The sequence below is a fragment of the Cannabis sativa genome, chromosome 9 (assembly GCF_029168945.1).
Source record: "Cannabis sativa cultivar Pink pepper isolate KNU-18-1 chromosome 9, ASM2916894v1, whole genome shotgun sequence".
In the NCBI taxonomy this organism is placed as follows: domain Eukaryota; kingdom Viridiplantae; phylum Streptophyta; class Magnoliopsida; order Rosales; family Cannabaceae; genus Cannabis; species Cannabis sativa.
Window position 1 is genome coordinate 45,090,155 of NC_083609.1, and position 72,089 is coordinate 45,162,243.

At 36.9% G+C, this 72,089-nt stretch overlaps 2 protein-coding genes across 3 annotated transcripts; one reads left to right on the forward strand and one right to left on the reverse strand.

The window, feature by feature from the left end:
- Positions 1-16,906: 16,906 nt before the first annotated feature.
- LOC115711930 (uncharacterized) lies at positions 16,907-20,997 on the reverse strand. 2 transcript variants are annotated; one of them, XM_030640125.2, is made up of 8 exons: positions 20,438-20,997; positions 19,339-19,588; positions 18,907-18,978; positions 18,730-18,797; positions 18,488-18,638; positions 17,534-17,614; positions 17,261-17,350; positions 16,907-17,116 (listed from the first exon to the last, which is right to left on the reverse strand). In XM_030640125.2, exons 2-8 carry the CDS (start codon positions 19,585-19,587, stop codon positions 17,036-17,038), a joined length of 792 nt encoding a protein of 263 aa, XP_030495985.2. In that variant the 5' UTR covers position 19,588; positions 20,438-20,997; the 3' UTR covers positions 16,907-17,035. The 2 variants fall into 2 exon arrangements, with proteins under 2 accessions (XP_030495985.2, XP_030495984.2); XM_030640124.2 differs by lacking the exon at positions 20,438-20,997 and adding an exon at positions 20,272-20,411.
- Positions 20,998-47,059: 26,062 nt separating this feature from the next.
- Positions 47,060-48,457, forward strand: LOC133031420 (uncharacterized). Its single transcript, XM_061104913.1, has 3 exons — positions 47,060-47,579; positions 47,664-48,149; positions 48,231-48,457. Exons 1-3 carry the CDS (start codon positions 47,060-47,062, stop codon positions 48,455-48,457), a joined length of 1,233 nt encoding a protein of 410 aa, XP_060960896.1.
- Positions 48,458-72,089: the final 23,632 nt, after the last annotated feature.

Here is a 72,089-nt window from a genome sequence, read left to right on the forward strand (position 1 = left end):
TCCTAAATAAGAACTTTCTAAAACGATAAATTAAACACATATAAAGTTTAAGAAACTGTAAAGCCCGCTTAGTTAATTTGGAAATTAGCAGTTATTTATGTTAATCATGAAATTATTTATAGCTATTTAAATAATTTATCGCTGTTATTTATGGAATTCAGATATGCATGATTATGTCATCAGTAGCTTTATATTTCGCATTTCCGGTGTCCGGTATTTTGGAACTCGGCGTTTGGCTCAGTAGAAATCACAACTTAGTATGTTAGTATTTGGGGACGGGTTTTAGACATTGGGAATGTCGGGAATGGCCGGGAATGTAGAATGTCCCAAAAATACCCCTTTAGTATGATTTATGTGATTTTATGGTGAAGGGGCAAAATGGTCTTTTTGCCCCATTAGTGTTTTGTCTTATATGATTCAATAAATGGATTAATGTTTATTTTTAAATAATAATTGTTGGCTGAAATGGTTTTGGGTTATGTGGCATTACTCCTTTCATTTCTCTCATTTTTCAACACTTAGAAAAAAATAGAAAATTTTCAAAGAAAACTCTCCTTTCTCTCTCTAATTTCGACTGAGGCTTTTGGGTGCATGAAGCTGATTTTTCTCTTTGATTTCCAAGCATCTCTCATCCATTCAAAGCATTCTTCAAGCTAGGTTAGCTCCTCTTGTTTTTCCTTCTTTGAAACTATGAAAAAATGATGATTTTTGAGTGAAATGCATGATGATTTTAGTATTTGTTGCTGCTGTGATTTTGTTATTTTTCTAAGGTTCAAAGCATGATTATTTGATGATGATTGAGTTGTTTGAATTCATGTTAGTTAGGTTGTTCAAGCTTTTAATTTTTATGTGAAAAAGTATGAATTTTGGAAGGAAAATGTTGTGATTATGTTCTGTGATGTTGCTGTTGTTTCTATGAGTTTGCAGAAGTGATATTATGCTAGTTTAAGTAGAATTAAGTTGGTTTGCATGCTTGTTTAGGTGGTTTGCTCAAGCTTGAGTTTGGAACTCAAAGCTTGAGCTCCAATGGCAAATTTTGTATCTGTGGTTTCTGGGTAGGTTTGATGCCTTGGATTTGTTATTTGGGACACATAGAACAGGTCTGGAAAGTTTGGGACCAATTGGGGTTAAATTGGTCGAGTTATGAAATTTTATAGGCAATAGTTGGCGCTGCGAGGAACCGGAATTCGGTTGTGCATCCGGAATTCGGATGGGGGTTCGATAATTCCCGCAACCGAGGATTAGGTGGGCAACCGTTCACGGATTGGGGAATTTTTCCGAACCCTAGTTTTCCTCGTTTTTGGGTTTTTAGGGGTATTGCCATGCTTTTTATCGATAGGGAAACTTTTAGTTTCAAGTTTTAGTCCCCGGGAAGTGATTTAGCGTGTCACTTATAGCGTTGTGATTTTTATGGTTTAGGAGCCGATGTCCGCCGCTCGGCTTCGATTCCGGTCGGGTTGACCAGCACACTGAAATCGGAATACAGTAAGATTAGTATAACAAGGTATGCATATGTAGATTACATGTTTAGCGTGCATGTAGGAAGCACCGCTAGATTACATTAGATATGTATTTAGGCTTCGAACCATCCAACCCCGTCACGTCGGTACGATGTGCCGAGTATGACCAGCGGAATGAGTATGACCGGTTCGGCCGTCGTCGACACTTGGTTGGTGGTTCGGCTTTATTGACCTATCCCGTCGGTACAGCCGGAGTATGACCCCGGTACCGAGTATGACCGGTTCGGCCGATCGAGAGGATACTTGTCAATAGTACCGTCCCCCGAACGTTCAAAACTCGGTACCATGTTGGACATGGCGGTAGTGCTCGCACCATGTTGGACATGGCGGTAAGCGGGACTCGGTATCGTGTTGGACACGGCGATCAGGTTTTATGTATGATATAATTATGCTTTTCATTGCGAGTCCGTCGACTCACGGTTTATGTTCATGTGTAGGTAAAGGCAAGGCCGTACATGGGCGATGGACCGTGAGCGAGCTTATGATATTGTACATGTCGGGGCGGTTAGGCCTGGAGCGTACGATCCTCGGGACAGCACGGCTGAGATTTTTGTAACTGTCGTTAGACGACTTTCATTTTGATGTAAAAGTTAATCAGTTAAAACGTTTGTAAATGATTTTATAAATCGGGATCCCGAGACTTTTGTAAAATGGTTTATAAGTTTAATGAAAAAGCAAAATTTTAATTAATCACGTTTTTCCATAAACCTCGTTGATTAGCAACGAGCTGCACAGTACATTTAAAAATCACGTAATACGCCTAAGATAGTTAGGGTGTTACAGAAACCTTACATTGGGTGCAGCGGAATTAAATGACTCCTTCCGTTCAGATCTCTAACCCTTGTATCCTTTCTGTAGCAGAGTATTATCAAGATCTGAACCTGGATCTCTTTCTCTGAATCCTTGATGCTGAATCTCTTTTGCTGATGATGTTTCTTCACGATCTTCCTCACTATGATTGAGGTATTGCTTGCTGTGTGTGGGCACTACTCTAATCACTAGGGTAAGTTCGAAAATCAAAGGAAGAAAAGAGAGAGTGAGTGGCGGCTAGGGAAGAGAGATAGGAGGCTCAGGTTTTTTTGATTCAGAAAGTGTAAAGTGTAATTTTTTCTGAAGCCTTCACTATCTATTTATAGCATTCCACTAGGGTTAGGTTTGAATTATTTGGCATTAAAATAATGAAAATATCAACTTAAAAAGCCTACAAAGGTGGCCGGCCATGGCTTAGTGGATTGGGCCTTGCTTTTTGCAATTTTGCAATTTTAACACCTTTTGTATCTGATTTTCTCAAAAATGCCAATTTCCTAATTCAACCATTTAAATGCCAATTCTAACTATTTAATAACTATAAATAATTATTAAATAATATTGTCATTTATCATATTTATTAATTGAACCATACAAAGTATCATAATTAACAAATATGCCCCTATTAACTCTTTCTTTACAATTTTGCCCTTACTTAGTGAAAATTTCACAAATAGACATAGTCTAATTTGTGAATTATAATTGATTAATCAAAACCAATTACATGAGTCTTACAAACAATATTATCTCAAATAGTGCGGGGACCATGGGTCTATATAACCGAGCTTCCAATAAGTAGATCAAGAATTTAGCACTAAAATTCACTAACTTATTAATTCTTCGTTGAATCCACGCATAGAACTTAGAATTGCACTCTCAGTATATAGAATGCTCTATATGTTCCACCATATAGACACATCATTAGTTATCCATTGTTATAATCATAATTTGATCAATGATCCTCTATATGAATGATCTACACAGTAAAGGGATTAGATTACCGTAACACCCTACTATGTATTTTATCCTTAAAACACTTGACCCCGTATAAATGATATTTCAGCTTATGTGAAATGAGATCTCCACCATATATTTTCGTTTGGTCAAGCTCGAAGGAGATCATACTTTGCTTACTATTCGCCAGATAGAAGCTATAGATTCCATGTTTATGCTAGCGCTCCTACTCAATTGCACTACCGTGTTCCCAAAATGTACGTATCACCCTGACCTAAAAGTAGGCTTAACTAACAAATCAAAGAACACGAATAGCCTTTCAAGATTGAGCCTAATCATAACAGGATTAAGATCATTTGATCTAGGATCAACTTGGCGATATTGACTTGAATAGATTTTACGGTAAGTTTAATTAAATCTAAGTCAAAGTTCAATATCGGTCCCTTCCGATGCATACTCCATGCATCCAACCTGAGCTTTACTTTAACCAATGTTCTGGAAAGAGCATAGTATTTCTCCAAATACAAGTAAACTCTTGTTGTAGATTATCATATCAGTAAAACCCTGTGTCTGATAAATCTAGGAAACTTTATTCACATAGTCATGTTTACTTTCCAATGTGATGACAGCACAATAAACATGATCAAGTATGTGAAAAGGGTTTAAGATGAATTTATAAATCAAATAGACAAGCAATTGATAAAGTGAACCAAAACATACACAAATGAATGAAAAACTTCTGTTTCTTTATTGATGTTGAATAAAATAGATTACATTGAAATGGAGTTTTATTTAGGGCATAAAACCTAACAACAATCTCAGTACCCATAGTATTATTCTAGTGCTTTTGTTGTAAGGCTTCTTTCAGTGTAAGTGGTTCTCTACTCACCATGTAAGTTTTTGGCTTGGAGATAACAGATTTGAATCTGGTTTCCGTAGGGTGAGTGTTGTTGGAATTGGGAATAGGATTAACAGGAACACTGTTAGGAACACTAGGAATGGGTTGAGAGACATGAATGTCCTCTTTAGGAATGGGTACCGTGGTTGTAGAATGAGTGAAATCCTCAACAGGAGTATTGATATGGAGAGATGGCTCATTGGTGCTAATATCAGCAGCAGTCTCTTCAGATTTTTGCTGAGTGGTGCCACTTTCAGCTGCAATTGCTTGATTTGGTTGAGGTGTGGAAAGTAGGGATGCAGGTGTGTCTAGAAATTGTTGGGGAGTTGCATTGGGAATTGTAGGTCTAGGTGGAGGATGGCTTGGAAAACCAGGTGGAGAGACAAGATGACTAGGACCAGGTATGTGACCAGAAGTAATACATGTGTCAGGGGTTGGCATAGTGATGCTTGGGACAGCAGATTGAGCATAAGGAAAGGAATGCTCATAAAATACAACATCTCTTTAGATATACAATCTCCCTGATGCATCAAGACACTTATAGCCTTTATGATTAAGGCTATAGCCAACAAAAGTACAAGGAGTAGACTTGAACTCAAGTTTATGCTTATTGTAAGGTCTAATATTGGAAAAACAGCTGCAACCAAAGGTTTTAAGTGTAAGATAATCTGGTTTCAGGTTAAATAGAGCCTCATGTTGGGAATATTTTACTATGATCTAGATCTACTAACAAGTATGTTGATTAACATCCTAAATATGAATTCTCTAAAACAATGAAATAAACACATAAGGGTTTAAGAAAACCTTACATTGATTGCAGCGGAATATAATGACTCCTTCCGTTCAAGATCTCTAGCCCTTGATTCCTTTCTATAGTAGAGCATTATCAAGATCTGAACCTGGATCTCTTTCTCTCCTTCGGGTTTGGTTACCACCGTCTTACTCACTATGATTGAGTACTTGACTTGCTATGTGTGGTCATGTCACTCATTCACTCAAGGTTCGAATGTGAAGAACAATGAAGGAGGCTGAAATCACTAAGGAAGGAACTCTCTCATCAAGGTTGAAGGAAATAGTCAAGATGACATTAGTTTGACAAAGTGTCAAGTGGATGAGTGAGAGTATCATTTTCCTTTTATAGTGTTTCAACTAGGGCTTAAGGCTGAATTATATGGATTCGAAAATAATTAAATATTGGGCAAAAATAACTTCTAGTCCGTACACTTAAAGTGGACCAACTTCTGGTTAGATTTTTGCCACTTTATTTCAACCACTTATTCTTCTTTTCAATAATACCATATTTTCCAATTCAATCCCATAAATGACAAAACTATTTATTTAATAATTATAATTAATTACTAAATAAAATTGTTATTTATTAATTAGACAATACAAAGTCTCTTAATTAACAAATTGACCCCAAAACCTCTTTTCTTCACAATTAAGCCCTTGCTTAGTGAAAATTCATAAATAAGACATAGTCTAATTTTAAAATTATAATTTATTAACTAAAATCAATTGAGTGAGTCTGCAAGTAGTATTATCTCAACTAGTGAGGGGACCATGGGCCTATATAATTGAGCTTTTAATAAGTAGATCTAGAATTCGCCAAGTAAATTCTCAACTTATTAATTATGCCTTTCGCCACTATAGATTTGGAATTGAATGACACTCTCAGTTATATAGAGCGCTCTATATGTACCACGATATAGATACGTTATGATTATCCATTGTTACAATCCTAATAGTCAAGGATCTTCTATAGATGATCTACACTGAATAGGGAAAAATTTACCGTTCTACCCTTCAATGTATTTTATCCTTAAAACACTTAGCTACCTATAAATGATATTTCAGTAAACTACTATAATTACTGAAATGAGATCTCAATCATTTATCTCTATTGAGCCAAGCTCGAAGGAAATCATCATTTCACTTCTAAATACTTATAGAAGCTATAGGTTCGATATCTATGATCAGCGCTCCCACTCAATTGAACTACCATGTTCCCTCGATGTAAGTATCCACCAGAACCAAAAGTTAGCTTCCGCGAACAACTCTAAGAGCATATATAATACAACTAAGTTGAACCTAACCATATCAGGATTAAGATCCATGGACCTAAGATCAACCATTGATATTGACTTAGAAAGATATAACGGTAAGTTTATGATATCTTATCCAAGTTCAATATCGGTCCCTTCCAATGTATTCTCCATACATCTGATGCTGGTAAACTTTCCCAATACCCTGGAAAGGACACAACACTTATCCAAGGTGTAAGTATACCTTATCGCTGATTATCATACAGTCTAAATTCAGTGAACTGACAAATCATGGGAATTAAACTTTTGAACATATAATCATGATTATATTCCATTGTGCTAACGACACTATAATCATGAATAAATATATACATATTTATATATGTTCTGGACTTAATAGAATTTATACATTAAACATAATCATGAAATAAATCATGTGAACCATGCAACATAAAATGTAATTTCTGATCTTTATTAATTAGTAAATCTAATTATATTGAAATGGGTTTTATTTAGGGCACAAAACCCAGCACCTCAATGGGGGACTTGTTGTTAAGAACAAGTGTAGGTAACCTGTTGTGAAGGTAGACAACAGTCCTAAATGCCTCATCCCGGAATTTGAGTGGCATCGATGCATGAGCAAGAAGTGTTAGGCCATTTTCCACTATTTATCTATGCTTTCTTTCAGCTAGACCATTTTGCACATGTGTTGTTGGGCAAGGGTGTCTATGAATCACTCCTACTTGGTTCAAAAAAGGTGTGAAAGATCTATACTCCCCCCAGTCTATTTGCAAGGATTTAAGCTTGGTGCCAAGCTGAAGCTCAGCTTCAGCCTTGAAAAGTTGAAACATTTTTAGAGCTTCAAACTTGTTCTTTAAGAGATAAAGCTAGGTAAACCTAGAATACACATTACATTTATTTGTGGATGGTGTATAAGATGGCCCCCATAAATCAGACACCACCAGCTGGAGTGGTGCTGTATATTCAGCGAGAGACTTCTTGGGAAAAGGAAGCTTGTGAATTTTCTCTAAAAAACAAGCAGAACATAAAGAAGACATGTTTTTATTAGAGTCAATGTGCTTATTACAGGAGTGAAGAACAGACTTGACAACCTATATTGAAGGGTGTCCAAGTCTGTTATGCCACAAATCGAATTCAGAAAATAAAGGGGCATTACATTTGACACATGACAGACACTGAATAGGAGTGCTCAGGGGGGAATCAGAGTGAGTTCGAGTTGTGATGTAGGCACTGGCTTTAGCTGTGGAGTGTGTATGTTGGCTAGAACTGGAGGGATGCAGCTAAATCTAGGATGAGTCAAAAGAATACAGGCCATTCACAAGGTGTCCCTTCAGGAAGGTAAGATGAGTCTTCTCCTCCTTCACAAAACACACATCACCATGAAATTAGAAATAGACATCATTGTCTTTGGCAAACTGGGAAACACTTAATAGTTTTTTTTTGTTATTGCAGGCACAGGTAATAGGTTGTTAAGTAATAGAGGATGGGAAGTGAAGTGAGAAAACAACAAAGAATTACAAGTTTGAGAAATCGACAGACATGTGCCATCTCCAACAAACAACTAATCAGAACCAATGTTTTTTATTGGTGTCATGGTGTTTTGAGGATTGGGTTTACAATGGTTGGTGGCACCAGAATCAGGGTATCAGTTTGTATCCCATCCAATATTTGAGCTAGCTACATGTGCCTGCATTTGAGCTGTATTGTTGTTGCTAGTGTTGCCAGTAGGTTGTGTGTTGCTAGCGTAGGCTTTGTCAAATATGTAAAAACAGTCAAGAGTAGCATGGCCAGTCTTGAAGCAAATTTGACACTAAAGTCAATTGTTATTACCATTGGGAAATCATCCTCCTCGATTGCCTGTAAATCCTCCTCTTTGGTTACTGAATCTAGGTGGTGGTGAAGGTCCAGAACTGGAATTATTGAATCGAACTTGTGTTGATCTAGGTTGGCCAAAGTTATATTGGGGAAAATATGAGCCTGAATTGTTGTAGCCATTGTAGGGAAATTGAGAGCCATTGAACCTAGGATAGACAGCTCTTAAATTTTGATTGGTGTTGGTGTAATTAGCTTCAGGAAACTCAAGTTCAGTGTAGGCCATGTTGACATTGAGATCTAGTTCTTTGTCATTTTTCTCAATTCTTGATTCGGATGCAAGAAGCAAGGCTTCAATCTCAGCAACAGAGTAACTTTCAATTCGAGTATTAGTTGAAATGACAAAGGTGTCATACTCACTAGGGAGGCCTTTAAAGATGGCTGCAACATGGTCACGAATACTAAGAACTTCTCCAATTGAAGCAAGCAAATCAATAGTCTATTTAACTCGAAGCAAGTAATCGTTCAAGCTGAGAGATCCTTTCTTCAAGTTTTGAAGTTTAGTTCAAAACTCAAGAATTTTAGCAGAGACCTGGAGAGTGAAATACCTCTACAACGTGCTCTAGATCTGACTCTAGGTGTTGCAACCAACCATTCTTGTTAAAAGACTCTCTGTCATCGAGGATAATAGCCAAGAAACAAGTAATTAATCTTGAACCTCCAAGGTGGAGTAATCAGGATTGACATTGTAGGCTTCTTGATCTTCATCAGTCAAGAATTGAGGTGGAGCTGAGTTCTCTTGAATGTAGTTCGTCATTCGATTCCCTCGAATTGCAGCAAGAACTTGCTGTCTCCATAGTAGATAGTTGTGATCATTCAGCTTAATGGACAGGGTATGATTAAAGAACACAGGACTTTGATCTTCACCACCACGGCTCCTCTGGTTTACATTCCACGGATTCAGATTTGAAGTATTGCCTGTAGGTTGAGCTTGAGTGTTAGATCCATTGCCTTGTTGAGCTTGAAATCCATTGCCAGAGTTAGTAACAACATTGGCCATCAATGGTGGAAAAGAACGCTCTGATACCATATTGGATTTCCTTGACATGATTGAGCAGAGAAACTAGAAAACATTGAAAGAGAAAACAAAGAGAGAAAAGAGAAGGAGAAAGAAGCTGAAAGAGAAGGAAGCATTTCATTAATGGAAAATGATACACAACATGGTTTATATACACCATTACAATCAGACAAGGCAAAACGGAAACAATTAGGAAATTAGTTAGAAAATGACAGCTAGACAGACTAACAAAATTCTTAACAAACTCCTAACTGATTCTTAACTAACTCCTAACTGATTCTTAACAAACTCAAGCTAACAAAATTCACTCTAACATCATGCATCTTCCCCCTTTTAACTTTTGGTATAGAATTCTTCTCAGCTTAATTCCTCTTCGATTTCTCCGTCATAGGACGATGATTGAGTTTTGTTATTGGTTCAATAAAATCTTAATCAAAGTCATCATCTTCCATTATAGGTTGTTTTCCTTTCCCTTTGTTGGAAAATGATTTCACACCCATTGCTGCAAGTTTAGAACTTTTGGAAATGGGCTTCTTAACAATGAGTTTTTTCACAGATGGAGAAGAGGAGAAGCAGGTCACAAACCATTTATACAGATATTGGTAGAAGAAAAAAAATTCATGGGCTGGAGCTTCAACGGCAGTTATAGATCGTAGGGAAGCAATTTTTTCGGGAAAGAAATCTCGTTTTGATCGTGGAAAAAAAATTCAAAATGAAACTGAAAAATAAAAAATTAAAAATAAAACTGAAACTGAAATAAAACGAAGAAACATTTATAGAAAATAAAGGAAAAATAATAGGTTGAGTGTCATTGTGAACAAATAACATCAGCAATGCATTGATTATGTGTGCAAAATATATTTTGGTAAATAAAACAATAAAAGAGATAAAAATATTATCCCATCCGTGTGAAAATAAAAAGGTAATAAAAGTCTTTTTTTATATATTTTTCATGTAAATTTTTCTAAAAATAAATTATCCATTCTCTTATTTTAAAACAATAAGAATATTCTTTCAAAAAAAATAACAGTAATAATATTCATTCAAAAAAAATGACAATAATTATATTATGTAATAATAAGTTATTTGATTGTTAATTATTATTATTATTAGGGATAATTGCGCCAAAAGTCCCCAAAAACTTAGAGTTGATACAGATTAATCCCCCAACCTTAAAAATTGGCGGTAATAGTCCTCAAGGTGACATTTTTTGTTAGTCCGTAGGTCCCCTTTTTAACTGATCTGTTAAACTCAAATAAAATGCCACGTGTCAATTTTTTATTGGTCCAAATAATAATTTTAATTAAAAAAATAAAAATAAAATTAAAAAATTAAAAAATATATTTTAAAAACATAAATTTATTTTATTTTTTCTTTTCTTTTATTTTCTTTTTTCTTTTTAGATTCTTCTTCTTCTAAACCTCCTCTGATTGCCTGTGTACTCAGTCGACCCCAACCACATCTAGAGTAACAGCATTCACAACCGACCCCAGCCCTAGCCACCTCCACTCTAGCCCTGATGTTGTCAATCGGCTTAGTACCCACTGTCGATTCCTTCATGTTTACCCAGATCTAACAAAACGAAAAATTCAAAAAATAGTGTTTGGGTAGAAAGAAAATGAGAAGAGAAAATGGTTATTTGAGAACAAGCTCAAAAGACCCCAACCCAGAAAAGAAAATTTAAGAAAGTTATTTTCTGAGAAGCCAAACATGGATTTGGAGATATGAGTTCGGAGTGTGAAAAAAGTGACCAAAGTTTAGTTGTTGATTGAAAAAAAAAAAGCGAAGCCAGCGAGATCGATTCAAAATAGCACAAGTACTTGCCTACAGTAATAAATGTTAGAAATAAAGTAGACAACAATCACAGCACAATGGTTAAGAAGCTTCAGTATATTATTTTTCTTTGGTACAGTACTACAAGCTACAGCAACGTACAGGGTTTTCCTATCTCAATGGAAAACAATAGAGATAACAAATCAAAGTATTAGACAGGTAGAGATGATGATGATGATTGAAGAAGTGTGACTGTGAAGAAATACGAGAAGAGAGAGAGAGAAAGAGAGAGAGAGAGAGAGAGAGAGAGAGAGAGAGAGAGAGAGAGAGAGAGAGAGAGAGAGAGAGAGAGAGAGAGAGAGAGAGAGAGAGAGAGAGAGAGAGTTTACCAGATCCAGTTGAGATTCAAAAATTGGCAGTTGTTATCTTGGGGTACTCTAACTCGAACAGATCTAAGAGAAGTGGAGCTCAAAGGATGGTCGAAGCTTCTAGCCATGGTGGCTATGGAGGTTTAGGCGTAGAAGGAAGAAAAGGAAGGGGAGAGAGAAGAGAAGGGTCGGGACTAAGAATGAAAAAGGAAAAAGGAAAAAAGAAAAAAAAACAAAAAAAGAAAACTTAATTTTTAAAATAATTTATTTGTTTTCTTAAAAAAAATAAATTGTTTTAAATTAAAATTATGATTTTAACTAATAATTTGTCAACACATGGCATTTTTTTAAATGAACAAACGGAGCATTTAACTAAGAACCAATGGACTAACAAAAAAATGTCACCTTGAGAACTATTATCGCTAATTTTTGAGGTTGGGAATTAATCTGTATCAACTCTAAGTTTTTGAGGACTTTTGCCGCAATTATCCCTTATTATTATTATTATTTGAGAGTTGTTAATTGATATTTTTATTGTTAACTATTTCATTAGAAAACTTGAAATCTCCAGCGGAAGGTATTCAGTTATAAGATATGAGGACAAAATAGGTATTCAGTTTTGCATGTAGGCAACGCCAGTTTTCGAATGAAATAATAATGTGTACATGTGTTAATCAAAGCACGTGTGAATTGATTAGTTAGTTAGCAAAGTTGTTGAGAGTTAGTTAGTGAACTGTTTTCTGTTATTGTTGTATTAACTAACTCTGTTCTTACAACAGATTTTCCTCTTGTATTCAGAGCTATATATAGCTCATTCTTGTTCTCTTTCTGTAACTCTTGTACAATCAATAACAGAGTTCATTCTTGTTCATTTTCTCTTCTCTAAATCTAATATGGTATCAGAGCAGGTTCGCCTGTAATTCTTCTTCTTCTCCTTCGTTCTTGTTCTTTCTCATTCTCTGTTACTGATGGCTCGAGGTGGTGGAGCTCAAACCAGAAGCAATTCAGATGCTTCTAATCGTTTCTCTGCTTTGGATTCAGGAACACGATCGTTTTGTGATGATGCAAGAAATCCTTACTTTCTTTCTAATAGTGATCACCCTGGAGCGAGTTTAGTTCCGAAGATACTGACTGGATGTGAGAATTTCAGTTCATGGAGGCGTGCGATGCAAGTGGCTTTGATTGCGAGAAATAAGCTTAAATTCGTCAATGGCAAGCTCCCTGCTCCTGAAGAAGATGATGACGAATTTGAGCTATGGAATCGATGCAACAGTACTGTGATATCTTGGATATTACATGCTGTTTCGAATGAGATAGCAGAAAGCATCATGTACATGGACAATGCTACTACGATTTGGTCGAATCTTGAAGAAAGATTCAATCAGAAAAATGCTCCTCGTGTTTTTGATGCTATTCGAACCAAACAGTCTCTGGTTCAAGGATCGAATAGTATAACAACATACTTCACTCGACTCAAGTCTCTATGGGATTTAATACAGGAATACAGACCTCAGCCAGTTTGTACCTGTGGAGCAATGAAGATAATTCAAGATTATCAGAATGAAGATCGTGTTCTTGAGTTCTTAGTTGGTCTAAATGAGTCCTATATTGGAGTCAGATCTCAGATCTTGATGCAAGATCCTATTCCAAACATCAACAAAACTTATGCGACTGTCATACAAGAAGAGAGTCAAAGGAATTTGTCTAGTGCACCTGTGGAGAGTGAAAAACCTGGATCTGCAGCTGGATCGAATCAGAATCAATTTGCTGGTGCAGTGCAGACACATCGATCTAACTTGCTTTGTACACATTGTGGAATTACTGGACACACAATTTTCCAGGTGTTTTCGCATACATGGTTATCCTCCAGGGCACAAGCTTCATGGAAAGTTCCCCAATCGAAATGCAAGTGCTCAAGGAAATACACATGGACAGAAACCTAGTGCTGCAAACATCACTGGAGACAATGCTGGAAATCATGACAAAGCTGGTGAAGGAGCTGATAGTGGTCAAGATCTGGTTTCTAGTCTTACCTCTGTGCAGTGTCAAAAGCTAATGGCATTGCTGTCCCAAAAGATGCCAGAAATGCCACCTGCTCCCACTGAAACTCCTATGGTTTCCCAATTTTCTGGTACGTTGCTAAACTTGTCTAAATCTACTTGGATTATTGACACTGGTGCAACGCACCATGTTTGCCATGATCTTTCCTTATTCCAAGATAAGTATTTCGATCCTAATGTTACTGTTGTTCATTTGCCTAATGGATCTACTGCTAAAGTTTCTTGTCTTGGCACTATACATCTTTTGCCTAACCTGTTTCTTCACCATGTTCTGTATGTACCAAACTTTCATTGCAACTTAATGTCTGTAAGTGCTTTGACTGACACAGGTGCTTATTCTTTTAATTTCAAAACTCGTCATTGTATTATTCAGGACGATTTGAAGAAACGGGTGATTGGGATGGGTGAAAAGATTGGGAGATTGTATTACTTAAAGTCTACTACACCAGCCTTTAAATCTAAGCAGCCTGTTACTTTCTCTGTATTTTCTGATTCCAAAATTTCTAGTGATACTATATGGCATTATAGATTTGGCCATTCTTCTTGTATTAAATCACATCCCTTGAATAAAAATCTGCATTTTCATGCCAATGATTCCTTGAACTTTCATTGTTCAATTTGCCATTATGCTAAACAAAAGAGGCTTCCATTTGTGTCTCACAACAATATGTCTGCACACTTGTTTGATTTAATACATATAGACATATGGGGACCTTTTAATACACTTACCTTAGATGGTTGTAAATATTTCATCACGATTGTTGATGACTACTCTAGATTTACTTGGGTTAGGTTCATCAAAACCAAAGCTGAAGCTCAAATTGTGATTCCTCAGTTTTTTCAGCTCATTAAAACCCAATTTGGCATGCAAATTAAAGGTGTTAGGTCGGATAATGCCAAGGAGCTTCAATTCCCTAATCTGTTTAACTCTCTTGGTGTTGTGCACTATCATTCATGTGTGCAAAGGCCTGAGCAAAATTCTGTAGTGGAGAGGAAACACCAACACTTATTAAATGTGGCAAGAGCCTTGTTATTTCAGTCTCACATTCCTTTGGAATACTGGGACACTTGCATCACTACTGCCACTTACCTTATTAACAGAACTCCTACTCCACTTCTTCAAAACAAAACACCTTTTGAAAGGCTTCGAAACAAACCACCTGTTCATGACCATCTAAGAGCATTCGGGTGTTTAGCTTATGCATCTACCTTACCTCATGCTAGATCCAAATTCACACCTAGGGCTGCATCATGTGTTTTCCTGGGGTACCCTACTGGGATGAAAGCTTATAGGTTGCTTGATTTGAACACAAACAAAGTTTTCTATTCCAGGGATGTAGAGTTTCATGAAACTATTTTCCCATTTGTTGCTGCTGCAACTTTACCACCTCAGTATGAACATTTCTTTTCTCACCCTACACCACCCTCTGCTGTTCTTACTGAGTCTTCCCCAGATAATTCTCTCAGCCAAGATGCTGAATCTATTCTGCCTTTGTCCGACAGTAGACATGTTCATCCTGTTAATCCTTCTCCTAATCCTTTGCATACTCGACCTGTTAGAAAACTCAGTAAGCCTTCTTACTTAAACGATTACCATTGCTTTTTGTCTTCTAACAGTGTCTCTGTTGCTTCTCAGGACTCAATGCCAGCCACTGCACATTCTATAAACCAGGTGCTTGATTACTCCAAGTTGTCCCCACGCTTTCGTGCTTTGGTTCTGGCCATTTCTAGTCTCACTGAACCTACCAGTTTTGAACAAGCACATGGAATCCCTGAATGGGATCATGCTATGTCCACTGAAATCATTGCTCTTGAAGCCAATGAAACTTGGATAATTGTTACATTGCCTCCTGGACAGCATGTGATTGGTTGTAGGTGGGTTTATAAAATCAAATTCCATGCAGATGGGTCCATTGAGAGATTTAAAGCTCGATTGGTGGCTAAGGGGTACAATCAACAAGCTGGAATTGATTTTTCAGAGACTTTTGCTCCTGTGACTAAGCTTGTAACTGTCAAGCTTGTTCTTGCCCTTGCTGCAATATATGGGTGGCATTTACATCAACTTGATGTGAACAATGCATTTCTTCATGGAGATCTCCATGAAGATGTGTATATGACTTTACCTCCTGGGTATAGTCCTAAGGGGGAGACTACACTACCACCTAATGCTGTTTGTAAACTAAAGAAATCTCTCTATGGACTAAGACAAGCCTCAAGACAATGGTTCGAAAAATTCTCTACTGCTCTAGTTGCTGAAGGTTTTAGTCACTCTGCAACAGATCACTCATTGTTCATGAAGTTCACATCTACAAGTTTCATCATTCTACTTGTATATGTAGATGATGTTATACTTGCTAGTAATGATATTAGTGAGTTGGAAACACTCAAAGTCAGGTTAAACAATAAGTTTAAACTGAAAGATCTTGGCAACTTGAAGTATTTTCTTGGTCTTGAGGTTGCTAGATCCAATAAGGGTATTTTCATCTCACAAAGACCTTATGCTCTTCAATTACTTGAAGAGCTAGGGTATACACCCATGGAAGTGAACTTGAAACTGTCACAAGAGGCTCAAGATGAAAAGGATGTGTTAGTTGACCCTACATTGTATAGAAAAATCATTGGAAAGTTGCAATATCTGATCATTACCAGACCTGATATTGCCTATCCAGTGAACAAGTTGAGTCAATTTCTCACTAATCCTAGATCTAGACACTTGCAGGCAGCTCAAAGAGTATTACAGTATGTGAAATCAAGTCCAGGACAGGGAATTTTGTTTCCTGCTGCATCACCAGTGCTTCTCAAAGCTTATACAGACTCGGATTGGGCAGCATGTGTGGACACCAGAAGGTCTACTACAGGGTTCTGCATTTTCCTTGGAAGCTCGATCATTTCTTGGAAAAGTAAGAAGCAAAAGACAGTCTCAAGATCATCTGCAGAAGCAGAATACAGGGCTATGGCAAATACTGTCAGTGAATTGACATGGTTGTTGTCCTTACTCAAAGAGCTTAAAGTTGAACACAAAGGACCAGCATTGATGATTTGTGATAACAAAGCAGCATTACACATTGCAGCCACCCCTGTGTTTCACGAGAGAACAAAACACATAGAGATAGACTGCCATTTAATTAGACAGAAAGTGCAAGAGGGAATTGTCAAGACATCACATGTTTCAACTAAGGAGCAACTTGCTGACATGTTAACTAAAGCACTATTGCCTAATCAATTCAAGTACTTAAAAGACAAGATGGGCTTAGTAGATATCTTACCAGCCATCTTGAGAGGGAGTGTTAATCAGAGCACGTGTGAATTGATTAGTTAGTTAGCAAAGTTGTTGAGAGTTAGTTAGTGAACTGTTTTCTGTTATTGTTGTATTAACTAACTCTGTTCTTACAACAGATTTTCCTCTTGTATTCAGAGCTATATATAGCTCATTCTTGCTCTCTTTCTGTAACTCTTGTACAATCAATAACAGAGTTCATTCTTGTTCATTTTCTCTTCTCTAAATCTAATAACATGCGAAGAATAACACACTATATTACGTACTTGGCAAACAGAAAACAGCTACTTAAATTTTTGTGGCATGTAAAAAAGCTTATGATACTAAACGTAGATTTCGTATTCTTTTTCTGTACATTATATTACGTACAAAATACTTGTTCTAATTTGATCATCATCGGATTAAGAGAGATACACCGAACATCACCGAATTTGTACATATTGTCGACGTAGATTTGGCAATTCACTTTCTTCATCCGATGAAGAGAGCGATAAATGAGAGTCCTACAACATGAAAAAGATAATAAATATACTTTCTATGGGGAAAACTAGATTTCACCAACCAAAAGCTAAAAATCTGGCACAATGATATTTTCCAGCCATTTCGTAATTGAAACGTTAAATTGAATAGGTTATTATGATTCTGACCTGCTGATTTCGTTGACGCTGAATGGAAGTGAATGTTCTTGCCATGATGAAGACCGGAAGAAGAATTCCAATGGTTCTCAACACAAATAACTACAATGAAATGAAAAAATCTATCAAGAAAACACCAGAGCATCACTGTCATCCTTTTTCTTTTTCCCTGGTTTGTCACCAATTTATTTACCACAACTAAAGATAAATTTGATTACAGAATGAATGCTTAGATACCAATCTCATTACTTTCTTTCCCTAAGAATGTATTCTTTGAAAACTTACCATGAACGCAGTCATTGTATACTCCCCTGCTCCACTAATTATAATTGGTAGAGTATGGCGTAAAACTAATAGAACTATAAACTGCATCCACAGAAAAGGAAAATATAAACAGCTCAGTTTTAGATTTTACTTTACATTTGGTCATGTGATTAGTATTTCTTCCAAAGCAAATTCACATTGAGAATCTTAAGTAGCATTGACTTAATTTACATTCTTAAGTTTATTAAACAAGACAAACTATTTCATACATGGAAAGTAAAAAACAAACTCAAAATCTAATAAACTCAGGTTGCTCAGCCATGGTAAATATTGGAGAATTTTATATTAGAGTATGATATCACACTATTTCTGGGAAAAAAAATGTATCTAATCTCAAATGGTATGGAAAGAACCACACAGAATTAACAAACCCTAAAGCCTAAAGCAGTCTTAGATGAAGATTAACAAGGCCCTGTGCACGATTTAAATGAAACTGCACTCGACTTCAATTGGATCAACGACTAAGCCACCTCACTTTGAGGATAATCTTACAAAAGTAGTCTATTTATGCTGCCTGCTATGCTGTGTACTTCTAAACAAATTAAAGAACAAAGGGATAATTACTGGTTGGCAGATGTCCCTGTTGGACAGCAGCTATATAGCAACTCGGGATTCGAAGAACATAACAAATCATTACATTTGAAATTATGTCCATTTGGTGACAGATTTATTTTTCAGCATGCTAAACAGAGTAATCATCTTTTAGACTAATGCTCAATAGTTCTATTTTCTAACTTGTAACAAATGAAATTGAAAAGAAAAATTAATTTCTGTTTCATTTGAAAATCAAAGCTAAAGAAGCCAAACACTAATCATTTTTCTTATATATTTTGATATAACTTTTAATGAAGATGTGGAAAGGTCTATTATTGTAATAGTAAGCCATTAGAGCAAGGAAAAACTGAGAAAGCTTACTATTATAGCAATTACTCTAAAGCACATTATACTTCTGGTAGAGGGCACTGGATAGTCATCAAAATCAGAACCAACATAATCGCCATCACTAGTAACCATCCCTATGAATTGAGAATTATGTAGCTCTCTTCCAGAAATTTCCCAGTTTCCCCTGAAGATGAAGACACCATATAAAACTTCATAAATTATTTTGTATATGAAAGGGTAACCAACTACATGTACAACACAATTATGTAATATACCTGAAGTTCATAGGAACACCAGCATAATGAAACAAAGGAGGCGGTGCAGTGTAACCTGATTTAAATTGCTGCAATTTCAAAATTCAAAGTCAAATACATAAAAAGAAAAAAAAAAAAACTGAAAATTAAAGTTTGTGCTTCTAAATTGACACCAACTGGAGGTGAAAAACAAAGTACCTGGTGGCAAATTTCGCAGATGATATCGCCTTTTTCATTGCACCATCTCTGAACACATTTACGGTGAGCATACTGCAAATTAAAAATAGTTAATAAGTAGACCATCTATATCCATTATAAAACATAAATGGCCAAAACAAAAAAGTGCACAATGTCAGTCACAAGAATTAACATGAAAGAGCTTTAACAATTAGATTCTTATTAAGGAAGAGAGAGAGAGAGAGAGAGAGAGAGAGAGAGAGAGAGAGAGAGAGAGAGAGAGAGAGAGAGAGAGAGAGAGAGAGAGAGAGAGAGAGAGAGAGAGCAATCACAAGAACAATCACTGCCATTAGGTGGATATAAGAACAATCACTGTGAAAGAAAAATGTTAATTCCTCTAGGAATTAAATGTAAGTAAGATAATAGCAACATAACAAGTTATATTGTACTGACCTTTAAGCTACCACGGCAAGAACATGGTGACTCCATATTCAAGTCTTCATCCTCATCATGGCAAATCCTACACTCAACCAATTTACTAGAAGATGAACTCATATTTAAATCTATCTTATGTGAAGAAACCATACTATCTTGGCTTGCTATGATCATAGACTGCTGCAACTGATTTTTTCTTTCTATTGCTGCTTCAAGGGTAGACTCTGTAAGCAGCCGATCCACCAAAAGCACAAAATGATCCCCCATCCTTCAATTACAGAAACAATGTTTTTATTTTTAAATAAAATTACGTTAATTTAAAAAACCTTGTCCTCTTACTGTGATTTTAATTACAGCCCAAGAAAAGAAGAATAATTTGATATTACCTCAACTACTCATCTGGTCATCTTACATTTATTAGATCGGCAACATAATCTCAGTAAATTGTTTTGGCATAAAATGCCTCAGAGTGGCTAAAATAATTTTTCTTTTCCTTAATGTTGCTAAAACAATTAAGGTTTTTGACAAATAAATATGTATGTTTGAAGTTTCCATCTTCAGGCTAAATGGAATAACAAACAACAATACAAATACTTACTCCAAAAAAATCGAAAAAAAAAAAGTGAAAATGGGCAGTTCTTAAAGATTCCAAAAATGTGACTTTTTTTTTCTTTTTTTGGAGGGAAGCAAAATGTGACATTTAAGCACCAAATAATAATCTGTTTTAAGTTTCTCAAAGAAAAAGAATGATCTGTTTTAAGGTTGAAGGGAAAATATGAAAATGGTGAGGAAATGAAATGCGAAATTTAAGAAAAAAATAGCAAAAACAAAGGAAAACAAACATCAATAACCGTATTAATGCTCCATGTTGATTCCGAAATCAATCCCAAAAAGTTACTTTTTTTTGGTAACAAAGACCCAGATAAGAAAAGAATCATAAAAAAAACGTACATAAAATTTCAAACAATAAAACCCAGGTTTCCATTTTGTATAAAAAGGATCGAATTGGGAATCAGAACCCAAACCCAGAAAGAGAAGAGGAATGAGTTGTAGACATAAAAGTATAAGCTTACTTATAAATGCATATCGGAAAAGGGTTGAAAGGGAGAAAACTTACAAGAGTGGGATTGGGATTCCTTTCTTCTGCAACAAAAGAAACAAAGATAGCTTGGCTTGGCTTGGAGAAGCAAGAGATTGAGTGTTGGCCTTGACCACTTTCTATGTCCCTCCTCACAAACCAAGAAATGTTTAAATCTAACAAATAGTTTCTTTTCTTTCTTAACAAAAACCCAAAACTTGATACAAGGAGAAAAGAACAGGAGAATCAAAGTATAACTCTCTGTATAAAACAAATACAATATGGCATTTTACAAGAGAGAGTGAGGGAGTGAGGGAGTGAGGGAGTGAGGAAGGAAGCGTGGGCTAGGAAAGTGGGTTGGGTGGCAGTGAAAAACCCAAAAGGCCGAAAAGAAATTCCTCTTTTTCGCTTTTCCCAAAGAGAAGAAAAAGAACATTATAAACAAAAAAACACCATCCAATCCCTTCGCTGGTGAATTGGCATAGTACTCCGTACGTACGTATCCCACTACACGCACGCACACGACGTGCCTAATTTTGTTAGAGAAATTTGATTTTGCATGATTATATTATGGTAAAATTGATAATTAAAACTCATGTGTAATAGTATCCGATATTTGTGTTTTTTTTAATACTAGATAGTAACCACGTGCGAGGCACGTTTCTAACTTTGATAGAATTATTTCTATTAAGGGTGTGTTTCGAAAACCACAATATAATTGAATTTGTGTGTAATTAAAGGTAATTATATAATTTGGCATATTTTTCTGAACATATAATTACATTGTAACTGTATAATTGGAAGTAATTGAGCGGTTCAATTACATTCTCCAATTCTCATGGCCCCATGAGAATTGAATGTAATTACACTGTATAATTACTAAAAACTTTCCATATTAAACATTAGCTACTAAAAAATATTATTTTCCCATGTAATTACTAATTATTTTACCAAACAAGATATTAGGAATTCATATGTAATTACCACCTTATATCCAAACACACCTTGCATTTTAAAATATAAGTGTAATTACTAAGGTCTGTTTGGAAACAACTGTGTAATTACTATGCAGCTACTAGGGTAGTAATTACACTGTATAGTAATTACATTGTATTTTAAAATATTTGGATGTTAAAATATTTTAAAATACAAGGTGTCTTTGGATGTTAAGTGGTAATTACATGTGAATTCCTAATATCATGTTTGGCATGATAGTTAGTAATTAGACAGTAAATTAATATTATAATATTTAAAAATAAATTTCATCAATTAATAATATATAAATAAATAATAATCTCTTCATAAAATAAAGTCAAAACTATAACAATTTAATAGCAAATATTTAAAATAATTTTTTTAAGACTATCTAATTGCTCTTGCGTTCCATATATTTTGAGCTATTATATCTCTAAAATTAAACATATATTGTTTGTCATCATCTGTTGGCCCGTCACCAAGTTCTTCATCTAAATCTGAATCAAAATCAATATTGTTCAAACTTTCACAATTTCCTATTTCATTTTCCATGTCCTCTTCGAAAAATTCATCTACCCAATTCCACTTGCGAATAAAGTTGTGAAGTACATAACATGCTAATACAATCCAACCTTATTTTTTGATGATTGATAGAAAAAGGATAAGTCAATAGATTAAAAATAATTAAAATATCATATCAATTAATTAAAATAATTTAAATTTATTTTTGGTATGTAATTACACAGTGTAATTATACCCAATTCTCATGGGGGTATGAGAATTGGAGAGAGTAATTGAGGCCTCCCAATTACCTCTAATTACACAGTTACTATGTAATTACGTGGCCACACAAACATGTCAAACTGTGTAATTACCTCCAATTACATATAATTCCAATTCCCAGGTGGCTTTCCAAACGCGCCCTAAACTGTGTAATTATCACCCTAGTAATTACACAATTACTTCCAAACACACATTGAAAAGGTCTTACCAAATATTATTGAATATTTTCAATTTATATAATCTTTTTAAATGAGTTATGGAATTGAATATTTATTTAGAAAATAAGTAATAAAAATGATTAATTAAGTTACCTTTTGTATTATATCAATAAGAGTTAGATTTTTTATTCGAAAATAAGAGTTAGATTTTAATTATTTTTGTGGACTTATATATCAGTAACTATTATATTAATTTGTTGTGGCAAAAATAAAAAAGCATACTAACATGTGGTTCGTCAAGTAAGTTGTATTGAATAACTTGAATTGATCATATTCTTAATAGTTGTGTGAATTTCTTTTATTTTAAAAAGTTGAACATATATGAAAGTGAGATTTTTAACATTCTCTATAAAATATTTTTTAAATTAAGTTTTTACAGGAAAAAAAATCTTTAAAATTTGAAAAAGTATTAATCAATAAAAATAGGTTAAATAAAAGTATAGGATTCAAATAATTTCCAACCATTTATTGTATATTTAATTTAAAAGTAGATATTTTACAAATTTTTGTCATAAAAAAAGAATATCTATCGTGTATTTAATATTTTTAATAAGAACTAAAATTAATTTATATATATATATATCACTTCATTCAAAAGAAAATAAGTATTCTTTATATACACATTTTTTTTAACAAATAATTTATAGATAATTAGTTAGGATTGTTTTCATTTAAATTTTGTAAATCAGTTATGATCAGCCAATTTTAAAAGAAATAAAATAATTAATAAATATAAAAAATATAATGAAAGAAAAATCGATTATTCCCAAGATTATATTAACGATTTCAAACTTTTAATTGTTGATTATGTCTCTCATTTTTTAGTGGGTATCAGTATCAATGGAACACAAATGAATTTTCTGGCTTCTTTATATTTAATTAGTTGATAAATTTGTTTGATCTTCATTAATTTTGGCCACATGCAATAAAAATTATACCCAGTAGAACATCCCTAAATGAAAGTTTGGGAGTTACTTAAGACCTCAAGACAAAATAAATAGGTAGACAACATGTGCGTTTGGAAAGCCACAATGTAATTGAATTTGTGTTTAATTGGAGATAATTACACAATTTGACATGTTTGTCTGACCATATAATTACACTGTAACTGTGTAATTGGAAGTAATTGAGGGGTTCCAATTACACTCTCAAATTCTCATGCCCCCCATGAGAATTGATTGTAATTACACTGTGTAATTACTAAAAATTTTCCATATTAAACATTAGCTACTAAAAAATATTGTTTTCCCATGTAATTACTAACTATTTTGCCAAACAAGATATTCGAAATTCATATGTAATTACCACCTTATATCCAAGCACACCTTGCATTTTAAAATATAGTGTAATTACTAAACTGTATAATTACTACCCTAGTAATTACCCTACTTAGTAATTACATAGTTACTTTCAAGATGCCATTTTGGTGTATATATTGGAGCCAAACCTCTTTTAGAATTGTGTTTAATAGGACTATGGCCCACCATATATAAATATACAGTAGCAACTTTTAAGTTTGTAATTTCAATATGTTTCTACTTCTTCTTGGTTCTTAGAACAGTTTCTCTATGTTCTGTCCTTGGTCGTTGTTTCTTTTTTTTTTCAGAGATAAAACAAGCTGCAGAAGAAACAAAACAAATCAAAGCATGCAGCAAACATAGGAGACTAAAACGAATCCTCATGGTCATCCTCTCTCATCCTGATGGCCTCCTTTGCAAGTGAATGAGCGCTTGTGTTAAGTTGGCGCGGTAAGTGAAGAAAGGAAACACCATGGAAGTTGGAGAAGGAGAGCCTGATCTGAGCAACAAGGCTTGAAAGGGCTGAATTATCCTTCCAAGTGTCATTAACCTTTGAGACTAAATTTAGGCAATCCGAAAAGATAAATCTCAGCATTAGCTGGGACGAAAGACACCAAGAGAGGCCATGGTACAAGGCTTGGGCCTCTACAAAGATGGGGGAGGAGGCTCCTGGCTTCTGGATTTTTGTTGAGTCAATAATGCGATGAGAGCCAACCTTTAAAACAAAGCCAAGTCCTGTAATACATCGGTCTTGATCAAGAGCAGCATCAACATACAAGGCCGGAGTGTCCTCCTGGATGATTTCAGGGAAAGATAATAGAAGATGTTGATGAGAGGTTGAGTGTGAAATATCTTGAGAATGTAGGTGTTGAGCCTCCCTATAATCCCTCAAGTAGTTACAAACAAATTCTTCCACATTGTTAGGTTCAGGAGAATTTCTAAATAAAATAGAATTCCTGGTATTCCATATATGCCAGATTATGCTAACAAAAAGAGGAAGTTCTTCTGTGGAAATAAGCTGCAGTGCTTGAAGATAATAATCCTTAATATCATAACTTCGGTGGTCATTGTGGAAATTTTTGAATTTTGAGTACTTCCATATATTGTGAGCCCTGGTACAATCAATAAGAGCATGAGAAACAGACTCAGTAGTAGTGCCGCAAAAATTACAGGAAGGTTGAGGAAGAACTTTCTTGTGAAACAAATTTAGAGCACACGGCAAAATACAATTGAAAGCTTTCCAGGAGAAGTGTTTAATTTTTTGGGGGATTGGAAGGGTCCAGAGAGTTTTCCACCATTTTTCAAAAGGATTTGGATTGGAAGAAGAAGGAGAGTGAGTATTGGCAGTAGTAGAAGCTAGATGGTAAGCAGATTTAACAGTGAGGATGCCAGAATGGTGAAATCCCCAAATGAGAGTATCAGCAGGGGTATAGTGAAGGGAAATTTGGAGAATCTTGCTGACCTGATATAGAGGAAGGTAGTGTTTTAATCGAGAAACATTCCAAGTGTTATCAGAGTTGATGAAAAAAGAAACAAACGAAAGAGATGGCTCAATAGGATGAAGAATGGTAGGAGAAGAAATGTCAGGTATCCAATTTGAAGCAGATAAGGGGATGCTATTGCTAGAACCTATCTTCCAGACCAGACCACGCTTGAGGAGTTGGCGGCCCCAGAGGAGACTTTTCCAGATAAAAGAAGAATTGTGACCATTTGGAGCAACAAGGAAATCAGAGTTTTTGAAATAGTGAGCTTTCAGAATGGAATGCAAGAGAGAGTCTGAGTTAGACCAAAAGCGCCAAGCTTGCTTGGCAAGAAGGGCTTGATTATGGAAATTGAGAGTCCTAAAACCCAAACCACCAAAAAATTTAGAGACCGTGAGACTAGACCAAGACTTCCAATAGATTTTACGATCATTAGAATTAGAACCCCACCAAAATTTAGCAGTCAATCGCTGAATCTGATTACAGATAGATTTGGGAAGCTTAAAACAAGACATAGCATAGGAAGGAATCGCCTGAATAACAGCTTTGATAAGTGTTTCTTTACCAGCTCGAGAGAAGAGTTTACCATCCCAAAGATTTAGACGAGAGGAAACACTCTGAACAAGATAATGAAAAACAGAACTGGTGACCCTGCCCACACAATGAGGAACACCCATGTATTTGCTAATAAACCCCTCACTCGCCAAATGAAGAGCATTCCTAAACTCATTTTGAGAAGTTTGAGAAGTATTAGGAGAGAAAAGAATTGAAGATTTATCTCAATTTACCAGTTGGCCCGTGGCTTGGTGATAGAGATGGAGGACATTATTAATGGCCTCACTAGAATTAGAAACAACCGGAGTGAATAACATATTGTCATCAGCAAATAACAGGTGAGATAAAGAAGGGGCTCCCCTACAAATCCTAATGCCATTAAAAGTACCCATATTTTCATGCAGACGAATTGCAGCAGAAAGACCTTCAACCACAAGGAGAAAAAGATATGGAGATAAAGGATCTCCTTGTCGAATGCCACGAGAGGAATGAAATGCTTCAGACATGGAACCATTTAGAGATAAGCGAGAAGTAACCGTGGAAAGGCATTTCATGATGAGAGAAATAAAATGAGTAGGGAAGCCAACATGGAGAAGGAGGTGATTAAGAAATTTCCATTCAACACGGTCAAAAGCCTTTTCCATATCAAGCTTGATGGCTGCCCAACCAGTTTTACCAGTTCTTCTGGTGTGAATGGCATGAATGATCTCGTTGGCAATAAGGATGTTATCAGTAATTTGCCTGCCTTTGAGAAAAGCACTTTGATTAAGGCTAATGATGGAGTGGAGAACGTTCTTAAGTCTATTAGCGAGAACTTTGGATAGGCACTTGTAGAGGGTATTACAGAGACTTATGGGGCGGAAATCACGAACTGTTTTGGGGTTTTTCTTCTTGGAGATGAGAACCAGAACAGTGTCATTTATCAAAGAGATGTCCCCATTGTGATTGAGAATTTGCAGAAGAGCACGACAAAGGTCAGACCTAAGGATATGCCAGTTTTTCTGGTAAAAAAGAGAGTTTAGCCCATCAGGACCAGGAGCTTTGTCACCAGAAAGACTGAACATAGCCTGCTTGATCTCAATTTCAGTGAAATCCTCAGACAAAAGAGCAATTTGAGTAGAGGAAAGAGTTGTTGTGATTCCATTGAGAATGGAATTAATGGCTATATCACTAACACCCTGGGTATGGAAAAGAAGAGTGTAAAAATTTAGAAACTGGGAGAAAATGGTAGGAGAATCCTGAGCAATCGAGCCATCAGCAAGAGTAAGACTGCGGACAAAGTTATTCTTTTTCCAGATTGAGGCTTTGCGATGAATTTTTTTTTGTATTTTTGTCACCAGCACGAAGCCAATCAACTCGAGATCTTTGCTGCCAGTAAATTTCATCTTTTAGAAGCAGCCTATCTAACTCAGATTGAAAATACACAGCCTGTTGAGAAGATTGGGAAGTAGGTTGAGAGTCATTTAAGAGCCGATGCAACTCAGCTTGAGTTCTGGAGATTTGAATTTTAAGGGGATATTGAGAATTACTCCAAGTCTTATATCAGTGGGACAATTCGATTGCTTGCTCAGGAAGGTTTGAAGAGGAGAGGAAATGGGGAGTAACAGGAGTGTGCCAAGAAGAATGGACAGTATCATTGAAAGAAGGATCATTAAGCCAAAAATTTTCCATATGGAAATGAGAGGACCTATGAGATGACATAGTAGTGTCTTGAAGCTGAACTTTGAGAACTCTATGATCAGATCCATAGAACCCCAAGTGGAAGAGAGAAGCCTGAGGAAAAAGTGTTGGGTTTTGTGCCCTAAATAAAACCCTTTACAATCTGATTAGTTATCAATATAAGAAATTTGAAGTGATTTATGTTTGCATGAATTTTACATGCTAATGGTTTAATATGTTTATTACATTTACACACAAAATCTGTTAAGTCGAGATCATATGTTTATTCACAATTACAGTATCGTTAACACAGTGGAATGTGATTGTGATTATATGTATCAAAAGACTAAGTCCCTGTTTCATCAGTGTTTTGGATTTACACTGATGTGATAATCAGCGATGATGTGTACTTACACTTGGAGTAAGTGTTATGTTCTTTCCAGAATATTGGTAAAGTATACTAGTTTCGAATGTATGGAGTATACATTGGACTGGACCGATATTGCAACTTAGTAAAGATATTATAAACTTACCGTCATATCTTTCTAAGTCAATATCAGTAGTTGATCTTAAGATTAAAAGAATCTAAATCCTGATATGCTTAGGCTCAACTCAGGAGTACTATTCATGTTCTTTGATTTATTAGTTAAGCCTACTTTTGGGTCAGGGTGATACGTATATTTTGGGAACATGATAGTATGATTGAGTGGGAGTGCTGAACATAAATATGGAATCTATAGCTTCTACTGGTGTATAGAAGTCAAGTGATGATTCCCTTCGAGCTTAGCTAAATAGAAGTAAATGGATGAGCTCTTGTTTAAGTGACTAATTCTTAGATCACTAAACATCATTTACAGGTAGCTAAGTGTTTTAAGGGGAAAAATACGTTGAGGGGTGAGAACGGTAAAATTATCCCATCTCGATGTAAATCATCTATATAGAGGATCTTTGATCACAATAAGATTATAACAATGGTTAAATGAGATAGCATATCTATATCGTGGAACATATAATATGCTCTATATAAGTCTGAGAGTCCAATTCTAAGTTCTAAGAGTGGATTCAACGAGGAATTAATAAGTAGGGATTTACTTAGTAAATTCGGTTCACTTATTGGAAGCTCAGCATATAGATCCATGGTCCCCATTCTAGTTGAGACTATACTGCTTGTAAGACTCAATAATTGATTTGTGATTAATCAATTATAATTCTAAAGTTAGACTATGTCTGATTTGTGAATTTTCACTAAGCAGGGGTGAAATTGTAAGGAAAAGAGATTCTAGCTTTATTTATTTATTAATAGACTTTATATGTCTAACTAATAATTAAATTAAATGAAAATATTATTTAATAATCTATTTTAGTTATTAAATAATTAGTTTTGGCATTTAAATGGTTAGAATTGGAAAAATGGCGTTTTTGAGAAAATAGAAATAAAAATTGTGAAAACTGCAAAATCCAAGTAAGGCCCATTAACACCTATGGCCGGCCACTTGGATAGCTTTTTCCAATTAATATTTTCATTATTTTAATGCCAAATAATTACTAACCTAAACCTAGTAGTTGCCTATAAATAGAAATTGATGGCTCAGTCAAATTAATGCTTTTTGTCAAAAAATCAGAAAAAAAAACTTTTTCAAAAAACTGAGCCTTCCCTCTCTCTCTATAGCCGAACCAATCCCTCTCTCTTTTGCTCTTCTAAATTTCGAACCTCAGTGATAGAGTAGTGCCCACACACAGCAAGTGGTACCTCAATCATAGATTGGAAGACTGTGAAGGATCACACACAAAGAGAAGGACATTCGGGCTCAAATCTTGATAATACTCTGCGACAGAAAGGATACAAGGGTTAGAGATCTGAGTGGAAGGAGACATTATTCCGCTGCAACCAATGTAAGGTTTTATTAACTTTATATGTGTTTATTTATCGTTTTAGAAAGTTCATATTCAGGGTGTTAAACAACATACATGTGAGTAGATCTAAGATCCTGGTAAAATAAATTCCAACAAAAAGATCCTGCCAAGATTGAGTGGTGGTACACCAGTCAAGGCGTTCCAAAGTACGTCCGTGTCTCCAAGTGAATTTGTTACCCAAATAAGAAAGGGGGAGAAGATTACATTTAAACAAAAAAGAGTGAAAGTGATGCATGCTATGAGGAGGGGGAGGGTTATGAGAATTCTTATCACTAACAGAAAGATAATCGTTAAAGTCACCTATAACTAGCCAAGGTAAAAGCGGAGCAGTGTCATACAAACGATTCACAAGAGTCCAAGTAACATTTTTAAGATCAGAATAAGGAGAACCATAAAAACCAGAAAAGTGCCATTGCATATCATTAGAGTTATTTATAATACAGTCAATATGATTAAGGGAGTAGGAAATAACAGTTACATCTAAACAATTGTTCCAAAAAAGCAAAAGCCCTCCCCCTAAACCTTGCCGAGGCACCTCCAAAACATTGTCAAAATGAAGCTTGTGCTTGAAGGTATGTCCACGGCCAGGCGGCAGCTTAGTCTCCATAACAAAAAGCAACGTCGGTTGGTGCTGCTTGACCAACAGGGAGAGATGACGGAATGCTCGAGGACTCCCTATTCCAACGGCAGAGACTCATTTTTCTCCGCAGGGCCGCATAGCAGCACCCGCCGTTGCGTCATCATCTGACATTGAGGGAACCACGACGTCCTCACAAGACACTGCTCGAGCTCTCTTCAGGATGCTGCGAACAGAGTCGCCAACTTAAGCAGATTGACGTGTGAAGGGGCGTCTAGTTCTAGGGGAAGAAACAGGGGAAGCAAATGAACAAGGCTCTTGAATAACAGGACCTGCAGATCTGGTACTTTGAGGGGGAGATGGGCTGGGCATGGTCACATCAATTCCTTTGCCCTTATCAGTATGGGTAATGATGGACGTGGTCATAATAGGTGGAGGAATTGTGGAGTGAGAAAATAGCGCAGGCACAAAAGCAGGAGGAGGAGCGAAACCAGTGGTGGAAGTGTCCACACGGAGAAACTGATCAACAGCTTGCTGCAAGCTTTGATCATTGGCAATGCTATGAGGGAGATACTCTTCATAAGGAGTGGAGTTTGAAATCTCAAAGGGATTCCTCTTGTGATGGGCAGGGGTTGTGGCACACAGGGTTTCTTTGTATTTAAGGAGAGGAGGGATGGGGAAGTTATCACAACGCATGAGATACTTGGTGCACTTATTGTAGGTATGATCCACGAGGCCACATAAATAGCAGAAGTTTGATAAGCTTTCAAATTTGAAGTTGATCCATTTTGGGTTACTTATCCCACGAAATTGAATGGTCATACCATGCCGTAGAGGCTTGGTAATATCAAACAATATCCGGAGGCGGAGATAAGGGCCAAAATTCTCAAGCAGGGACAAGGGGTAAATTTCAATGAGTTCCCCAATCTCATCAACGATAAATTGAGCCAGCTGAGGGCTTTTACGCCCAAAGGGGATATGGTGAGCTTGAACTCAGAAGGGAACATAACGGACGGAATCATGAATGGGTGTGGGAGAAACATCAGGGTGTGTGAAGACCATAAGAAACTTATCAAAGTGCGATGGTTGTTCTTCAAGAACACGACGACGGTCGCCGTGACATTGGAAGGTAGCAAGAAAAAGACCTGAGTGATACTCACAGATTTGAACAGGGAAGCGAAGAGTCCAAGCATCGGACATGGCCTTTTTAATCCAGGAAGGCTTGACAGATTTTGGAGTAAGGAGTTTGAAGAATAAGCAAAAGGAGTTGGAATCAGGTGGGTGATTCAAGGAGATGTGGTCAAAGTCGTGAATGAGACTTTCCTCATCCTCAAGCGCAGTAAGGGAATTTAGGGTACGGGAAGAAGAAGCCATTGAAAGAAGGAAGAGAAGGATAGGTAGGAATATCTGGAAGAGAAGAAGTTGGGATGATAGGAAGTGGAAATGATGGTGAAAATAAATAGGCAGTAAGAGAAACAAGGAAAGAGAATACCTGGAGCAGAAGGGCCATCTCAAAGATTGAATCGTCCTCTGAACCAACTCTTCGATTCCTGCAGAAGCCGTCTGAAGGAGGAAGGTAATGATTATGGTGATGGGAAGGCTTGTGAGAGAGGAAACAGCGGTTGGTGTATCTCTCTGGATTCGACGAAGAAAGGGGGAGAAATATAAAGACTGAGAGTACATTAAATGCAGAAAAGATTGTGCCGTTAAAATTAAATGCAATCGATAGAGAGAGAGGGCATTAAATAGCTTCTAAGCTTGAAAGATTAAGGGGTTTTTCATAATGATTAAGGATGACGTAGGCACAATTAATGTAGACAAGATGACCAAAAAACAAACAGACAAGAGGGGGAAGAGATGAAGACGAGAAGCAAAGCTTAGGGAAGAAGAAAGCAAGAAGCCCTTGCTGATCAATACCAGAGCCACGCCTGTAGGAAGCTTCACGAAGAAGAAGAAAAATTTTGATTTTTCATTTGTCTTCTTTATTAGAGAGACGAACAAAGGTTTACCTATCCCACTATCCAGCAGCTATGTGAAGCTAATTAACTTTGGTCGTTGTTTCTTTATTGCCTTTGAACTTATTATTTTGTTGGATGAATTGGTGTCTCTGTTAACACATCTCTTTGATAATAATAAAAAAAAAAACTTGATATTGTATTGTTTTGAATAGTCTCCTTAATACTAATAATAAAAAAATTGATATTGCACTGTTTTGAATAGTCACAAATATTTGTAATATAGATAATTACTAATTAACAGTGTTAATTTTAAACTATTAAAATAGACAGAATATACACAACAAATTCCATCAAATAGCCATTTATAAATATTTGTAATATAGATAATTACTAATTAACAGTGTTAATTTTAAACTGTTAAAATAAACAAAATATACACAACAAATCTGTTAAACACAACAAATTCCATCCAATAGCCATTTATTATATATAGATAGATTTATAATTGTTACATATATTATTTTAATTAAAAAAAGTGATGTCAAAATATCTTATTTTAAAATTTTGTTATTTTTTCCGTTGTTAAGTGACAATTAACTTCGTTAAGTGTCAACTCAAAAATATGTGACGACATATTTTTTTAGCTTATTTAATACATAATCTAATAATATGTTACCACGTGTTTTTGAGTTGACACCTAATGCCCAAAAAAGATACGACTGCAACAAAATCGTAAGCTAAAGTATTTTTGTTGCTCTTTTTTTTTATTAGAGTCATATGTGTAATTGTCATAAATATTAAGAGGGTTGCGCCGCAAATATCCCATAATAGTATTAATAACGTAGGTTAATTATTACATTTTGTTTTCAAAATACCCTTCTCTTAACTTAACATCACTTCTTTTCTATTCTCTCTATATTCTCCCAACAGCTCCACCATATCTCCCATTCTTTCATTTTCTTTACTAAATATGACTAAAATTTTACACAAAAGTGATCATTTTTGTTGCACCAAAGCACGAATTGGAGGTGGGACGAGGTAGACGCTAAGCTAAATAGAACCACGGGAACCAATGGGTAATTAGTATTTTTTTGTTTCATTTTGTTGTTGGTTGTTATATTTGTTTTAGAATGTTGTTTTGATGTTCGATCTGTTGATTGCTATTTTTTGTGTAAAAATAGTTGTTCTTCAATTTTTTTGCTTTATACTGGTTCCTAGTTTATTTTCCCTTAGTCCGATCTCTCCCATTCTCTCATTTTCTTTACTAAATATGACTAAAATTTTGCACAAAAGTGATCATTTTTGTTGCACCAAAGCACAGATTGGAGGTGGGACGAGGTAGACGCTAAGCTAAATGGAACCACGAGAAGCATCCACAGGAATCAATGGGTAATTGGTGTTTTTTGTTTCATTTTGTTGTTGGTTGTTATATTTGTTTTAGAATGTTGTTTTGATGTTTGATCTGTTGATTGTTGCTATTTTTTGTGTAAAAATAGTTATTCTTCAATTTTTTTTCTTTTTACTGGTTCCTAGTTTTTTTCGCTTAGTCCGATGGTGCCCGATAAGGGTCTGATGATTGTTCGATGATTGGTTCAAATTTGAGGTTAGGGACGATGTCTATATCCGCCCGATAGGGTGTCTGATGTTGGTCTGATGGTGTGTTCTAATAGTTTTATGATGAAGTTGAGTATAGAGGGTCTGATATATGTCGGATGGGTGTCCGATGGCCATTTGTTTGTGACTTTTAGGGGTCAGGTCCAATGTTGTGTCTGATGTTGGTTCGATAGTGTGGTCCAATAATTTTACTTTTAATTTGAGTTTAGATGGTCTGATATAGGTCAGATGTTTGGCCAATATATGGCTTTTTAAGAACTTTTTATCACTTTTCTGTTAAATTTTTGTTTTAAATTTTTAATTATGTTTTGTTTTTTATGTCCGTAGATGACAGGTTCAATTACTTTTACATTTTTTTATGTATAATGGTGCTTGGGAGCTTGAGGGTAGAGATTGGGTTTATAACCAAGCGAAAAATTTGATATTCGAGATTGATACGAACGTAACCTACTCACATTCGGTTGATCTTTTGTACGAAGAACACGATGTTGACAATTGTTATCCTAAATTTTGTCCACCTGATGTGCCTCCTCCACGTGGAAACAAGCATCAAGTATGTAGAAGACAACTGAGCACTAACCTACAAGGATTAGTGTCGAGCAATTTCCTAGACCTGGAAACTTTATGTTGCATGACATATATAGGCCAACAAGAATCCATGTACCTACCATCAAGGTCCTAGCTAGACTTATAGCTAGTCGGCCAGTAGTGCTAGCTTCCATGCACTGGGCAACCTTCAGAAGGTTGGCCGGCCAAAGGTGTAAGTGTTGGAATATATTTTACCAAGAACTAGATTTACTAACAAGTATGTTTTTAACATCCTGAATTTGAATTTCTAAAACAATGAAACTTAAACACATATAAAGTATGAGAAACCTTACATTAGTTGCAATGAAATTAAATGACTCCTTCCGCTTAGATCTCTAACCCTTGTTCATTTTTGTCGCAGAGTATAATCAAGATTTGAGCCCGACACTCCTTCAGTTGTTTGTATTCTTCACAGTCTTACACACTATGATTGAGGACTAACTTCCTATGGGTGGGAATGCACTCAATCACTAAGGCTCAAATTTTTATGTGAAGAACTCTATAGGATTTCAAAATTAGGAAGAAGAAGAAGAAGAAGTCTCAAACTCTCTAGTTGTCTGATAAGATGTAAACTAGGTTTAGAGTCATTAGTTGGATTATGAGACTACTCTTTTCTTTTTATACTAATTCACTTAGGGTTAGAATTGAATTATATGGAATAAAAAAAGATAAAATAATAGCAAAAGTGGGGACTTAGTGGCCGGCCATGATGTGGGCCCTACACTAATTATATTTTTGCTATTTTTCTCAACCCTTTATCTATTATTTCACAAATGCCTTATTTTCTAATTCTAATCCTATAAATGCCAAAACTATTTATTTAATAATTAAAATCAATTATCAAATAAAATTGTCATCTATATTATTTATTAATTAGACTCCACAAAGTCTCTTAATTAACAAATAAACCCTAAAATCCTATTTCTTTACAATCAGGCCATATCTTTGTGAAAAATTCATAAATAAGACATAGTCTAATTTAGAACTATTATTGATTAATTAAAATCAATTAACCGAGTCTTACAAGTAGTTTGTCTCAACTAGTATGGGTACCATGGGCCTATATAATCGAGCTTCCAATAAGTAGATCTAGAATTTACTAAGTAAATTCCCTAACTTATTAATTCCTCCTGACACCACTATAGATTTGGAATTGCACTCTCAATTATCTAAAACGCTCTATATGTTCCACGATAAATATACGCTATGAGTTATCCATTTATTATAATCCTAATAATCAATGATCCTCTATTACTGAGTAGGAACAAATTTACCATTACACCCTTCAATGTATTTTATCCTTAAAACACTTAGCTATCTATAAATGATATTTTAGCGAACTCATATAATCACTAAAATGAGTACTCAACCATTTATCTCTATTAAGCCAAGCTCGAAGGAAATCATCGTTTGACTTCTATGTCTAGATAGAAGCTATAGATTTTGTATCTATGATTAGCGCTCCCACTCAATTGAACTACCATGTCTTTAATCTATATGTCATGAGAAGATCCATTGGTCTATTTTAATGAGCAGATTGAAGAACACAAATAATGCAACTGAATTAGAACCTAAGCATCTCGGGATTGAAATCATTTCATCTAAGATCAACTAGGTGATATTGAATTGAATAGATACTACAATAAGTTTATTATATCTTATCCAAGTTCAATATCGGTCTCTTTCGATACATACTCCATACATCCAACCCAAGCTTACTTTAACTAATGCCCTGGAAAGGACATAACACTTATCCATTGTGCAAGTAAACTACATTGTAGATTATCATATCAGTTAAACCATGTGTACCGATAAATCATAGGAATACATTTAATTACACAATCTTGATTACTTTCCACTGTGTTGACAACACAATAAATAAGAATATCAATGTGATAAGGATTTGGATGAATTTATAAATCAAATAAATAAATAAATGATCACATGAACCAAATAACACATTAAATAAGTAATGAAAAATAAAACAGTTTCTTTATAGATAATTGAATAGAAAAGATTACATTGAAATAGAGTTTTATTTAGGGTACAAAACTCAACAAACTCCCACTTGCAGTAACATAAAAAAATTAGTACATTTTAATTAATCCTAAATTCATTTTGTGCTTTTCAAATGTAATTATAGTCAAAACTTTGGTGAATGGATCAGCTATGTTGTCTTTAGTATCAACTTTCTCCACTAGTATGTCCCCTCTTGCCACATATTCCCTTATGGTGTGGTATTTCCTCTCTATGTGTTTGCTTCTCTTGTGGCTTCGAGGTTATTTACTGTTGGCTATAGCACCAGTGTTATCAAAAAGTAAAACCAGTGGTTTGTCCATTCCAGGAACAACACCAAGTTCTGAGAAGAACTTTATAAGCCGGACAAGTTCCTTAGCAGTCTCAGCAACAGCTATGTACTCGGCCTCCATGGTAGAGTCTGATGTTGTGGTTTGCTTAGCACTTCTCCAAACAATTGCTCCACCCCCAAGAGTAAATATCATCCCAGTTGTAGACTTCTTGTCATCAAGACATGCCTGGAAATCTGAGTCGGTATAGCCTACATGATTTAAAGCACCACCCTTGTAGACTAACACAAAATGCCTTGTACTTTTCAAGTACTTCAAAATATGCTTAACTGCAGTCCAATGTTCCTCTCTTGAATTTGTCTGATACCTACTCACAATTCCTACTGCATAGCAAATGTCAGGTCTAGTGCATAACATTGCATACATTAGACTTCCAACTGTTGAAGCATAAGGACCCTTCTCATGTCCTCTATCTCTTGAGGATTAGTGGGACACTATTCTTTAGATAGACAAATACCAGATCTAGAAGGCATCACTACCCCTTTGGTATTTGTCATTGAGAATCTCTCTAGCACCTTATCAATGTAAGGTGTTTAAGAGAGAGAGAGAGCAAGGGATCTGTTCTTTCAGTTTATGATGATTTGAATACCAAGAACATAAGCAGCTTCACCCAAATCTTTCATTTCAAACTAAGTGTCAAGCCATTCCTTAATGTCAGTCATTTTCTTGATATTGTTGGCAATAATCAAAATGTCATCAACATAAAGGACCAGGAATACTACCACTTGGTTACCCTTGAGTTGGTAAACACAAGGTTCATCATCGTTTTAGTGAAAGCCGTAGGTTTTGACTATTTCATCAATCCTTTTGTTCCAAGAGCGAGAAGCTTGCTTAAGTCCATAAATGGACCTATTGAGTTTGTAAACTTTCTTTTCCTGCTCTGGAAGCTTATAACCTTCCGGTTGCTCCATATAGATGGTTTCTTCAAGAAGTCCATTAAGGAAAGTTGTCTTGACATCCATTTTCCAAATTTCATAATCGAAAGCAGCAGCTATGGAGAGAAGAAGTCTGGTGGATTTGAGCATGATAACCGGACTAAAAGTATCCTCATAGCCCACACCTTCTCTTTGGGTATAACCCTTAGCGACAAGTCTAGCTTTACAAGTTTCGACTTCGCCACCAGCACCTCTTTTCTTCTTGTAGACCCACTTACATCCAATTGGATGACAATAATCAAGTGCGTCTACGTATTCCTAAACTTTGTTCTTTTTCATGGAATCCATTTCTGAATCCATGGCGACTGACCATTGTTTCCGTTCAGGACTTGCCATTACATGTTTATAGGTTAATGAATCATCATCAATACCGTCACTAATGCCATATTGCTTTCACCATCTAAGCCATAATGAGCTAGTTTTGTGGAAACCCTCCCATTATGGTGAGGAGTCGTGACCTTTCGAACAGGAACATTAGTGGTAGATTTCTCGGTTGTATCAACTTGTATTGGTTCAACCGAGGGAGTGGGAATATCTTCTACTTATGTAGAAGATGATGGAACATTAGATGGAGTTATTTCTGAAAGTATTTCCTCTAATAGTACTTTACTTTGCGGCTTGAAGTTATTTATATAGTCATCTTCAAGGAAAGTGGCGTTTGTAGAATCGAACACTTTATCATCCTTGCGACTATAAAATAGTCCACCCCTAGTCTCTTTAGACTTTTGGACAAACAAGAAAACTTTAATTCGTGCTTCTAGTATGCCTTATATCTTTCTTAAGATATGAGTAGGGCACCCCCAGATTCTATAATAGCGTAAACTAGGTATACAACCATTCCATAGTTCTTTAGGTGTCTTAGTGACCACTTTAGTGGAACAACATTTAAAATGTCATTAGCCATCTAAATAGCATATCCCCAGAAGGACGTTGACAGGGTTAAAAAGCTCAACATAGACCTAACCATTTCCAAAAGTTTGTGATTTCTTCATTCTGCAACTCCATTTTGCTGTGGATTGTTAGGAGCAGTATATTGCGATTCAATTCAAAGTTCAATTAAATGATCTTTGAACTGCATATCCATATACTCTCCACCCCTATCAGTTCATAAGATTTTTAATGTTTTACCTAATTGGTTTTGAGCAAAAGCATGAAATTCCTGAAACTTCTCAAACATTTCTGATTTCTTTTGCATTAGGTAAAGAAAACAATATCTAGAGAAATCGTCAATGAAAGTGCCAAAGTACTCATAAAATCCTCTAACTTTTACATTTGGAGGTCCACAGACATATGAATGCACTAACCTAAGGGGTTCTTTGGCACGATCTCCCTTCGTAGAGAAATAACGCTTAGTCATTTTTCCTTCTAAGCAAGATTCACAAACTAGTAATTCACCCAAGATGACATTTTTCAATGGACCATCTTTTGTTAACCTATGAAGTCTATCATAGCCTATATGACCTAGTCGTAAATGCCATAGATATGTTTCATCATTATTATCAGTCTCTTTCCTTTTATGGTTTCTAGGTTTTTCTATGTTTAAAAGTTCGTTATTAAGCGCATATATCCGGTCTTAAAACATAAAGCCCTTGTTCCATGTGAGCAACACATAATTGAAATCCATTACGAGAAATAATGCAAATAGAACTTGAAAAGTTCAATTGATAAAATTGTGTTTGTAAGCATGAAACACTAATCAAGTTTCTACTAAAATTTGGAATAAATAAAACATTGTCTAAAAGCAAAAATTTATTCTAAATAAAACTCATTTCAATATAATCAGATTTACTTATTAATATAGATCAGAAATAACATTTAATGTTGCATGGTTCACATGATTTATTTCATGATTATATGTACATAATGTATGAATTCATCTGAAACCCTTTTCACATACTTGATCCTGTTTATTGTGTTGTCAACACATTGGAAAGTAAACTGACTATGTGAATAAAGATTCCTAGATTTATCAGACATAGGGTTTTACTGATATGATAATCTACAACAGAGTTTACTTGCCTTTGGAGAAATGCTATGTTATTTCCAGAGCATTGGTTAAAGTAAAGCTCAGGTTGGATGCATGGAGTATGCATCGGAAGGGACCGATATTGAACTTTGACTTAGATTTATTAAACTTACCGTAATATCTATTCAAGTCAATATCGCCTAGTTGATCCTAGATCAAATGATCTTAATCCTGTTATGATTAGGATCGATCTCGAGAGGCTATTCGTGTTCTTTGATTTGTTAGTTAAGCCTACTTTTGGGTCAGGGTGATACGTACATTTTGGGAACACGGTAGTGCAATTGAGTGGGAGCGCTATCATAAACATGGAATCTATAGCTTCTATCTAGCGAATAGTAAGGAAAGGATGATCTCCTTCGAGCTTGACCAAACGAAAATAAATGGTGGAGATCTCATTTCACATAAGCTGAAATATCATTTATACGGGGTTAAGTGTTTTAAGGATTAAATACATTGTAGTGTGTAAAGGTAATCTAATCCCTTTACAGTGTAGATCATTCATATGGAGGATCATTGATCAAATTAGGATTATAACAATGGATAACTAATGATGTGTCTATATGGTGGAACATATAGAGCATTCTATATACTGAGAGTGAAATTCTAAGTTCTATGCGTGGATTCAACGAAGAATTAATAAGTCAGTGAATTTAGGTTATAAATTCTTGATCTGCTTATTGGAAGCTCAGTTATATAGACCCATGGTCCCCCCACTAGTTGAGATAATATTGCTTGTAAGACTCATATAGTTGGTTTTGATTAATCAATTATAATTCTTAAATTAGACTATGTCTATTTGTGAATTTTTCACTAAGTAAGGGCGAAATTGTAAAGAAAGAGTTTTAGGGGCTGTTAGTGTTATTATTTTGTGACAGTGTTTGTTCTGTTCAATGTCTAGTCATATCTGGATTTTTAGTCTGTTATATCTGCACTAACGTTTGTTTACGAGAGTCTTATTTTAAGTTTTAGTTAGTGCCAGCTGGACTTAATTTGTGGATATATAAATAGTCAGTTTCTGTTAGTAAATTGGTTATCCATTAAATCGTTCAGACATTTATTTCGTTTGTTTGTGTAGAGAGAGTCGTATCTTGTTTCTTGTTGTTGTGATCACAGGTCAATTCTTGGAGCTTGAGAGTGTTCATCAATGGCGGAATGATCTGAATCTGGAATTGCTGAGTTCAAACTGAAGGGAGTTCAGTGTCATCTTCATCATCAGATCTGAAGGGATTTCAGATTGAAGACATGTTGAAGAAGAGCTCAGTTGTTGCACAAGGGATTGTGCGTTAACAATCAGTGTTCTTGATTGTCATTGGTAATTCATTACTAATTGCTGTTAAGGTTGTATTTGATTCCTTTAGAGAGAATTGGAAATTGTAATATGAACCTTTGAGAATTAGTGGATGAACTTACCCTGGTTCGGGGAACCCAAGCACTAGTCGGCTGAGTTGTGTTCTCAGTGCAGACGAAGCTTGTAAATTGATGTGTGATTTACAGCTTGACTTTTAATTCATGTTCATAATTCATATCTTGAAATCAATCAATCTAAAGATAGACAACTTGGTAATTTGAATCATTAAAATCTACAAGTTGCACTTTCAATTGGTATCAGAGCCTGAAATTTTATGAAAATTTGTGTTAGATCCTACTCCTGTATGATTCTTGATCGTTGATTCTTAAGTCAACCTTAACGATCGATTCTGTCGTAACTAACCTCCTTTGAGTTCTCTCTTAAAGAACTACAGAACATTCGTGTGTCTGTTTACCACTTCTGTGTGCAGGATGGAAATGTTTAGAGAAGGAGGCTCCACCTCGAGACCTCCGATGCTGGAAGGAGCCAACTATCCACACTGGAAAACTAAGATGCGTGCCTTCTTGAGAGCTGTAGATGAAAGAGTTTGGATGTCCATAGAAGAGGGGTGGTGGAAACCAACGATGGTGGAGAATGAAATCGTTATACCCAAACCCATGAGTCAATGGACCACTGTTGAAATGGAAAGAGCGAATTTCAACTCAAAGGCTCTTCATGCCTTGTTTAATGCCGTCTCCACTAACCAGTTGAAGGTTATAGCCAATTGTGAAATTGCTAAGGAAGCATGGGAGAAGCTAAAGATTAAGAACGAGGGAACTGATACTGTCAAGAAATCAAGGCTGCGTGCCTTGGCAAAGGCCTTCGAAAATCTTACCATGGAGGAGGATGAGTCTGTGGCTGAATTCCATGCAAAACTTTGTGACATCTCCAATGAATCGTATGCTCTGGGGAAAACTTACTCTAACTCGTAACTGGTTCGAAAGGTGCTTGGTGTCCTCCCCAGAAGATTCATGTCCAAAGTTACCTCAATCGAAGAAATGAGAAACATTGAGGAACTCGATCTTGACGAACTCATTGGATCTTTGCAAAAGTATGAGCTATCACTGTCTAGGTGGAAGAAAACCAAGAAACAAAAGGAGGGGGTGAAAGAAAAGTCAGATGCTGGCATTGCACTTATTCACCAAGAAAACAAGAAACCTGTTATGGAAGATTTGAATGGCATTACAGATGAAACAGTTGCCTTGTTAACAAGAAACTATGCAAAATTCTTGAAAAAGAACTACAGGAAAAATTCACCAGCTGACAAGGAAAATCTTCTCAAGAGAAACAAAGGAGTAAATTTCAAACCAGGACAAGCCTCAACTGATCAAAAGGGCCGAGGAATTAAGTGCAGAGAATGTGATGGATATGGTCACATTCAGGCTGAGTGCGCCAACACACTAAAAAAGAAAAAGGCCCTTGCAGCAACTTGGAGTGACAGTGATGTGGAAAAGAACTCCACAGCCAGTGAAGGATCAGATGAGGAAAAGCAGGTACTGACATTCATGGCCCAAAGCTGTAATCCAGTTGAGTCTGAAGATGATGCCGTCTCCACCTCATCAGAAGCAGACAGCACGGGTCGTCAACATGCTTATGAAGAAATGTTTGCACAATGGGAGTACATGACTAAACAGATCCGTGCCCTAAAGAACTCTCTAGAGCAAGTGGAGACTGAAAAAGGAAAGTTAGAAGACACTGTCAAAAATCTCAACCGACTTCTTGATGAAAAGGAGAATGAGATCTATAAACTCACAACTGATCTAATTCGAACCAAGCAAGCTTTACAGTTCATTCCCCCAGGCACTGCTGCTATCAATCGAACCCTACAGCTTTAGAAGCCCTATGGTGATAGAACTTCATTAGGATATAAGATGCTATATAAACAAGGGAATGACCTGTCTGTTGAGCATTCTTTACCCTCCAATGTCAATTCATCAAAGAAGGAAGATGGGTTACCTGACACCTCAATCACCAGTAACGAATCTGACTCATCTGAGAGGAGACAGGTTCCAACTGGACCCATCAAACTGAAGTTTGAAGGAAGGAGGATTGATACTGACAATCTTCTACAGAATGGCAATTTCATTCCTACATGTCATTTCTGTAATAGGAGAGGTCACATTCGACCTAAGTGTTACAAATTGCAGAACTACTTGAAAGCCATGATCAATCGACCAAATAGTTTCCCTCCACCAAATAAGTCACATGGACGCAAAACTCGTCGAGAATGGAAAATAAAGTCCAAACCAAATCCTGATGTTGGTCTGGTTGCGAAGCTATCCCTGTCTGCCTTTGTTGAAGGTCAGTGGTACTTCGACAATGGATGTTCGCGTCACATGACTGGAAATAAGAAATTTCTTGTTAACTTCAAAGATGAAAAAGGGGGATCTGTCACTTTTGGGGATGGTAACAAAGGGCAGATTGCTAGAAGAGGTGATGTGAATGTGAATGGAGCAGCTCAGCTGACTAATGTCCTATATGTGAGAGGACTCAAAGCAAATCTCATCAGCATCGGCCAATTGTGTGACGACAATCTCTCTGTAAGTTTCACTAAAACTCAATGTTTAGTTTCATCTGATGGGTGCGTTGTCTTAACTTGAAACAGAACTGTAGACCAGTGCTATGCTGTATGCAATACCATAGTGTGCAACTGGACCTTCTTGGACAAACCTGACTTATGGCACTACAGGCTGGGACATTTGAACTACAGAGATCTCCAAAGATTGGTGAAGCTTCAAGCTGTAAGGGGAATTCCTGACATGAAAGTCTCCAAGGAGAGAAAATGTGGTCCATGTCAGCTTGGAAAACAGCATAAGGCATCTCATCCCACAATTAACAGACTTCTCACCTCTCATGTGTTGGAACTAATGCATGTTGACTTAATAGGGCCAATGCAGAATGAAAGTATCAGTGGGAAAAGATATGTAATGGTCTTGGTGGATGACTACTCTCAGTTTACCTGGGTTGAATTTCTTAGAGACGAGTCTGACACATTTGGATCATTCTCTGCCTTGATACTGAGATTGCAAACTGAGAAAGACTCTAAAGTTGGAAAAGTCTTTAGACTGAGAAGTGACCATGGAAAAGAGTTCGAAAATTCTATATTCTCAGAGTTCTGTAATGGCATGGGAATTCATCATGAGTTTTCAGCCCCAAAAACTCCTCAGCAGAATGGAGTTGTTGAGCGAAAAAACAGAACTCTACAAGAAATGGCTCGGGTCATGATGCAGGCCAAAGATAAATCAAAACGATTTTGGGCTGAAGCTGTCAATACTGCCTGCTACGTGTGCGATAGAGTTCATCTTCGCACTGGTACCTCTCAAACAGCCTATGAGCTATGGAAAGGAAGACCTCCTAACGTGAGCCACATGCACATTTTCGGATGTACGTGTTATGTCCTGAACGATCGGGATCACTTGGCCAAGTTTGATCCCAGGAGTGATGAAGGAACATTTCTGGGGTACTCCACCAACAGTCGGGCTTACAGAGTATTCAACAAAAGGACTCTCTCTGTAGTCGAATCAATGAATGTGAAATTTGATGATTTAGAAGGACATGAAGAAGTGTGGATTGAAGATGATTCTCCTGTTCTCTCAGGCTCTATACCAGTCCTCACTAGACAGCCTCAAGTGTACCCTGACACACCTACAGAGTTTCTAAATACAGCACCAGGCGTATCAGGCGACAATCAAGCAAGTGCCAGAGATGCAGGAAGAGAAAATGAAGTTGATAGTGCCTTGCCCAAAGAACCCCAACAAGCCAAAGTACATAAAAACGGACCCCCATCCTGAGTTGAGAAAGCTCATCCTCAGGCCACTGTCATAGGAAATCCGAATGATACCATGGTCACTAGACGTAAACTACAGAATTTGTTAGCCTTTGCCTGCTATCTGTCACAGATTGAGCCCAAAAGTGTTCGAGATGCGTTGTTAGATGAGTTCTGGTTGGCTGCCATGCAGGATGAAATGGGAAATTTTAAGAGACTTGGTGTCTGGATAATGGTCCCTCGACCAGATGGTGCGAATGTTATAGGGACAAAATGGCTGTTTAAAAACAAGTCTGATGAATTTGGGACAGTGACTCGAAATAAAGCTCGACTTGTGGCTCAAGGATATAGTCAGGTCGAAGGCATCGACTTTGATGAAAAGTTTGCACCCGTGGCTCGATTAGAATCCATACGTCTACTTCTTATCATTTTATGCTTTCTGAAGATCAAACTCTTCCAAATGGACGTCAAGAGTGCGTTTCTCAATGGGGTCATTCAAGAGGAAGTCTATGTCAAACAACCACAGGGGTTTGAAGATCCACATCATCCACACCATGTGTACAAGCTCAATAAAGCCTTATATGGACTGAAACAGGCCCCTCGTGCGTGGTATGATAGACTCACCTCATTTCTCGTCTCTCATGGCTTCGCTCGAGGTACTGCAGATAGCACTCTATTCATTCAACATATTGACAAAGGAATTTTTGTTGCCCAAATATATGTTGATGACATCATTTTTGGCTCAACTTGTGATAGTGAAGTCCAAACATTTGTCACTTTAATGACTAATGAGTTTGAAATGAGTTTAATAGGTGACCTTACTTTCTTTCTAGGACTCCAAATAAAACAACTAGATCATGGCACATTCATTTCACAGTCTAAATATGTCAAGTCTATGTTAGATAAGTTTGGATTCTCTCAGGTCAAGCATGCACACACACCCATAGGCACCACATCCAAATTGTCACGAGATGAGTCTGGTGACCCTGTAGACCCCACTCTATACAGAACTATGATAGGTGGCTTACTGTATCTCACAGCGAGTCGTCCTGATATATCCTTTAGTGTAGGTTTATGTGCCAGGTATCAAGCTAATCCTAAACAGTCTCATCTCTCTGCAGTCAAAAGAATTTTCAAATATCTAGCTGGGACAGTTAACTATGGTCTTTGGTATAGTTGTGACACGAATACCTCCTTGGTTGGATATAGTGACTCTGATTGGGCAGGGTGTATAGATGATAGGAAAAGCACTTCAGGGGGTTGCTTTTACATTGGGAATAACCTAGTCTCGTGGTATAGCAAAAAACAGCAGTCCATCTCCCTTTCCTTTGCGAAGCGAGAATATATTACGGTAGCGATTCTTTGCACTCAATTGATATGGCTGAACAAAATGCTTACTGATTATGGATATCCTCAACACACACTGACCATCTTTTGTGACAGTACAAGCGCCATAAACATCTCTAAAAACCCTGTGCAGCACTCTCGGACTAAACATATCGACATCAGGTACCACTTTATCCGAGAACTAGTTGAGTCAAATATGCTGTCAATATCTCATGTGCCCACAACGAATCAATTAGCAGATCTGTTCACTAAAGCTTTAGATACTCAAACTTTTACTCATTTAAGAACATGTATTGGTCTCTGTACAATCTAAACTGTTCTTATTGTCATTTGATCAATCAATTTTGCCTATGAGTATGCGTGTATGTCTCAGTTCTTCAGCAATGGGTTCTTCTGTCCTTCCCCATCTACTATATACTACTTTGATTGATACTACACTTGAATCTTCCCCAGTCAAAAAGGCTACCTCTTCCAGATGCAATGGGAAGAGCTCTCATTCACCTTGTTCTAATAAGGAGTATGCTCCTTCTCTATTAGTTCTTGGTACTCAAAGAGGACGGCTACATCTCTGGAAGAGAGTGAAAGCCATGTCTGGGTACTAAAGCAAAAGCCAGAGTGATAAAAAAAAAGGGCTTCATCTAAAAAAAAACAATACAAAAATCGTCATGTTTCTATTATCAGTTGTTGCTTAGTTGAGAGAGTGGTCCAACTGATTTTCACTCTTCTTGGACCACATGAGATCACTGTTCACACACGAATGGAGATTCAAGGTGTAGTGCTCTCCTGAGTTTCATTGTCGCTGGGGAAGGGGAATGGTCTGTTGCTTAAGGTGTGCATGTCGTGTGTACTCAGAAACACTATTCATTGATCAGTTGATACAATTTTTTTAAAATTTTTTTTGAGTATCTCTAAGTTTTTTTATTTTTTCTGTTTTGTCTAAGTGTGGGCTAAATACAATATTGTGGGTATATTTGTCACATTTCTGGTTTCTTTGATACACTCATTACCTGATGACGTTGGTTTGTTTCGTTTAGTGTGCCGTATGATGTGGTAGCAAATATTCAATTAGGGCGCGTACGTTTTCCTTGGCAAAAATCAAATTTAAAAAAAAAAATCATCATCATTTTTTTTGCCTGGTCAGTTGTGTCAGGGTGCCTATACTTAAGGCCTACGGAAAGTGATCAGTCTCACTTCTTCACTTTCCCCTCAGAAACCCTAACCTCTGCATCATTCAACGTTTTTTCCTCTCTATCATGGAGAATATCATACCCATTGTCGTAACCCCTGTTGCTATGGTTGTTCCATCTGTGGCGTCGACTGGTGATTCTACAGTGGCTCCTACAGTCGAGTCTGCAATGCCTAATTCCTGTCGTGATATTGTCCTCTACCAGTCGGCGGTTAGTGGTTCTGCACATTCCCCAAGTTCAGAGTCGACCCCGTCTCCCCCCTCACCTCAAGTCAGTCAGAAACCTCGTACGTTTCTAGGTAAGGCTCCTCCTATCTCTAAAAAGGTTCGTCCTACACTGTCATCTCCTTCCCCACCTGTGTCCAAACGAGTCACTCGCTCTTCGTCAAGTCACCAGTCTCCCTCGAAACCTGTAGGCCCTCCTCGTCCTCCATCTAAGGTCTCTATTCCTACCCCAACTAGTGAACGTGTTCAACCCAAACGAAAATCCTCTTCTGACACCACGTATCATCCACCTGAAAAGAAATCCAAGAAAAAACCCACTCCAGTTGCCTCTACAGAATCATCTCCTAAACGGTCATCTAGAGGTTCTAAAAAGTCCAAACTTCCCAAAGCACCAATATCAACTATCGACCCAGCAACAGTATAATGTTTTGTTGATGCCTCTAAAGCCTCTGTCTATCAACGGTGGTTTGGCAGTCGTGAGCTTTGGTTCGAACAAGTGGTAATATTAGATGATTTTCCTAAACTGCATGAGTTTTTAAAACTTAGGAAATGGGTCAACACGGTCACTAACTTGTCTGCACCTCATCCCATATTAGTTCGAGAATTCTATGCCAATCTTGACAGAACTGTTATTGCTGAGGGTCATCCAGGGTGTGTGAGTGCCTTTGTTAGGGGTCATAGAGTTCCTTTTGGTCCATCTACTATTGCTTCCTTATTGCAAGTTGAGTCCATCAGGAAACCAACATATTGGAAACACTTCAATCCAGATCAATCTTTGATGGGTCGAGTGCTAACTGGCAGGGATGACTATATATGGGACAAACAGGAAATTCTGGTCACTCATCTGACTCCATTCTATAGGATTCTTCATCGGGTAGCCTTGTACAATTGGTTTCCTAATTCTCATTTGTCTGCTATTACACTTGAGATTGGCAAATTCTTGTATGCTGTAGGCACTAATGTGTCCATTGATCTGCCCTCGTTCATTTTTTAACGGGTACTGGAAGCCTCAGAAACTACTGGCACTCGTAACAAGCTACCGTTTCCAAGTTTAGTTCAACGAGTTCTTATGGATGCTCACCCTCCTCTCACAACACATGATTATCAAGTTCAGAATCCGGTTCTCAGTAAGAGCTTTCTCTCGGTGGTCAACAGGAAGCCTTCTTCAACCACTCCCTTAGGATCCAAAGTGAGTAAAGGCAAGTCTCCTATGTCCAAAGGGCTTTCGGATTCCAGCTAGCAGGTACAAATGTTTTCTGAGTTTCAATCTTTTGCCAAACGCTATAAGAAGGATCAAAAGCGTCAGCTTGCCTTTGAGGCCTCAATGTATCAAATGGTTTGCTCTATCAAGTCCACTCTTTTGCACCATTTTCCTGGGGATTCTCTGCCTGACATCTCTCTGCCTGAGTTTCATCGTGAGTCGTTTGTCGCATCTTCAGACACGTCTGGAAATAATGCACATCTACAGGGGGAGCCTTCAGCCTTTGATCCCGTCTCTAGTTCAGCACAACCTGATCTAGATCCTCCAACTGACACTGCAACACCCTTTGTGTCGTCTGGACCACCTTCCCAGGGGTAGTCTGGCACAGCACAGGATCCCACAGATCATATTCAATGAAGGGGGAGATACTTGTAATTCGTTTCGCTTTTGTAGTGGCTTTGTTTATATTCCTAAAGACATTTATATCTGGTCTATTAACTTTTTTTTGGTCTTTAGTTTTGTTTGATAGTCATTGAACATAACCTGTCAAGGGGGAGAATGTTAGTGTTATTATTTTGTGACAGTGTTTGTTCTGTTCAATGTCTAGTCATATCTGGATTTTTAGTCTGTTATATCTGCACTAACGTTTGTTTACGAGAGTCTTATTTTAAGTTTTAGTTAGTGCCAGCTGGACTTAATTTGTGGATATATAAATAGTCAGTTTCTGTTAGTAAATTGGTTATCCATTAAATCGTTCAGACAGTTATTTCGGTTGGTTGTGTAGAGAGAGTCGTATCTTGTTTCTTGTTGTTGTGATCACAGGTCAGATCTTGGAGCTTGAGAGTGTTCATCAATGGCGGAATGATCTGAATCTGGAATTGCTGAGTTCAAACTGAAGGGAGTTCAGTGTCATCTTCATCATCAGATCTGAAGGGATTTCAGATTGAAGACATGTTGAAGAAGAGCTCAGTTGTTGCACAAGGGATTGTGCGTTAACAATCAGTGTTCTTGATTGTCATTGGTAATTCATTACTAATTGCTGTTAAGGTTGTATTTGATTCCTTTAGAGAGAATTGGAAATTGTAATATGAACCTTTGAGAATTAGTGGATGAACTTACCCTGGTTCGGGGAACCCAAGCACTAGTCGGCTGAGTTGTGTTCTCAGTGCAGACGAAGCTTGTAAATTGATGTGTGATTTACAGCTTGACTTTTAATTCATGTTCATAATTCATAACTTGAAATCAATCAATCTAAAGATAGACAACTTGGTAATTTGAATCATTAAAATCTACAAGTTGCACTTTCAGGGGCATATTTGTTAATTATTATACTTTGTATGGTTCAATTAATAAATATGATAAATGACAATATTATTTAATAATTATTTATAGTTATTAAATAGTTAGAATTGACATTTAAATGGTTGAATTAGAAAATTGGCGTTTTTGAGAAAATCAGATGCAGAAATGATAAAACTGCAAAATTGCAAAAAGTGAGGCCCAAATCAACATTGCATGGCTGACCACTTTTGTAGGGTTTTCCCTCTGATATTTTCATTATTTTAATGCCAAATAATTCAAACCTAACCCTAGTGGAATGCTATAAATAGATAGTAAAGGCTTCAGGAAATTTACACTTAAATTTTCTACTTTTCATTCAGAAAAAACTGAGCCTCTCTCTCTCCCTATCTTTGGCTGACCACTCCCTCTCTCTTTTCTTCCTAAAGATTTCGAAATCCTTAGTGTTAGAGTAGTGCCCACACACAGCAAGTGATACCTCAATCATAGTGAGGAAGATCGTGAAGAATGACTTTCAGCAAGAAGGAGTTTCAGCACTAAAGAATCAGAGAAAGAGATCCAGGTTCAGATATTGATAATGCTCTGCTAAAGAAAGGAATCAAGGGCTAGATATCTGAACGGAAGGAGTCATATTATTCCGCTGCACCCAATGTAAGGTTTACTAAACTTTATATGTGTTTATTTCATCGTTTTAGAAACTTCATATTTAGGGTGTTAATCAACATACTTGTGAGTAGATCTAAGATCCTGGTAAAATAATTTCCAACAACTGGTATCAGAGCCATGGTAATTGATTTGCTTGCAAGAAATTTGGACTTTAAAACGATTGTTTGATGTTTTGGATGGTATCATGTTGTATTGAGTGTTATATGATGATTGATTGATGTTTGTGAATTTTCGTGAAAAATAATTGAATATCTGCTTCTGGAATTATTTTTATTGGATAGTATGAAAAAAATTCAGCAATTTACTTTTTTACAGAACTCAATTTCGATTTAATTTGAATTAGTTATGATTTTTTGAAGTTTCGGAAAAAAATCAGGAATCGGGCAACCACGCACGTGCGCGGAAATCATGCAAAATCTCCCCTGCGCCGAGGTTTCACGCCCATGCACCCTGTTGCGTACAACTCGCTTTTTTTTTTTTCGTTTTTCTTCGATTTTTCATGCTATTTCATGAATTTAACTTCCAATTTTTTGTGTAGTTCTGTATTTATACATTTACTATTCCTAATTCAATTCTAATTATCATAATTAAATTAATTAATATTTTTTTAAATTTAATTCATGATATTAGTGTAATTTGAATTTGAAAATAGTAAATATCTATCTTTTTTGCTTAATTATCTATCTTATTTTTAAATTTGATTATATCTTATCTTATTTTTAAATTTAAGGTCAGATTTTAAATTTTTTAAAATAATTTTTTTTTAAATAATTTGACCTTATTTAAATTTAAAATAAGATAACTATAATCATGATATTTTAAATAGATGTAAGATATTTTGCTAACTTTTAAATTTTGTTATTTTATTTATTTAATTAAATTATAAAATCTGAAAAAGATATTTATTTATCTTTTTTAATTTTTATTTATAAAATAACATGAAATTTTTAAAAATAGTTAGCAAATTTTAAAATGATATTTAGGTTGTTGAAACCTAATTTTTCAAAATTATAGGTTTAATTTTAAATATTTTTTATAAATTTCCAAATTTTTAAATTTTATTTTATTTTATTATTTTCGAAAATAAATTTTTATCTATTTAATTATTTTTTTTTTTCGAAATTTAATTATTTAAAATTAAATAAATCCTACATCCCACTATCCAGCTAACCTTGTTGCAGGAGTATATGTTTTAGCTTGTTTGTAAGTTTTAAAACCTATTATTGCTTGATTGCAAGTAGCCATGGTTAACTTGTTGACAGATCCAATGATCTGATTTTAACTTATGGCTCCGTTGGTCAAGTAAATAATTTGTAACATGTATATTTTCACAATCTTCTTTCATCTGTGTATGACCTAGCAACATGATAGGATCCATCCAAATTGTGTGCCTGTGTGAGCCTATGTGTTTAATTTTATTATAGATGCATATAGGTTGTTGTTGCTAAATAAAATATCATAGTTCTTGATAGATTTTATTTAGGCCCATTTCGTTTTGGGCCTATTCAATTAATAACAATTGTTCATTTTAAGGTTAAATTCCTCTCTATTGGGCCTTGTGTGAGAGTTGGGAGCCATAGTAGTGGGTACGACATACTGAACCCAGCACCCCCTCACATGAACCACCCCAATTGTGAAGGCCCATTTGCCTGATTTGAATAACTGTACTAGGTTAATTAAACTAGTTTAACCTAATAAAATTGATTAGCAACATAATTAATTTCATTTATTTTGAAATTAATTTAAGAAAACCATAGTTTAAAGAATTTTATTCTAAGCTAAACTATATGTATTTTCTTGTATTTAATTAAATATGGAATTATAACCATCTAGATTCTTTCTAAAGCTTAATTTAAATTTTTCATTAAATATTTCTATTTAAGTTGAAAATTAGTTATCACTAACTAATCAACTTAAAGCTGAATATCTTTTAGATTTAAAATTTCAAAATTAAGTTTAGGAATTTTAGGAATTGGTTATTAAGATTCTTTAGATAATTTTTAAGTTGATATCTTTTCGAATATTAACTTAAAATGGAATATTTTCAAATTAAGTGGTTACAACTTAATTTTTGATATTTAATTAAATTTAAATTTGAAAATATTTAAGTTCTATATTTTTTCTAATACAACTTAAATTAGATATTTTTTCAAATTTTGTGAAAAAGATACTCAGTCAAATAAGATATTTTCTAGATAGTTATTTCTAGACTACTTATTATTTCTAATATTAAATAGGAAAATATTATACATTGTGAAATTAATTATTTATATAATTAATTTTGGTACAATTTATTTTAAGTATATTTTTTCCTAGTATTAAACTAGAGATTAATAATTAAAGCCTTCTCTACACTTAATTATTTATTTCTTGAATTTAATACATTTAATTAATTTGAAAATTAAATATCTAAGTTGATTTTCATCATGATACTTAAATATTTCTTTTTCATGACACCTAATTAAATAGAAAATTATTTTTAGTTGAAATTTATTTTTTCAACTAAATTTAAATAATTTTCAAAATATATTTTTTCTTTATTTTATTAATCAAATTTCGAAATGGCATTTCTTAAATGCTGGAATTTCGAATTTTATTTGAAAAATAGATTAAAGTTGTAAATTATTTATTTTAATTTTGGACCAACTTAAATCAATGATTTTTTCATTTAATGATTAATTAAAATAAATGAAGTAAAATATATTTAATTAGAAAATGAATTAATTAGTCCATGAAAATCTAGATAGATATTATCTGTTTTTGCTTGAAGTATTTTTTCTAGTGTATTTAATTAAATAGAAAATTAATATTTAAGTTGATTTTCATCATCATACTTAAATATTTGAAATTTTTCTTATATATTTAATTAAATAGGAAAATTATACTTTTTGTTGTAAATTAATTTTATTAATTAATTTTGGGCCAACATTAAATTAGAATAATTTTTCTAGGATTTATTTTTTATTTTAACATCCATTTTCGAAAATTGTATTCTTAAATACTTTAATTTTTCGAAATGCAATATATATTTATAGAAAATTAAATTTGAGTTGTAAATTAATTTAAATTAATTTTGTAACGACTTAAATTGAATATTTTTCTAAATATTTATTGAAAATTATTACTAAGATGGAAATAATTCATGTTATTTTCATATCCGTAAAATTTATAAATATTAAATTAAAATTTATATTTAGAATTTTTCATTCTAAATTGAAAATTTTAATTAATAAATGTATATTTAAAATAAATAGATTAAATAAGTTTCAAAGAAAATACAAGTCTCTTTAAATAATCAGCTTTATTATTATTAAGATATTTGATCTCCATTGTTGGTTTTACATCGCGTTTGTTTTAGTGAGTAATCCTCCCTAATGGAGGAACGTTCATTAGCAATTTCACACCGTTTAATCTCGAAAGATAAGTAGTTTGTAAGTGTTTTATATGGTATGGATCACCCTAATGGTGTCGACCATATTTGACTTGCAAATTATGAAACAATGGTGGAAGCTCATAAGATAGAATTGCCTTGACTCTCGCCTAAACGGGACAACGCTGAATTCTAATCTTGATCGAATAAAAGGTTGCTAGAATGTTTAACATTTTAGATGAGCTGACAACTCTATTCAATGAATGGTAGCTTTGACTCTCGCCTAAACGGGACACTGATATCAGTTTGTTGAAAACCTTGGAAATTATTTAGGATTGTATGTTTTAGTATTTTCACTTGTCTTTCCTACTTGCTATATGTTTAATAATTTCTGAATTGTGTATGAATTTATATTGAACCATGTTATTTTCTGTTATTAAGTTGTAGTTTAATTTCTAATCTTCATTGTTGGTCTAACTTGGTTTGTTTATCTAATGAGATAAATTCCTAGTGGATTTTCACCATTAGACATACATAATAGTGTTAGATCTCGAAAGATAAATATTGTATATGCAACATTATTATAGTGAAATTTCTCTCACCTAGAAACTCGAGACCAGACTCCTATTTAAAGGACACGTGTATTCAGATTTCCAATAAAAGCTGAAATGTCCATGAGAGACTCCTCGATGTTTTAAACCTCGCCCGGGATAAAGCCAGCGAGACCTGAGTCGGATCACATAACCGTAATTCGCATTATTCAGGGTAGACCCAACTCGCATGTGTCAGGACATATGCGAGTATCCCCCCTATACTTATGCGAAAAAATAGAGACCAACTCTCTATGATGCGATATTGGTCCCAACGACCCAATAGCCCTGACAAGCCGATATAGATTCGCATGTCTAGGTTCTGCCAGCTTGACATGCGATGTCTACAAGAGGCAATTACCTAAGGGTGCAGACATTCCAAACGTACTGATGACTCTGCGAGCTGAACGACGGAACATGAACAGTCAATTCGCATATGTGGAAGACGCATACGTTGATGGACTTGATAACTGTCGTTCATTTATTAATGTTAACGTTGCTTGGGTTTAATTATTGCAATTCAATATGTAAATAATGGATCAACAATGAATGTGATCCTTGGGTAACCGATTGGACACCTGCTTTGTATATAAAGAGGTGATCCACCATGAAATGGCACCTACAAATCCCTTGCTACAGTGGACTAAGCAGATCATAATCTGTCTTATTGTTATTTTCCAGCTTTCGTTGATTGTTTTCCCATTCCCAGTCGAGTACTCGCCATTCTAGGTTGAATACTCGCACTTGTCTTTTTACATACAATTCTCCTTGATATTAAATAAATAATATAATTTGGTGTTGTGAAATTCACACGACAACATTTGGCGCCGTCTGTGGGAAAGACTAAGATTTCATTCATTTCAAAGAAAAATATCATCATGGCTGGAAATCACACCAACGGAGGAGCTAACAACGGGTCCATCAACATTGGGATGATGAACGTACCATTATCTGGAGCTGGAGCGCCACCTGTGGACGTCATTAACGGCGGAGTAGGGAGGAGCAATATCAGACCTCTCAACCTATTCCCAGAAACGACTGACCCTCAAGTAAGGGACACATCCACGCCACCAGCAACAATGCATTTTCCCCCTGTCACTCCGGTAGTGGTATCCGAGGGAATGATCCAGCTCACCACTGATCAATATGCTGCGATCCAAGATCAACTGCGCGCGCTAGAGGCCGAAGTAGATGGACAAAACCGAGCCCGATGCCCTCCTCGAGTTCCTGTTACTTGCACCGATAATCCTCAGGTAATGACTTCTAGACGTCATACTAACCGTGTACGCAGGGAACGGAGAACCAACCCTGAAGGTTTGGACCTGAACCATCCAACATCGAGGGATCAATCCGCAAGGTATCCAAACCAAAGCACACAAGTTGATGAAGACCCTGAACGGCGTAATCCTCGCAGTCGACCATCAAGAGACAACGACGCAGAATCAGCCTCTTCGTCATCGCATGGTCGCACTCCAAGCAGGTACACAAGGTCCGGCTCTGTACAGACACAACAGGGAGGACATTATCAGGTACACCGAGGTGATCTGCGTGATCATCTCAACGCAGTTTTCAGGGCACACTCTCGCGTCCCACATAATACTGAGACACTCCGTGATCCCCATGCAGACGATCAGGGTGCCAATACTTATAATAACCCGCCTACCGCGCCGATCGTGACCATTGGGATTAATGTCCCAGCAAATCTCGCCGCAGTAGTTGCGAGTCCCGCAGTCGTAGCAGCCCCGGCTCTTGCGGCTGGAGGGATTGACCAAAGCATGCTTCTGCAGGCTTTGAAAATGCTCGAGCAGCAACGAAAGCCTATATACAAGTTGCATGGTACCTCGCCCCTCACTACAGAAGTGCGACAGGCTCAACTTCCAAAGGGGTTCCGTCTATCCGAATCCCTCAAATATAAAGGTACTTCTAACCCGATAGATTATCTTAAAAAATTTAATATTATAATGGAAGTGGATCAGGTACCACAGCTCGCAAAGTGCCGCATTCTTGCGGCAACACTCGAGAAAAATGCCCACGATTGGTTTACCCAATTACCTGAGGCGTCAATATCGACGTGGGAAACCTTCGTCGACTTATTCCTCACACATTTCCAGGCCACAATGACGTATAGGCCACCTTATACGACTTTTTCCAACATCAAACAAGAACCTGGTGAGTCTTTACAAGACTATTTTAAACACTTTAATGCAGAAGTAACAAAGGTCGAGAAGGCTCCTGAGTCTTCGCTTGTTTGCATGCTGATAACATGTATCTTGCCAAGGACCAACTTTTGGAAGGAGTTACAAGCTCGAAGGCCCGAATCCTTAGTTGAATTCTTCGCCATAGCCGAACCTCACAAGAGAATCGAGAATTCTCTAGCGGAGTTAGAGAAGGGAAAGGACAAACGCTGGTCACCTATACCGCGTTCACGATCTCGCAGTCCCCGAGGGAAGAACTCCAGGGGTCGAAGCCCAAGAAGATGTAGCCCGCGAAGACAGCGAAGTCCGAAGTTGGCCAAGTCTCCTCCAAAGAAGGAATCCTCGCCGAAAAGGAAAGGTGGACCTCGCTTCGTCAACTATACTGAACTCGCAGTCCCCCGAGACCATATCTACGCAATCGAAGAAAGAAACGGAGTCTTTAAGAAGCCGCCCCCCATCAGGGGAAATCGCAATAGGAGAGACCCTAAAAAATTCTGTAAGTACCACAAGGATATTGGTCACACTACCTTAGAATGTTGGGTCTTGCAGGATGAAATCGAGGAGCTGATCCGGAGAGGGAAATTCGACAAGTATAAGAAGAGCGAGGAAAGTTGTCCCCAAGCGGATGACAAAGGAGAAAGCCAGAATGCGAGTGGCTCCAGAACACCTCGCAACATCCTAACTATAATTGGAGGACCTCATATCGCAGGGGACTCTCGCAAGTCACAAGAGCGATATGCCAGAGAAGCCAAGGAGAAGCCGCTTACAAATGTGAATAATCTTAGTGAGCGGCCCGAGAAGCTGTTTAAGAAGGAATGCGACGACATCACCTTTATGGAGAGTGATGCGAGATGGGTCCATCACCCGCATTCCGATGCGCTAGTCATAGTCGCCAATATTGGCGGGGATAATGTCCATCGCATACTCGTCGACAATGGGAGTTCAGTGAATCTGCTGAATTTCCAAGCATTCAAACAAATGGGGTTGCAGGAGAAGGATCTGCGACCTATGACGTCGAGCATTTATGGTTTTTCGGGAGACGTCATAACAATAAAAGGAATGATCAAACTCCCAATCACTTTGGGAACTACCCCAGTAACAGCCAAGTCAATGGCAGATTTCGCAGTAATCGACCAGTACTCAGCGTATAACGCCGTAATTGGTCGACCAATACTGAAAGAGATGAAGATCATAACCTCGATCTATCATCTGACAATGAAGTTCCCTACTCCCGCTGGAATAGGTTATGTGCGGGGAGTCCAATCAGAATCGCGGGAATGCTACAACGCAACAGTTAAACTCGCAGAGAAAAGGACAGTAAATGTTATCTACCTTTTGGAGGCACCACCTCCTCGCTAGGAGATCCTCAGAATCGAGGAGGTGCCACACATAGATGAACCAGACTTGGATCCAAGAATCCTCGATCACACCGCCGCAGCCCAAGCCGCGGAAGACACAATTGAGGTACCTATAGATCCTGTAGATAATAATAGAGTTTTCAAAATTGGTTCTAAATTAAACTTTCAGCTGCGAGAACAATTAATGACCTTTTTAAAGCAAAATCTTGATTTTTTGCTTGGAAACACTCAGATATGGTCGGGATATCTCCGCAAGTCATGTGTCATCGCTTGAACATTGACCCCGAGGTGCGAGGTGTCCGACAAAAGCGCCACAAAATGGACCCCGCGAGGTACGAAGCGCTAAAAGAAGAAGTCGACCGCCTCCTTGCCTGCGGCTTTATACGGGAATCGTTTTACCCCAACTGGTTAGCGAACCTCGTACTCGTGCCTAAGCCTAATGGCTCATGGCGCACATGTGTTGACTTTACAGATCTAAACAAAGCCTTTCCCAAAGATAGCTTTCCCCTTCCTAGCATTGACCAGCTTGTTGATGCCACTGCAGGTCACGAACTCTTGAGTTTCATTGACGCATACTCGGGATATAATCAAATCCCGATGTATGAACCAGACCAGGAGCATACCTCGTTCATTACTGATCGAGGACTATACTGTTACAAAGTAATGCCTTTTGGTTTAATAAACGCAGGTGCGACTTATCAAAGGCTAGTGAACATGATGTTCGCAGATCTCATTAGAAAAACTATGGAGGTATATGTTGACGATATGCTCGTAAAGTCTCAACATGCGAAGGATCATATTGCCCACTTACAGACCATGTTTCATATATTACGACGGTATAAGATGCGGTTAAACCCTCTGAAATGTGTCTTTGGAGTTGGCTCTGGGAAATTCCTTGGGTTCATGGTTAATCAGCGAGGAATAGAAGCCAATCCTGCGAAGATCAGGGCATTGGTGGAAATGCCATCACCAACCAAGCCAAAAGAGGTTCAAAGCCTCACAGGTAAAGTCGCAGCTTTAAACCGCTTTACATCCAGATCTTCTGATAAGTGCAAGGAGTTTTTTCAGATTTTGAAAGGCAACAAAAAGTTCCATTGGACCGAAAAGTGCGAGCAGGCCTTTCAAGCTTTAAAAATACACTTGGGGCAACCTCCGATCTTGTCAAAGCCATTGACCGGTGAAGTCCTATCCATCTATTTAGCTGTGTCGGAATATGCGATTAGTTCGGTACTAATACGCGAGGACCAAGGACGTCAATACCCGGTGTATTATGTCAGTAAGCGATATCTGGATGCCGAGACACGTTATCCCCAAAATGGAGAAGTTGGCATTTGCCTTGATAATATCATCAAGAAAATTGCAACCTTATTTCCAGGCTCACAGTATTGAAGTTTTGACGAACTACCCCTTAAGACAAGTTCTGGCGAAACCAGAAGCATCGGGGAGATTGTTGAAATGGGCAATGGAGTTGAGTCAGTTCGACATCAAGTATAAACCAAGAACTGCGATCAAGGGGCAAGCCTTGGCAGATTTTATACTTGAATTTCCCAGCACCGAGATAGCACTCATTGAAGACAGAAGCGACATTGCTATAGCAAATAGAGAGACGTGGACATTGTACGTCGATGGAGCCTCAAATAGCGAAGGTTCCGGTAGTGGGATCTTGTTAATCAGTCCCAATAATTTCAAGGTACACGCTGCTTTACGTTTTGAATTTTCTGCATCTAACAATGAAGCCTAGTATGAAGCATTAATCGCAGGATTGAAACTGGCTCTCGAGATGAAAGTCGAATATCTTCAGGCTTTCAGCGACTCCCAAATCGTGTATGTCAGGTGAATGGAGAATATCTGGCAAGAGGCGGGAGATTGGTTAAATATTTAGCCATTTTCTGTGAAATAATGCAGAAGTTCAAAAAAGTAGTCGTGTCTCGAGTACCGCGTGGTCAAAATTCACACGCAGACGCACTGGCCCGTTTGGCCTCAACTAGAGAAGCCGAATTGCTCGAGGTGATTCCGGTAGACGTATTGGCTCACCCAACTATAAATCAAGAAGTGATCATGGAAATAGATACTGTTCAGGAGATCACCTGGATGACTCCTATTCTCGCATATCTGGAAAAAGGGCTCTTGCCTAATGACAAAATAGAAGTAAGAAAGCTGTGACAGCGAGCCACCCATTATGTAATATATGACCAAAGGCTGTATCGCAGAAGTTTTAGTCAACCTCTTCTCAAATGCATTAGCGGAGAGGATTGTGGTTATATACTTCGTGAGATACACGAGGGGATTTGTGGCAATCATACCGGAGGTAACTCCCTTGCATTGAAAATCATGCGGCAAGGGTATTACTGGCCAACCTTGCGACAAGATGCTCTCGCGTTTGCGAAGAAGTGTGACAGGTGCCACCGAATAGCCACATATACCCACCAACCTCCAAGTAACCTCCATTCTATCACAAGTCCATGGCCCTTTGCAATATGGGGGATTGACTTAATCGGCGAATTACCTAAAGGGAAAGGTGGAGTCAAATATGCGGTAGTCGCAGTAGATTACTTCACGAAGTGGGCCGAAGCCAAAGCACTCGCAACTATCACAGCAATAAAATTGCGCGAGTTTGTCTATACCTCCATCATTTGTCACTTTGGCATTCCATACAAACTCATCTCAGACAATGGAAGACAGTTTGATTGCAAAGAGATGCGACAACTATGCGACGATTTGGGAATCAAAAAAGCATTCTCCGCGGTTACTTACCCGCAGAGCAATGGACAGACTGAAGCTGTTAATAAAATAATCAAGCACACCATTAAAGGGAAACTAGAAGATCGCAAAGGGGCTTGGCCAGGCGAGTTACCGCAAGTCCTATGGTCTTATAATACAACCCCTCGATCTACAACTGGCGAAACACCCTTCTCACTTTCTTACGGGTGCGAGGCCATGTTGCCAGTTGAGATTGGGGCAGGGTCCCTACGCAGAGATGTTTTCAACATCTCGCAGAACAACGAAAAACAGCTATTCTGCCTTGATCTTTTGGAGGAAAAGTGTGATCAAGCGCACTTAAAAAATGCGGCTTACCAGCAGCGAACTGCAAGATACTTTAACTCCAAGGTGAAAGTAAAAGTCCTGCGAGCAGGAGACTTGGTCCTTAGAAGGGTAATGCCAAATACCAAAAACCCATCACCTGGGGTCTTTGGGGATAATTGGGAAGGACCATATCTCATCACAGAAAAAATTGGTGATGCCACATACCGACTCGCAACACTCGATGGAACTGCGATTCCACGAGCTTGGAATGGCGAGAGTTTAAAATTATATTATCAATAGTACTCGCATTATTAAACTATGTTCACTCTTATACTTATACTTAGATATTTTTCATAAAAAAAAAATCCTAAGTATAGGGGGGTATATATGCCAGAATGTACTATTGATTATATAAAGGAGATTGATTCATGATTGTTAAATTTTCAAATTTTGTCAAAGACTTGTAAATATTTCTACTTATTACACCAAGCTGTAATTAAAGTCGCATATATATATATATATATATATTAAAAAACGCGAGTACCCGTGTACCGCTAAAATGTTAAAGGATAATTATCCCCGCGAGGATATAAATTTGTCCAAAGTAAAAAAAAAATTTGTCTAAGTACAAAGCGCGAGTACCCCTGTACCGCATAATAAACTAAACAAGTAAAATTAAAAAGCATAACAGTTTTAACATAGAAAAGTCAAGCATCTGGAGCAACAGGAGCAGTCTCATCCGCGACTTTGCCGACAACCTCGTTCTCGACTTCCTTAGCATCCGCACCCTCGACCTCTTCAGGAAGGTTCCCTCCACCACCTTGAGTTTGAGTGGGCGACATAGCGCGAAAAGCCTCGGCCATCTCAGCGGCTTCTGCTCCGAGGATCGAGAAGTCGAAGTCTGGGACTTTGGAAAGAGTGGTGCAAATATAATCAGAAACTGCCTGATCATATTGTTTCTTCCCATTCTCTTTCTTGACCTCCAAGTCGCGAGTCATCTCCTTGATCTTCGCCCGAGAGTTCTTGGCCTCGAGCTCAGCTTGCTCCTTAGCCTTGCAAATTTCTTCAAGCTCTTTATCCTTTCTAGCCGCCTCTTGCTTCAGCCTCTTCATGTTCTCCTGAAGCTGGGCATTGTGCCTCTTCAGCGAGTCAGCTTCCTTCGAACCAGCGGCAACAGCTTTCAGGAACAGGGTCATCGACTGCGAAGCCAACTCCACAGAAAACGGAACAAGCTCCTCAGAAGGGATCTTCTCCGCCTTGGATATGAACTCCTCGCCCACGAACTTCTCCTGCATAGCCAGGAAGTCGCGAGCTCGGACAGTTGGCTTGATCAGGACTTTCTTCCCCTTGTCCTGCGTGGTCTTGGCCAGCTTCTTGGAAGAATCTGCGGCAAGAGTAGCCACCACATCGCTCTTCCTCTTCTGGGCGACAACGGGCGATGTCGTCGCTGTTCCACTCTTCGGCTTGATTTTAAGGACGGGCGCGGACTTCAAAAAATTCATCTCTGCGAGGATAAATAAAAGATAAGTATAAATAAAACTCAGGGCGTCAGTTTATAACAAGAGATAAATTACCTGAGAATGATCGAGAAGTTTGCTTGGAGAGGCGTTTGTCTATCCGCTCTTGTTGTCTCTCAGACGGTTCTTTGTATACTGGCTCTCTTTGAAGACTTGCCTTCTCTGGAATCAGCTGGTGTTCTCGCAGCTTGGCAGTTGTACACAGTAATCGCCAGTCGCGATCCTGTACCGGAAGGCTCCCGAGGATTTCAGCTGTCTCTCTGCGAGTCGCGTCAAGTGCCGGTCGAGCTGGTCTATATGCGAGAATAAGAAAGAGCGAGTTAGCATAAGATCTCAAAGTAATTCAGAAAATGCCTAAGTCAAAAAACACTCGACATACTAGGTCTGCGATTAAAGTCAGTTCTAATCCCAGGGACTTTAAAGACGTAGAACCACTTTGATTTCCAGTTCCCCATGTTCGACACCATTCCTTCTACTCCATTGATTTCAGAAGTCGCCCATTTGCTAAAGCAGTAGAAACCGTTATGAAGGCCTACGCTTTTTATATCGTAGAAATAGCTGAACTCTTCTACTGAGGGAGCCCTATGAACGTACTCCATATACATCGCGTAAAAGGCTAGGGCAGTGTGATAACTGTTTGGAGTTAGTTGGAAAGGTGATACATCGTACCGTTTAAGAATGGCTGCGATGAAGGGATGGAAGGGGACTGATACCCCACATCGGAGAATTGGTATTGAGACTACCACATCCTCTGTGGGAATAATCGCAGGGTTGGTAAAAGGGAGATGCGCCCTTTGGGTCGGTTTAGGTCGCTGAAACGCAAGTCGCAGCAGATTTAACCTCGTAAACGTAGTGAAGTCTGATTTGGTAACCCTCGAAATCAGATCTTTGCACGTGAAGGGCTCGTTCAGCTGGGTGTCGTCGACCGAATCTGTCCCACTCCCTTCCGCCTCTTCTTCATCCTCGCCTGATTCGCGAGCTGGGGCCGTTGAGTCATCGTCCATCTCCTCGACTTCGACGTCAGGAGCATGCCTCGAGTGAATAAGGTAGTCGCGGGCCGACACCGTGGACTCGCTGTCTCGAATGTCGATGGTCCCAGGTTCGGCAAGTTCCTGCACCATTCTTTTGATGTATGCAGAAGACATCGGGCCTAGCTCTATTGGTGCGGCCTCCTCTTCTGAAATCGAGATTGGGAGAAAGCTGTCTTCCTCCTGGTCATCGTCGCCATCGAATGCATGGCCTCCCGAGCCAAGCAGTTGGCTATCCGACAAGTCGCTCATCTGAAAGATAGAGCATCTTTTCAGCGTGATGAATGTGTGAAAAACAAAAATAAGTGATCTCACCCGCATTAAAACTATAAAATCGCAGTTGCTAGAATGGTCAGCATCCTTACGAATGCTGACCACCCCATTTGTATGCGAGTTGAGATGCGAGTAAGTCGCGCATCCCGCGCCAAGTGATATATCTCGAGAAACGGCTTCGAGAAACTCAGTTACTCAAGGGGCATGCGTTCTCAAGCATGACCCTGAAATTACTGAGTTACTCCCACCGTTTCGAGACTACCTATCAGCCAAGGAGTACGCTCATTTGAATATTAACGCATGTCACAAATGGCTGGGTGTATCACAGTATCTCAATGGGCATATAATCGCATATATGACCATTAGAATACTGTGACACACCCACCATTTGGAATAGCGATTAATACTCTCGCAATTCAACTCACAGCATATAAAATCCTAAAAGATCTAGCCACTGATCAAAAGTAAATAAGTTCTGTCAGTGTGCGAGTATTCAAACTATTCATCCGAATACCCGCGAGTATTCAAAGTATGAAACAGCGCCTATTTGAATATTTCTTATACAGTATGCGGTTATTCCAATTTACAGGTCATTTTTCATAGGATTACCCAGTTTTTTTACCCAAAAAATGTAACCTCATACATATCCCTTACAAACATGCATTCCTAAAAAGCCTCAAAATACCAAAACCCAGAAAAAACATCCTTTCTCGAACACAAAAAGCAAAAATACAATGGAACTCGAAACTAACCTTTAGTTTTGGCAAGTTGTTCCTGAGGTTGCTCTTGATTACTTCTGAGATTGAGGATACTTTAGAAGAACGGTAGAAATCTGGGCAAAAGGGAAAAACGGTTTTGAAGTCTCTGTAAGAGGGAAGAAGGAAGTTAAGAAACAAGAGGGAAAAATGGGGAATTTGATTCGTATCAAAGGGTTTAAATATCCATAACCCTCGCTAATTGGGATCACGACACGTGGCACCTGGAATGCCTAAGGTCGCCCAATCCGACGACCAACGATGGCCAAGCCTACACAAAAACCGAGGAGTTTTTGTGATGTGGCACCATAAATGCAATAAAAGATAATAATTACAGCCGTCATTTTTCGAAACCCTTGATGGGACAACCAAAAGGTCACCTCCTCGTGACAACCCTTCACCTGTCTCTCGAGCAATAGTTTCCCTCTGTGACCGCACCTGTCACATCGCGAAACTAGGGGCATGTGTTATAGTGAGATTTCTCTCACCTAGAAACTCGAGACCAGACTCCTATTTAAAGGACACGTGTATTCAGATTTCCAATGAAAGCTGAAATGTCCATGAGAGACTCCTCGATGTTTTAAACCTCGCCCGGGATAAAGCCAGCGAGACCTGAGTCGGATCGCATAACCGTAATTTGCATTATTCAGGGTAGACCCAACTCGCATGTGTCAGGACATATGCGAGTATCCCCCTATACTTATGCAAAAAAATAGAGACCAACTCTCTATGATGCGATATTGGTCCCAACGACCAATTAGCCCTGACAAGCCGATATAGATTCGCAAGTCTAGGTTCTGCCAGCTCGACATGCGAGGTCTACAAGAGGCAATTACCTAAGGGTGCAGACGTTCCAAACGTACTGATGACTCTGCGAGCTCAACGACGGAACATGAACAGTCAATTCGCAGATGTGGAAGACGCATACGTTGATGGACTTGATAACTGTCGTTCATTTATTAATGTTAACGTTGCTTGGGTTTAATTATTGCAATTCAATATGTAAATAATGGATCAACAATGAATGTGATCCTTGGGTAACTGATTGGACACCTGCTTTGTATATAAAGAGGTGATCCACCATGAAATGGCACCTACGAATCCCTTGCTACAGTGGACTAAGCAGATCATAATCTGTCTTATTGTTATTTTCCAGCTTTCGTTGATTGTTTTCCCATTCCCAGTCGAGTACTCGCCATTCTAGGTTGAATACTCGCACTTGTCTTTTTACATACAATTCTCCTTGATATTAAATAAATAATATAATTTGGTGTTGCGAAATTCACACGACAACAAACATCTAGCTGTTCATCAATTGATGACACCTTAGACTAGTATTTTTACGATATGAAACAAGAAGATTGTATAAATAAGATTACTTTGACTCTCGCTAATCGAAGTATCGTTGGATTCTTATTTATAAACGAAATTATCCTAATTCCTCTTAGCTTATTCATTTCGAATTAGCTCAATACATATCATTGGATGAATGGTCTATATATCATTTAATGTTATTATATTTTCTCTTAATAAATTAAATGACACATGTGATCATAATCCCAAAATTCTATTCCCAATTGATATAAATCCTCAATCTTAGAAATGTCCTACTTGTAAGGGCAAATCAGACTTAGAGTTAAATTTGTAGTGGTGGTCCAAGATAGAATTACTCATTATATTTGGTATAAATTTAAGTCTTTGACTTTAATTTTAGATTCCAAACAGAAATTTTCTTATATTTCTAATTCCAGAATACAATACAGTTACACTTTTACAAGTGTTTAATAACCATTTTCTATCATTGGTTTCATACTGTATGGAATATGAGTTTAGTATTCTATGACCAGGATCCACTTGCACTATTCTAAGAACTCTTTGATGTAACTAAACCTAAGTCATCAAAAAGACACAACCATATTTTTATTAAGTTATGGCATTTGTATCTTGTTCATAGTATTTTTGACAAGATCAATCTCTGCAAAGAGTTAATATGCCTATATCCACTGAAAGTAGTTCATCTCACTCGCAGAAGGATGTACATTCAGGGGTGGATATGAGTTTTTTCGTTGTATTCTTAAAACGATAACTCTAGATTATACCTTATGCAAAGAAATTTGAAATGTTTAAAAATTTCATTAATTTCTAGCAATGGTTAATACCATTAAGGTAAGTGGTTAAAGATCTTGCGAACTGATAGGGGTGGAGAAATAGTTAGTAGATATGTAGTTCAAAGATCATTAAATTGATTTTTGAATTATATCCAAACTTACCTCCCCAGAAATTTCGATTTGCATATTGATGATTAGTTACTAGTCGTTGCCTAAATCCTTCTATGGTAATACAATTTCAGAATGATGTAATGGTTGTATACTTAATTTAAATCATTACTAGATTCATGGATGACCTAATCAAAATCTTAAGAAAAGCTAGAACTGTTAACCATGGTTTGTTAGCTATTCTAAGTGATTAGGGGTGGACCATCCCATAGTCAATAGATAAGAAAGTATTTGTTCAAACAAATACTACTTTTCTAAGATAATGACTAAGTCTGAAAATAAAGTAGCAAATAAAGGAGATAATTATTTCTTGATTCCAAAAGTGTTCTATCATCTTATTTAACATACGATGATCCCACTGCCTCTGTTGTCTTGTCACAACCGAAGAGATCAATACCATTTAGTTTTCTTCGACATAATTCACGGTACCTTGTCGTAGTGGGAGAGTTTCAAGGAACTCACCTTCTCATGACTTGGGAGACACTAGTGATTAAAATCCATTGAAAGTTTAAAGAAGTAATGGATTGTCAAGATAAGAAACTAAGAAGAAAAGCCAATAGAACTATGGTTTAATCCATTCACATGGAGTAACCTAAATTTTTCTATTACAAGGACATAAAAGGAAATTTTGTTAATAAGTCTACTTAATGGACTTAACAAAACTTCCTGTTCCTAGTATTATAGGTTTGAGTTTATCTAAACCTATGGCTTATGGTATACCTGGTAATTACTTACTCTAATGCAAGCAACTTACTTTAGTAAGATGCTGAAGCATTTTCTTTCTAATGGCAATCTATAGAAGCTTCACAACTTCTTAGACATAGATTTTATTTATCTAAGGAAAAGTCTCAACTATTCCAGAAAAGATAAAGCCATGAAATAATTTCTTAAATCAACAGTGAGAGGTCTTAGATATGCTTTTGTATGCCTTAGACCAGACACCTGCTGTTGAGTGGGAGTAATGAGTAGGTATCAGATTAATCCAGGAGAAGAACATTGGAAGACAATCAAGTAAATCTTAAGATAAAGAAGAGGAACTATATGTTAGTCTATAAGGGTGTGTTTTAAACTCTTAGACTACACCACATCAGATTTCGAAATTTGCCTTTGTGCTAGAAAATCTTTCTGATAAGATGGTGATTACTCTGGGGGTGGAATAGTGATTTTGGAGAAGTGTAAAAACCTATCTGAAGTCTCTAGGTCTACCAGAAAGGGACTGAATGTTAAAGTTGCAGGAAAGGTACTTATTCAGTCTAAGGAAAGTTCTATACAACTTTGGCACCATTCCAAATTGCCTTAACTACTAGTGTTAATTTCTTGATTAACCAAAAGTAGTTGCCAAAGGTATAGAATCTAGTATCCCAAGAGAGTAGACATATAGAGAGGAATTTCACATTATCAATTATTTTGTGATTAAGGAAGAGTAATGGTGGAGAAAAGGTTGTGTTTAATTCAACCTTTCAGATCCTATTACGACGAGTTTACTACTACTACACTTGATTTGTATATCAAGCTGGTGAGATTATTTGAAACACATTTTTTGTTTTATATTAGTGCAAGTGGGAGTTTGTTGGGTTTTATGCTCTAAATAAAACTCATTTCAATATAATCAGATTTACTTATTAATATAGATGAGAAATAACATTTAATGTTGCATGGTTCACATGATTTATTTCATGATTATATGTACATAATGTATGAATTCATCTGAAACCCTTTTCACATACTTGATCCTGTTTATTGTGCTGTCAACACATTGGAAAGTAAACATGACTATGTGAATAAAGATTCCTAGATTTATCAGACATAGGGTTTTACTGATATGATAATCTACAACAGAGTTTACTTGCATTCGAAGAAATGCTATGTTCTTTCCAAAGCATTGGTTAAAGTAAAGCTCAGGTTGGATGCATGGAGTATGCATCGGAAGGGACCGATATTGAACTTTGACTTAGATATATTAAACTTACCGTAATATCTATTCAAGTCAATATCGCCTAGTTGATCCTAGATCAAATGATCTTAATCCTATTATGATTAGGTTCGATCTCGAGAGGCTATTCGTGCTCTTTGATTTGTTAGTTAAGCCTACTTTTGGGTCAGGGTGATACGTACATTTTGGGAACACGGTAGTGCAATTGAGTGGGAGCGCTATCATAAACATGGAATCTATAGCTTCTATCTGGCGAATAGTAAGTAAAGGATGATCTCCTTCGAGCTTGACCAAACGAAAATAAATGGTGGAGATCTCATTTCACATAAGCTGAAATATCATTTATACGGGGTTAAGTGTTTTAAGGATTAAATACATTGTAGGGTGTAACTGTAATCTAATCCCTTTACAGTGTAGATCATTCATATGGAGGATCATTGATCAAATTAGGATTATAACAATGGATAACTAATGATGTGTCTATATGGTGGAACATATAGAGCATTCTATATACTTAGAGTGCAATTCTAAGTTCTATGCGTGGATTCAACGAAGAATTAATAAGTCAGTGAATTTAGGTTATAAATTCTTGATCTGCTTATTGGAAGCTCGGTTATATAGACCCATGGTCCCCACACTAGTTGAGATAATATTGCTTGTAAGACTCATATAATTGGTTTTGATTAATCAATTATAATTCTCAAATTAGACTATGTCTATTTGTGAATTTTTCACTAAGTAAGGGCGAAATTGTAAAGAAAGAGTTTTAGGGGCATATTTGTTAATTATGATACTTTGTATGGTTCAATTAATAAATATGATAAATGACAATATTATTTAATAATTATTTATAGTTATTAAATAGTTAGAATTGACATTTAAATGGTTGAATTAGAAAATTGGCGTTTTTGAGAAAATCAGATGCAGAAATGATAAAACTGCAAAATTGCAAAAAGTGAGGCCCAAATCCACATTGCATGGCCGGCCACTTTTGTAGGGTTTTCCCTTTGATATTTTCATTATTTTAATGCCAAATAATTCAAACCTAACCCTAGTGGAATGCTATAAATAGATAGTAAAGGCTTCAGGAAATTTACACTTAAATTTTCTACTTTTCATTCAGAAAAAACTGAGCCTCTCTCTCTCCCTATCTTTGGCCGACCACTCCCTCTCTCTCTTCTTCCTAAAGATTTCGAAATCCTTAGTGTTAGAGTAGTGCCCCCACACAGCAAGTGATACCTCAATCATAGTGAGGAAGATCGTGAAGAAAGACTTTCAACAAGAAGGAGTTTCAGCACTTAAGAATCAGAGAAAGAGATCCAGGTTCAGATATTGATAATGCTCTGCTACAGAAAGGAATCAAGGGCTAGATATCTGAACGGAAGGAGTCATATTATTCCGCTGCACCCAATGTAAGGTTTACTAAACTTTATATGTGTTTATTTCATCGTTTTAGAAAGTTCATATTTAGGGTGTTAATCAACATACTTGTGAGTAGATCTATGATCCTGGTAAAATAATTTCCAACACTTTTCCCTTAGCTTGGGCCCATACTAATTCCACATTCCCAACTTTGAGCTTCAACTTTCCTAGATTTAAGCAATCCCAAGTTTCAAGCAGCTGCAATGAAGAACAAACATGGTTAGTAGATTTAGAATCAACAATCCAAATGGATTTGTCATTCTCTAAAACACATGATTCAAAAACAAAAGCGTTACCTTCGTTCCAATGGTTTAGAAGTCTGGGATATCTTCTTTCGAATATCCCTTCTCTCCACAGTGTAAACATAGAAGAATACGTCTGCTCATTTGTTCTCTAATTGTTTCAATTGTTGGTTCAATTTCGACTCTAGCTCTCAAAATTGAACTCAAAGAAGCAGCATTGTCAGAAGCATCATCCTCAATTTCTTCAGCTATCTTCTTGCCCTTGTCTGTAAAACTGGAGGGAACCCTCCTTGCAAGTGGCAAAGTTTGTTCATAAGCACACAATTCTGTGTCCAACTTGTCTATCTCAAATGAGTTAAAATTATTGATCATGTATGATACAACAAATCCATTATACTCAGGTGGCAGGCTGTTGAGAATGAATTGAACCCATTGCTCTTTTGATAAATCAATTCCCAACAGATTTGCTTTCTGGAACTTCAGGTTCATCATGAGTAAGTGTGAATTGATGCTCTTACTAGGAGACATTTTCACACTATAGAGTTCATTTGCAAAGGCATGTAAAAGATGAGGATTGGGGTATGGGTTGTTCATTTTGACACTACAAATATCAATAAAGAGAAATAAATCATTTGGTTTAATTAAATTCATACACAAGTTCTGAAAATAACAAGTAAGGAAACATGTTTGCAAAAATACCAAAATAAAACATAAATTATTTTCCAAGGTTTCCAAAAACTGATACAGTAGCTTTTCACGGTTTTTGCTCTTGTAGCTGGTTCAGCTGATGCCATGGCGAAAACAAGATCCAAGAATCATGGAAAGCCTAAATCTGCAATGAAACTTTCAAAGAAGGAAGGAAGGAATGTGGTAGCTGAGGCAGTTAAGTCTGGATCGATGGAAAGGATAGCTGAAATCGAAGCTCTGGAGCTATCGGATGAGGATGCTCCGAGAGATGAAGATCCTGCTCTGAATGATGTATTACAACCTCCTCTATCTCCGAGATTGTCTCTGGTTGCGATTAAGAGACAAGAGGATGTTCAAAATGATTTCGCACAGTTTATTCAAGTAAACAACCAATGTAACAGTGAAATTGCAGCTGGTAAGAACTCGATCCCACCTATTTTGAGGTCCAATTCTGTTGTTAGAAATCTTGAAAATTCTTTTAAGCATGCTAATCAAAATGTGAACAAAGTAAGGATTACAATGGATGACATTGAAGATGAAATTCATTTTTGGAAGCCATCCATGGTTTGCTATGTGCTAGGAGTGAACCCCCCACTCCATGTTTTAGATGGATTTGTACACAGGATCTAGAAGGGGAAGGTAGATCTGGTGAAAATGCTGGCTTATGGCATTTTTATCATTCGTTTTCACTCTATTGAGGACAGGGACCAGATTTTGAATGGAGGCTATATATTCTTCAATAGGAGACCGGTGATTATAAAACCCTGGGATCCAAATGCGAATTATAAGAAAGAAGATGTTACAAATGTACTTGTTTGGGTGTAATTGGAGGACTTGGAATTGAAGTATTGGGGCCAAAAATCGCTCTTTAAAATTGTTGCTCAGGTGGGGAATCCAATCATGGTGGATAATGTAACTAAAGAAAGGGAAAGGCTGAATTATCCTAGAATTTTAGTAGAGGTTCAAATGGATCAAAAGTTGCCCGAACTTTTGGAGTTTGAGAATGAGTTTGGTTTGAATACAACGGTTGGAATTA

Coding starts and splice junctions, on each gene's coding strand:
- LOC115711930 (XM_030640124.2), bottom strand. Junction 18,798..18,906: donor TCTGCGAAATTTGCCACCAG/GTACTTTGTTTT, acceptor TTGAAATTGCAG/CAATTTAAATCAGGTTACAC. Junction 17,351..17,533: donor ATACAATGACTGCGTTCATG/GTAAGTTTTCAA, acceptor ATTTCATTGTAG/TTATTTGTGTTGAGAACCAT.
- LOC133031420 (XM_061104913.1), top strand. CDS start 47,060: ATGGAGAATATCATACCCATTGTCGTAACCCCTGTTGCTATGGTTGTT. Junction 47,580..47,663: donor TCCTAAACGGTCATCTAGAG/GTTCTAAAAAGT, acceptor ATGCCTCTAAAG/CCTCTGTCTATCAACGGTGG. Junction 48,150..48,230: donor TGCTATTACACTTGAGATTG/GCAAATTCTTGT, acceptor TGGAAGCCTCAG/AAACTACTGGCACTCGTAAC.